The sequence below is a fragment of the Panthera uncia genome, chromosome B4 (genome assembly GCF_023721935.1).
Source record: "Panthera uncia isolate 11264 chromosome B4, Puncia_PCG_1.0, whole genome shotgun sequence".
Lineage (NCBI taxonomy): Eukaryota > Metazoa > Chordata > Mammalia > Carnivora > Felidae > Panthera > Panthera uncia.
The window spans coordinates 127,074,680-127,145,715 of NC_064809.1; the positions used below are offsets into that span (position 1 = coordinate 127,074,680).

General features: G+C 51.9%; 1 protein-coding gene and 1 long non-coding RNA gene across 2 annotated transcripts in view; one reads left to right on the forward strand and one right to left on the reverse strand.

Annotated features, from left to right (window-relative positions):
• The first annotated feature begins 36,000 nt into the window (after positions 1-36,000).
• Positions 36,001-54,413, forward strand: LOC125919547 (uncharacterized). The gene is made up of 3 exons (XR_007456827.1): positions 36,001-37,127; positions 50,184-50,463; positions 52,856-54,413. It is a non-coding gene; the product is annotated as an uncharacterized LOC125919547 (long non-coding RNA).
• Positions 54,414-65,219: 10,806 nt separating this feature from the next.
• TXN2 (thioredoxin 2) overlaps positions 65,220-71,036 on the reverse strand; it is an 11,913-nt gene continuing 6,096 nt past the window's right edge. Inside the window, exon 4 of the mRNA XM_049626263.1 lies at positions 65,220-66,049. Within this exon, the coding sequence (XP_049482220.1) occupies positions 65,936-66,049 (114 nt within the window). The 3' untranslated portion in view covers positions 65,220-65,935. The remainder of the gene's footprint in view (positions 66,050-71,036) is intronic.

Genomic DNA, 71,036 nt, shown 5'->3' on the forward strand with positions numbered 1-71,036 from the left:
ACTATCATGATTAAATTGTAACTTCAGAAAAAATTTATGATGTAAAGGCAAAAGAACACTAGGGAAAAAAATGATGCAACCCTAAGAATTACTACCAACAATATACAAAGAGCTCTTCTCAGTCATTAAGAAAAACCCCCAAGTACTCTAGGGGCGCCTGGGTGGCTCTGTCGCTTAAGTGGCTGAAGTCAGCTTTGGTCATGATCTCCAATCTGTGAGTTTGAGCCCCCAGTCAGGCTCTGTGCTGACAGCTCAGAGCCTGGAGCCTGCTTCAGATTCTATCTCCCTCTCTCTCTGCCCCTCCCCTGCTCATGCTCGCTCTCTCTCTCACTCTCTCTCTGTCTCTCAAAAATAAACATTAAAAAACAAACAAACCCCAAGTACTCCAAAATAAAAATGGTTCAAAAAAAGGAATGGGCAACTAAGAAAGAAGAAACATAAATGGCCACTAATTATGAAAAAAAATGAGTCATTAGAAATGCAGACAGAACAACATGGGATGCCATTTTTCGCCTAACAAACTTTAAAAAAAACAATAAAAGGATACAAACACCCACTCTTAGACAGGTTTAGAGATATAGGCGGGAAAGTAAACTGATCAGTTGTCTCCGAAAATTCACCGTAAAAAAATAATTGGAAAAGTGCACAGGGGCATCTGGCTGGCACAGTCAGTAGAGCGTGAGACTCTTGATCTTGAGGTTATAAATTCAAGCCCCATGGTAGGTGTAGAGATTACTTAAAAATAAAATTTTAATAAAGGGGCGGAGGGGGGACGCTGGGTGGCTCCGTGGGTTAAGTGTCCATCTCTGGATTTTGGCTCAGGTCATGATCTCACCATTGGTGGGGTCAGCCCCAATCAGGCTCTGTCCAGACAGCATGGAGCCTCTTTGCCCCTCCTGCAAGCAGGGGCTCTCTCTCTCTCTCTCAAAATAAATGAATAAATAAATTAATTAATTAAAAGGTCATGATCAGGTCATGATCTTGCGGTTCCTGAGTCCGAGTCCAGCATCGGGCTCTGTGCTGACAGCTCAAAGCCTGGAGTCTGCTTCAGATTCTGTGTCTCCCTCTCTCTGTGCCCCTCCCTCTCTCTCTCTCTCTCTCTCTCTCTCTCTGTCTCTCAAAAATAAATAAACATGAAAAAAATTTAGAGGAAGAAAGAAAAATGCAGCCAGTGGTTTAAAAAGTATTCTTTCCAATAAATAAATAATAAAAGGTATTCTTTCCAACATTGTTTATAGTTACTAAGTATTAAAAATAAATGTATAAGAGATTGAATAAATGTTGATGCATCCATATCTTGCAAAATACTCAGACACTAAAATTTTATTTAGATTTGTAATTACTGATTTAAGCTATGTTAAATAAAGAAAAGCAAGTTAGAGAATGTTGTTATAGCAGGATCTCATTTATTTTTGCACAGTGTTTGTGTGTCTGTCCAATGTGTGTGTGTGCATGTGTGTGTTCTCAGAAAGAGAGAATGAGGCTTAAAAGGAATAATAACGTGTAAATAAGGGCTATGTCTTTTTTCTAATGTTTTATTTATTTATTTATTTTAAAAATGTTCATTTTTAAGGGATAGAGTATGAGCAGGGGAGGGGTACAGAGCAAGAGGGACAGAGGATCTTGAAGCAGGCTCTGAACCAACAGCAGTGAGCCCAACGCAGGGCTCAAACTCACAAGTCATGGGATCATGACATGAGCTGAAATCAGACACTCAACCGACTGGGCCAGCCAGGCACCAAAGCTGACAGCTGTCAGCTGTCAGCACAGAGCCTGATGCGGGGCTCGAACCCACGAACCGCGAGATCATGACCCGAGTGGAAGTCAGACACTTTTTTTTCTTAATTTCTTTTTAATCTTTGTTTATTTTTGAGAGAGAGAGAGAGAGAGAGAGACAGAGCGTGAGGAGGGGAGGAACAGAGAGAGAAGGAGACACAGAATCCGAAGCAGCTCCAGGCTCTGAGCTGTCAGCACAGAGCCCGAGGCGGGGCTCAAACCCACGAACCGCGAGATCATGACCTGAGTCAAGTTGGAGGCTTCACTGACTGAACCACCCAGGTGCCCCAAGGGTTACCTCTTAATAGAAGGATTGTGGCTGATTTTTTCTTTTGCTTCTCTGTATTTCTAACACACATATCACTTGCATAATTTTATCTGAAGTAGAAGAAAGTGACTCACTTCGATGTCACCTCTTCTAAAATGTCTTCCCCGACCCTGCAGGCCAGTTTGGACGCGTGTCCTTTGTACAATCACATCACATCATCTTTCCCTTATCTCTCTCATTGCACACTGGATTTTAACCCTCCGTCTACTGGCTGTTTCCTCCGCCCCCGCTGGAAGCTGCCTGAGGACACATAGGGGCTGTGCCTCGTTTGTCTCTGTGGACCTGGAACTAACACAAAGCCTGGCATAAAATGGTCCTTAGTGAATGCTTGAGCAGGACTCGGCATCTGTTTCCTTATCTGTAAAATGGGTATAATCACTGAGTCTTGCTTGGTCCCAAGGATGGCTGGCAAGAAGACAGGAGACCCACGCCTCAAGGTGTTTTCTAAACTGCTAAATAGTATGCACTTACAATAGAGCATTAATGATAATGTTCATTTCCATTTACCTCATAGCCCCAGCCTCCTGGCACCACCCTCTCCAGGGAACTGAGGTCGCTCAAATGGAAGGGCCTGTTGGCCAGGCCCTGAATTCTCTCATCCCCATCCACTGGCCCAGATGCTTCCCTAACTATAGAAGCCCTCCTTGGCTCAGTCTGTTAAGTGTCTGACTTCGGCTCAGGTCATGATCTCGCAGTCAGTGAGTTCAAGTCCCTCACTGTCTGTGAGCACTGTCTGTGCTGACAGCTCGGAGCCCGGAGCCTGCTTCAGATTCTCTGTCCCCCTCTCTCTGCTCCTCCCCCACTCACGCTCTGTCTCTCAAAGATGAATAAATGTTAATAATAATAATAAAATGTAAAAAATAAATAATACACATTAAAAAAAAATTTTTAATAAAAGAATAAAGAAGCCCTCCCACCCGCTATCTGGCCTAACCCCTCCTCTGTCTCCCAAGAAACTGCATCCTTGATATAGAATCTACACTTGAAAATTTTTTAGGAAAATATTTCATCTATATGGTCTGAGAATTAAAATAGTATTATGGTTGGTATAGAAAATATTAAAAAGCAAGAAAATTAAAAGCACCCATAAACTTACCACCACAATATAGCAACTATTAACAAACCTTGTTTCCTTCAAATGTTTAGACACACACATACATATTTGAATAAAATGGAGAGGGCCACATATATACATGGTTGTCTGAGATATCACAAAATTGCCACTGAAAATAAATGAAGAAAAGATGGTCTTTTTAGCAAACGGTGCAGGTCAATTGCATATCCACCCGTGGAACCGTGAATCTTGATCCCTACCCTCACACCATTTAGGGAAATAGTTCAGGAGGAATCAGAGGCCTAAATATGAAAAGTAGACAATAAAACTTCCAGAAGAAAGCATAGGAGAATATCCCCATGACCTTGAAATAGGCAAAAATTTACTTATTTATTTATTTATTTAATCTTTATTTTTGAGAGAGAGACAGAGTGCAAGTGAGGGAGGAATAGAGACAGAAGGAGACACAGGATCCAAAGCAGGCTCCAGGCTCCGAGCGGTCAGCGCAGAGCCCGACGCGGGGCTCAAACTCATGAGCTGTGAGATCATGACCTGAGCCAAAGTAGGATGCCCAACCAACTGAGCCACCCAGGCACCCTGACAAAAATGTCTTAAGACAAAAAAGTATAAACCATAAGAAAAGATCGTTCGATTGAATTTAATTAAAATTAAGAACATCTGTTCACCGAAAGACACATTAAAGAGAGCAAAAAATAAAATTTAAAAAAGAGTGAAAAATCAAATCACAGACTGGGAGAAAATAATAACAATATATATGTCAAAGGAGCTGTATTCCAAATTTATCAAGAACATCTAGGGGTGCCTGGGTGGCTCAGTTGGTTAAGCTTCCAACTCTTGATTTCAGTTCAGGTCATGATCTCAAGGTCATGAGATTGAGCTCTGCATTGGGCTCTGCACTGGGTGTGGAGTAGAGCTTGCTTAAGATTCTCTCTCTCTCTCTCTCTCTCTCTCAAAAGAAAAAAAATCTGTGCTAAGAAAAAGACAGATGGGGCATCTGGCTGGCTCAGCTGGTAGAGCACATGACTCTTGATCTTGGGGTTATGAGTTTGAGCCTCACGTTGGGGGGCAGAGTTCACATAAAAAAATAAGAAAGAAAAGACACACAACCCAATTTGTTCCTAAATGGGCAAAGATCTGAATGGCCACTAATATGAAAGAGGATATCTAATTATCCAGGAAACAAATAAAAAGGTGCTAAGCATCATTAGTTATAACAGAATGCAAATTAAAACCACAATGAGAGAGCACTAACCCCCAACCCGCACGACTCAAATGAAGATACGAAATGTTGGCAAGAACGGGAGGTCCTGGACTCTCAAGAATTACTTGTGGGAGTGAGTGCAAGTTTCTACAACCACTTTGGGAAAATGTTCGGCCGTGTCTACTAAAGTTGAATATACATGTATACCCTATGATCCAGTAAGTCCACTCTTTTTAATGTTTATTCGTTTTTGAGAGAGACAGAGACACAGCATGAGCGGAGGAGGGGCAGAGACAGAGAGAGAGAGAGAGAGACACAGACTCAAAAGCAGGCTGCAGGCTCTGGACTGTCAGCACAGAGCCTGAGGCGGGGCTCGAACCCACGAATCCTGAGATCACGCCTGAGCTGAAGTCGGACGCTTAACGGACTGAACCGCCCAGGCGCCCCCAGCAAGTCCACTCTTCAGTATATACTATGCCCGAGAGAAATGAGTGCTTGGGCCCAACAAACATGTGTAAAAATGTTCTTAGCAATGTAAAGTAGCCAAAAACCAAGAGGAGAAAAGTATATGGATGGTAAAATGAATACATGGAGGGTATCCATACAGTGGACTGATACAAAGACAGGAAAAAGGACAAACTAGAGCTAACATAAAAAAACACAAAGACTTGGGGCGCCTGGGTGGCTCAGTCCGTTAAGCGTCCCACTTTGGCTCAGGTCATCATCTCACGGCTTGTAGGTTCAAGCCCCGCATCAGGCTCTGTGCTGACAGCTCAGAGCCTGGAGCCTGCTTTGGGTTTTCTGTCTCCCTTTCTCTCTGCCCCTCCCCTGCTCATGTTCTGTCTCTCTCTCTCTCTCTCTCTCTCAAAAATAAATAAACATTTAAAAAATTAAAAAAAAACACAAAGACTTAAAAAAAAAACCCACACACAAAGACTTAAATGTGAACTGATGAATGAATAAACAAAATGTGGCATCTTCGTACAATAGAATATGAGTCAGGTGTAAAAAGGAATGAAATATTGACACGAGCTACAACACGGGTGATCCTTAAAAACATGCCAGGTCGAAGTGGCCGGTCACAAAAAAGCACACATACTGTGTGATTTCGCGTCTATGAAATTTCCGGGATAGGCGAATCGATAAAGACAGAAAACAGATTAGTGGTTGCCAGAAGCTGGGAAGAAAGGAAGAAATGAGAAGTTAGTGCTAATGGCTAGGAGGGTTGGGCTTTCTTTTGTTTTTGTTTTTGTTTTTGTTTTTGTTTTTTTTGTTTTGAGGCAACGAAAATGTTCTAAAATTGGATTGTGGTGATGGTTGTGCAACTCTGTGAGTACGCTAAAAGCCTATGGAACTGTCTACTTTATGTATTTATGTGTTTACTTAGTTATTTTTAAGTAAGCTCTGTGCCTAACGTGGGGCTCGAACTCACAACCCAGAGATCAGGAGTCATATGTTCTACCAACTGAGCCAGGCAGACTCCCTCCCACCGCCAACTTCTTTTTTGTATTGTATTTTGTATTCTTTTTTGTATAAAGAATTGCATACTTTAAAAAGGAGAAACTATATGGTATGTGACATAGCTCACTTAAGCTGTTGTTTTGTTCTGTGTGAAGTGAATGAACCTCTCAGACATACTGTTTGAAAGAGTTTAGATACCCAAAAAAAAAAAAAAAAAGTAGAAGCCGTATAATACAGGCAAAATCAGTCTCTAGTGGCAGAAGCTGGGATGGAGGTTCCCTATGAAGAGTTTGTGAATGTGAGGGGGGAGTCTTCCAGAGTACTGGAATGTTCTATATCTCGACCTGGTTGGTGGTTACTCTGGGTCCACGCAGGTAAAATTTATTGATTTGTGATCTACTGAGTTGTTAGCCCATTTTTTTTAATTTTATTGTTTATTTTTTTAAATTTACATCCAAATTAGTTAGCATATAGTGAAACAATGATTTCAGGAGGAGATTCCTTAATGCCTCATTAGCCCATTTTTGACTTGGGTGGTTTGTTTTTTGGTGTTGAGTTTTAAGAGTTCTCTGTATGTTCGGCATATCAATCCCACATCAGATCATTTTCTCCCATTCTGTGGGTTGCCTTTTTACTTTACTGATCATAGATGCGAAGGCACAGAAGTTCTTTTATTTTCATCACATTTAACTTGCCTATTTTTTTGTTGCATGTGTTTTCCAGTCTTTTTCTCTTAATCAGCACTTTCTTAAGATTTTATTTGTAAGTAATCTCTACACACAACACAGGACTCTAACTCCCAGCCCTGAGATCAAGAGTCACATATTCTACTGACCTTGCCACCCATGCACCCCAGTCAACATTATTTTTGTTTAAAGTTTATTCATTTATTTTGAGAGAGAGAGAGAGAGAGAGAGAGAGAGCGCATGAGCAGGGGAGGGGCAGAGAGAGAGGGAGACACAGAATCCAAAGCAGGCTCCAGGCTCAGAGCCCGACGTGGGGCTCAAACTCATGAATTGCAAAGTCATGACCTGAGCCGACAGGTTGGACACCCCATCGACTGAACCACCCAGGTGCCCCAATACCAACTCAAAAAATTTTTTAAGTTCCAAAATATTAGAAAAAAAAAATGGAAAACATGTAAATTACCTATAGTTCTCTTGCCCAGGATTCTTGATGTGTTTCCCTGTTTTCAGCGTCTAATGATGAACTCCCACCATCATGGGTCTTGCCAAACCTGTCTGTGTGCCTGACTTCCAGCTCTGGTCACATTTCCAGCCTCTCCATGCCAACCGACTCAACCCAGAAGCCTCCCCTCTCCTCCGCCTTCTCTGGGAGACTTCACTCTTGCTGAGACCATCTTACCCAGGCTTTCTTTCCTTTTCCCTGGATTCTCACTGCATTCTGTCCCTTACCCTCTCCTCCTCCCCTCCAGACAAGGATCTTAGCGTCTCCACTGTCTCCTCCCTCTTCCCCCCTTCCCGGTATTTTCCACCTCCAGAGTTGATTGTCCTGAAGTATGGCTATGAGCATCAGCTCAGTACAGATTTTTTTTTTAATGTTTATTTATTTTTGAGAGCGACAGAGAGACAGAGCATGAGCAGGGGAGGGGGAGGGGGTGAGAGAGAGGGAGACACAGAATCCAAAGCAGGCTCCAGGCTCTGAGCTGGCAGCACAGAGCCCGACGCGGGGCTTGAACCCACGAACCACGAGATCGTGACCTGAGCCACATTCGGACATGCAGCCATCTGAGCCACCCAGGTGTCCCTCAGCACAGATTTACTGAGCACTCACAGGCAGGCTCGGGGCTAAGGACTTGGCACATAGATTGCCTTATTGCATCTCCGTCTCCGTGCTTTGATGTGGGTACTATTATTCTCCCCCATTTCACAGATGAGGAAACTGAGGCACGAAGGAGTCAAATAATTTGCCTAAGATCATAGTAGAGCTCTCAGTTTCTAAAAACATTATCATCATTACTTGTCAATTACTGTCAACAACCCAATTGTTATTATGACTTTTTTTCTCTCCTCATTTTACAGAGGCCAAAACCAAAGCCCAGAATGTTAAGCAACTTAATCAAAGTCCTTGGGCCCATAGGTAGGCAGGCTGGGATTTGAACCCCGATCTCCTAGCGGCACCAAATTCATAACTTCTCACTTTGCTGCGCTGTGTTGGTGGACTCTGCCCTGACCCTCAAAGACCCGAGCACATCCTGCTTCTCTCCAGCCCAGGAACGTTTCTAGCGCTTTCTGTGTGCCGCACAAACTCCTAACCTGGTAGCCTAGGCCCCCTGCAATTGTCTCCAGCATCCTGGTAAGCCCTGTCTCTCCCTGGCCTTCTGCAGGGTCCTATACCCCAAGCGGCGGCCGTTCCCTGCACTTTGAACCTGCCCATTCTACAAATCGGCCACTGTCACGCCACTGCTCTCATACCTTTTCTGCCAGTTCTGCCCCCTGGGCCCCTACCCACCTTCAGGACCCCCACCCTCCACTGGAAAGTGACTTCTCCCTCCATCTCTGCGGGGTTACTGCTTCCTTTCTGTCGTGCGTCTGTCTTGAGCCACCCAGATCAGAGTCCAGACTCTGCCACTTACGGAACCTGTCTGTGCCTCAGTGTCCTCAGGTGTAAAATGAAGACGATAAAAGGGGCGCCTGGGTGGCTCAGTCGGTTGAGCGTCCGACTTCAGCTCAGGTCATGATCTCGCGGTCTGTGAGTTCGAGCCCCACGACGGGCTCTGTGATGACAGCTCAGAGCCTGGAGCCTGCTTCGGATTCTGGGTCTCTCTCTCTCTCTCTCTCTGCCCCTCCCCTGCTCGTGCTTTCTCTCTCTCTCTCTCTCTCTCTCAAAAATAAATAAGCATTAAAAAAAAATGAAGGTGATGACAGTCATTGCAAAGTTGGGTTGTTGCAAGAATGAAGACGCCGGAATGGTTTGTACGATGATGATGATTGCGTGTCCTTGTACCTCCTCTCCTCCAGGAGGTTCATTTTGTCATTCCCCAAAGATTCCCTGAGGGCTTATTATTTGCCAGACCCTGCTCCAGGGTCGGCGGCTGACACCCGGCCCAGATCTGCTCGGGTGCTGCTCACACAAGTTCTAACGGGCTGCTTGGGTGCTGCAGACACAGCGCTGTAGGGGGCTGGGGAGGCGAAGGGCGGCATCTGGGGGGAAGGGGGAGGAGTTCGTCCCAGGCAGAAACACTGGGCACAAGGCCCAGCGGGGAGAAGACACAGACTGTGAAGGACCCTGAGCAGCCCAGAGATGCGAAGAGTCAAGGAGGCGGAAGGGGTCAGAAGGGGCTTGCTGCAGAAAGTAGGGTTCTGGGACCAGAAAAATGGCAGCATCGGCCTTATCTGGGAGCTTGATTTTTTTTTTTAATGTTTATTTATTTTGAGAGAGAGAGACAGACAGACAGAGCACCAGCGGGGGAGGGGCAGAGGGAGAGGGAGACGCAGAATCCGAAGCAGCTTCCAGGCTCTGAGCTGTCAGCACAGAGTCTGATGCGGGGCTCGAACCCACGGACTGTGAGATCGTGACCCGAGCGGAAGTCAGACGCTCAACCGACTGAGCCACCCAGGCGCCCCTGGGAGCTTGTTAAATGCAGGGTCGCAGCACCCAGGCTAGACCCACCGAACCCAAATCGGCATGTTAACAAGCTCCCCAGGTGTTTCACGTCATCTTAAAGTGCGACAGGGGCGCCTGGGTGGTCCAGTCGGTTAAACGTCCGACTCTTGATCTCAGCTCAGGTCGTGACCTCATGGTTCATGAGTTCGAGCCTCGCGACGGGCTCTGCGTTGTCAGAGCAGAGCCTGCTTGGGATTCTCTCTCTTCCTGCCCCTCCTTCCGCGCATGCACACGCTCTAATAAATAAACATTAAAACAAAATGAAGTGTGGCAAACACTGGGCTCAATCAGGAGGTGTCCTGTGGTCCTCCTGAGGGGTTTCCACTGCATCAGACGTTAGAATCCCTGGTGAGATTTTAATTAAATCAGTGTCTCAGGAGAAGCGTCCTGAGCACCTCTATTTTGTGCATTCATTATTCATTCCGAGAATGATTACTGAGCACTAGCCATGTGTGCTCTCTCCCTAGGACCATGCCTTCTGCTTCCCTGGAGTGGCACTCAGGGCCTTCTCTCTAATATGCACCCAGCGGACATTATTCCATGAATCTAGTGCAATGTCACCCAGGCCCGATTTACCCCTTCTACCTCGGGACCGCTGGGTCTCCCGGCCATCACTCAAACATTCCCACTGCCCCCTTTCTCTTGAGCCTTTGAGTGTGTTGAGTCCTTCAGGAGGCCTCCCAGACCACTTGGTGCAGCTGGGAACCGCGGTGCTCCCATCACACTCCGGCCTACCCTCGGTCACGGTGACTTCACCCCGTGAAGCTTGCCTGTCTCCGGACGAGGAGGCCAGGAGCTTCCGAAGGACAGCTCGGTGCTCTGTTCATGCTTATTTCCCCAGGACCTGGCGTGGTTAAATGTTTGTAGACTGGATGAACACACACATAAGCTAATAAAAATGAAAATGAGGACACGTGCCAAAGAAGTACACCAAAGCTAGGAAATGCAATTATTCATGTGTGTGTGTGCGTGCCCCATGGTTTCTCAGCACACATGGGTGCTGGAGAATAAAGAACCACGCTTCCAGTTTTTTCCGACAGCTTTCCTGCGATATAATTCACATCCCATACATTTTACTCATTGAAAGTATACGGTTCGTTCGGTGGTTTTTCGTATATTCACAGAGTTGTGCAACCATCACCACTATTTAATTCCAGAACATTTTCCTCACTGCCAAGGAACCCCATATCCATCAGAGGTCAGTCACCATGTCCCCCTTACCTTCTCCCCCAGCCCTAGGCAACCATGCATCCTCTGTCTGTCTTTATATCTTTGCCTGTTCTGCACATTTCATACAAATGGAGTCATACAGCCTGTGGTTTTTTTTGTGTCTGGCCTCTTTCACTCAGCATGGGTTTTCAAGGCTCATGCATGCTGCAGGATGAGTCAGTACCCCGTTCCTTCCTATTGGTGAGTGACACGCCACACTTTGTTTCTTCATTCGTCAGACCGCAGTCACCAACCGTCGTGCAGGTATGTAGCATTTCGCTCCCGCTGCAACGTTTTCGTGCTGTCTCCCTGCCTCTTGACATGTACCATTTCACCGTTTCAGAAGGGCGGTGTTTGTTCCCATTTTGCAGAGGAGTGAAACGAGGCAAGAGTGAGCAGTTGTGACTTGCCAGAGGCCACAGGCCATCAAATGGCAGTCATAACTTGAAGCCCTTTTTCTCTGCGCCGTTCTGTCTCCCTCCACAATCCAGTTTCTTATTTTTTTTTTTAATGTTTATTTATTTTTGAGACAGAGAGAGACAGAGCTTGAACGGGGGAGGGTCAGAGAGAGGGAGACACAGAATCTGAAACAGGCTCCAGGCTCTGAGCTGTCAGCACAGAGCCCCACGCGGGGCTCAAACTCACGGACCGCGAGATCATGACCTGAGCTGAAGTCGGACACTCAACCGACTGAGCCACCCAGGTCCCCCCACAATCCAGTTTCTATCGCGTGTCTCTTTTCCCCTCATAAACCCCCTCTTCGTGGCGTCCACAGTGCCCTATGGCCACCAGGCCCTGGGCACACGGAAGTTTTGGTTGTGAGCCCAGGGAGGGTTTTAAGCCTTTATCTCATGTGGGTTTGTAAGGCAAGAGTCTGCACTCTTTCCAGCCTCAGAGCAGACAGGCCATTTCTAGGTTGTGGGTGTGGGTGGTGAGGACATAGTCAGGGGAGACTGTGCTCCACGAGGCCTCGACCTCGCTGTCCACCCTGCACAACGGGGGCCTCTCACACCTGCCCCGGGGTTGCCCAGACCTCCCAGTGGCCACTTCCTTCTGCTTGCCACGCCCCTCCCTCCCCAACAGAGAACCTTAACAGCACTTATCACCCGGGGACGCAATGTGTTTCACGTCTGCTCCCCCAAACCTGTGAGCTCCAGACATAAAGGGTATTAATCATCTATCACAGAAACTGACCCTTAGTAGGAACTCAGCTAGTATTGGTGGAATGGATGGATCTTTCCATGTTTCAATAATAGCCCTACAAGGGGGCCCCGGGCTGGCTCAGTTGGTAGAGCATGGGACTCTTGATCTCGGGGTCGTGAGTTTGAGCCCCATGTTTGGTGTAGAGATTACTAAGGACAGTAATAATAATAGTGCCTATGATCTATTGCATGCTTACCACAAGACATTTTATCCTGACAACAACACTTTGATGTGGTATCTAATCTCCTTTTCACCGAAAAGGTAAAGTTGACTGGCCCAAGGTCATAGATAGCAAGAAACAGACCTGGGATTTAAATCCAGGACTACTTGTCTCCCAATATGCTGTTCTTCACCACCAGCGGGTCCCCTCATAGAACAAGTGGGAATTTAGAATCAGGACTTCAGGAGTGGATGATTTTAAAAAATTAAAAAAGAAAACAAAAGGAGGGCCTTGTTGCCCAAAGCTTCTCAAATTCTACTCACCTGTGATCTCTATTACGCGCTCCTACTTCAGGTCTCAAGAGAGAAACCAGCTCAGAGAGGTTAAGTGGCTACCAAAAACACACAGCACTCAAGGCTAGGCCTGCTTGTTTCCAAGGGCAGGCTTGCATCAGTATACCACAGTCACTGAATATTTATTCCACTTGTCATTGCTTAGGCGGAAGTCTCGGTTTCCACTGAGCAGCTTTAAAAGTAAATGACTACACCCAAATCCTGGAGAAATCAGAACCCTCCCACATTGCTGGTGGGATCGTAAGAAGGTGCAACCGCTTTGCAAAACGGTGTGGCAGTTCCTCAAACTCTGTTTGGTAACAGAGTTGCCATCTGATCTAGAAGCTCCACTCCTAGGTATCTGCCCAGGAGAAATGAAAACATATGCCCACACAAACACTTGTACACGAATGGACCTGAATGTCCACAGCAGCGTCGTTCATGACGGCCACACACACACACACACACAGGAAACAACTCAAATGTCCACGAACTGATGAGTGGATAAGCAAAATGTGGCACATCCATACAATGGGATGTTACATGACAATAGTGTGTGTTACCAACTCTTCGCAGACAACATGATACTCTGTACAGAAAACCCAAAAGATTCCACAAAAAAAAAAAAAAGCCTGCTAGAATCGATCCACGAATTCAGCAAAGTCACAGGGAAATAAAATCAATGCACAGAAATCGGTTGCATTTCTATACACCAGTACCGAAGCAGCAGAAAGAGAAATCAAGGAATCGATCCCACTTACAATTGCAGCAAAAGCCATAAAATACCTACGAATAAACTTAACCAAAGAGTTGAAAAATCTATACACTGAACACTATAGAAAGCTTGTGAAAGAAACTGAAGAAGACACAAAAGGATGGAAAAATATTCCATGTTCCTGGATAGGAAGAACGAATATTGTTAAAATGTCGATACTACCCAAACAATCTACATATTCAATGCAATCCCTATCAAAATAACACCAGCACTCTTCACAGAGCTAGAACAAACGATCCTGAAATTTGCATGGAAGCAGAAAAGGCCCCGAATAGCCAAAGCAATTCTGAAAAGGAAAACCAAAGCTGGAGGCATCACAATCCTGGACTTCAAGATGTATTGCAAAGCCGTAACCATCAAGACAGTATGGTACTGGCACAAAAACACTCAGATCAATGGAACAGAATAGAGAATCCAGAAATGGACCCACAAACATATGACCAACTAATCTTTGACAAAGCAGGAAAGAATATCCAATGGAATAAAGACAGTCTCTTCAGCAAATTGTGTTGGGAAAATTGGACAGGGAAATGCAGAAAAATGAACCTGGACCACTTTCTTACACCGTACACAAAAATAAACTCAAAATGGATGAAAGACCTCAATGTAAGACAGGAAGCCATCAAAACTCTGTAGGAGAAAGCAGGCGAAAACCTCTTTGATCTCTGTCACAGCAACTTCTTCTTCAACGTGTCTCCGGGGACAAGGGAAACAAAAGCAAAAATGAACTATTGGGACCTTATCAAAATAAAAACCTTCTGCATAGTGAAGGAAACAGTCAGCAAAACTAAAAGCAACCGACAGAATGGGAGAAGATATATGCAAACCACATATCAGATAAAGGGTTAGTATCCAAAATCTATAAAGAACTTATCAAACTCAATACCAAAAAACAAATAATCCAGTGAAGAAATGGGCAAAAGACATGAACAGACACTTCTCCAAAGAAGATATCCAGATGGCCACCCGACACATGAAAAAATGCTCAACATCACTCATCATCAGGGAAATACAAATCAAAACCACAATGAGATACCACCTCACACCTGTCAGAATGGCTAAAAGTTAACAACTCAGGCAACAACAAATGTTGGTGAGGATTCAGAGAAAGAGGAACTCTTTTTTACTACTGGTGGGAATGCAAGCTGGTGCAGCCACTCTGGAAAACAGGATGGAGGTTCCTCAAAAAACTAAAAATAGAAATACCCTATGACCCAGCAATTGCATTACTAGGCATTTATCCACGGGATACAGGTGTGCTGTTTTGAAGGGGCACATGCACCCCAATGTTTATAGCAGCACTGTTGACAATAGGCAAAGTACAGAAAGAGCCCAAATGTCCATCAACAGTTGAATGGATAAAGAAGATGTGGCATATATATATATATATATATATATATATATATATATAATGGAGTATTACTCAGCAATCAAAAAAAATGAAATCCTGACATTTGCAACAATGTGGATGGAACTAAAGGGTATTATGCTAAGCGAAATTAGTCAGAGAAAGACAAATATCATATGAATTCACTCATATGTGGAATTTAAGATACAAAACAGATGAGCTTAAGGGAAGGGAAACAAAAATAATATAAAAACAGGGAGGAGGACAAAACAGAAGAGACTCTTAAATCACCACTTAAATATAGAGAATCTCTTAAATATAGAGAACAAACAGGGTTGCTGGAGGGTTTGTGGGTGGGGGGAAGGGCTAAATGGGCAAGGGACATTAAGGAGGACACTTGCTGGGAGGAGCACTGGGTGTTATACGTAGGGGATGAATCACTGGAATCTACTCCTGAAGTCGTTATTGCACCATATGCTAACTTGGCTGTAAATTTAAAAAATAATAAATTAAAAAAATAGTACATGTTACAACATAGCGTAATGAAAACACTACACTAAGTGAAAGAAACCCATCACAAAAGGCCACTTATTGTATGATCCCATTTATACGAAATGTCCAGAATAGGCAAATCTATGGAGTCAGAAGGTAGACCAGTGGTCAGAGGGGAGGAGGGAGTGGGGAGTGACCATTAATGGGGATGGGGTTTCTTTTCAGAATGATGAAAAGGTTCTGGAATTTGATAGTGGTGATAGGTGCATAACTCTGTGACTACGCTAAAAACCACTGAAAGGTACACTTTAAAAGGGTGAATCTTATGGTATGTGAATTATAGATCAATAAAGCTGTTATTAAAAAAAGAAAAATATGGGGCGCCTGGGTGGCTCAGTCAGTTAAGCGTCCGACTTCAGCTCGGGTCATGATCTCGCGGTCCGTGAGTTCAAGCCCCGCGTCGGGCTCTGGGCTGACGGCTCAGAGCCTGGAGTCTGCTTCGGATTCTGTGTCTCCCTCTCTCTCTGCCCCTCCCCCGTTCATGCTCTGTCTCTCTCTGTCTCAAAATTAAATAAACGTTAAAACAATTTTTTTAAAAATTAAAAAAAAAAAAAAAGAAAAATAAATAAAAATGAAGTGACCTTTGTCTTTTCCAGCTCCGTGGAAACGGGTATTGGAAGGAGAGACCACCGGCCAGTACACTCCATGCCCCTTTGGTGACAGAGCATGGCCTCCTCTGAGCAGGAACCAAGGCCCCAGCAGCCAACCTTGGCATATTTGACTGGTAGGAGTGTCTCTCAGCCTGTCTTCCCTTCCAGGGTGTGTTTTTAACATTTGGCCTCATAGCACTTCTGTGTGGCAAAGGACTTTATGGTTAATGTACCCTGTCTGAGTGACATCCATTCTGCCGCCTCAGTAGCCCAGCCCAGATGGGTGGTGGTGGAGTCAGGGTGACATCACAGGATTTCAGCCATTTTGGAGCAAATGCAGCTTGGAGCCCCAGTGCTAAAGCCGCTGAAACAGAAAGGCAATCACCCAGGATCTGACCCCCCCAACACCTGAGTTTGAATCTCTGTTCTACCACCTTACTAGCTTAGAGGTCTTGAGCAGTCTTTGAACTGCCTGGAGCCTCTATTTGCTCACCTGAAAAACGACGGTGATGATTTCAACCTCACAGGACACGGAAAGGTTCCTGGCTATCCAAACCGGAGTCCGTGGAGCCCAGCAGCCTCAGCATCCCCCGGGGAGCTTGTTAAAAATGCAGACTCTCAAACAAACAAACAAACAAAAAGATGCAGACTCTCAGGCCCCAACCTCGGCCCGTGAAATCAGAGTCGACCTCTTTTTTATTTTTATTTTTTTAATTTAGTTTTGAGAACATGCGTGGGGGGAAGGGCAGAAAGAGAAGCCCAAGCAGGTTCCATGCTCAGCGGGGAGCCTGATGGAGGGGGGGGGGCTCAATCTCACCACCAGGAGATCACGACCTGAGCCGAAATCAAGAGATGAATGCTCAACCAACGGAGCCACCCAGGCACCCCCAGAATCTATGTCTTAACATCAGGCCCAGGGGATTCACAGAAGGTAAAGTTTGAGAAGCACTGGAAAGAGCTAGAATGAGGTAGGCAGGTGAAAACCTGGCACAACAGGATTTCACACACGGATGTTACGGTGTTTCTTTTGTTATTTACAAAGAGGGCTGGACTGAGGTCCCTGCTGTGGGATCATAAGCTGGGCGCCTGACCACTCTCGGCCTTCGTATCTCCATGTCCCTGCTAACAAGATCGGTTTGATGAGGTTCATCTGATAGAGCGTGTGGGAAAATGCTCTAAAAAGGCGAAGGCTGTATGTGTTCAGGGTTGTCTTGGCCAATGTGGACAGAGAATGACTGGCGAGATTCTGGAGAGAAGAGAAGGTCTGAAGCACCCGCCCAAGCATCAGACAGAGGGGGCAAAGACCCTGGCAAGCCGAGACGAGTGACTGAGGAAGCGCTGCTCTAGCCTACCAGAACCCTCTCCACCTTGAAGTCGTTTAAAGGCAAAAGGGCCAAAAACCATAAAGTGCCCTCAGGCAAGATAGGGAGGTCTGGGCAAAGGTGAAGGGACAGGCTCACAGCGGTGGCGGTGGGAGGGGGGGGTGCTCCTGGTAAACAGGGCAAAGGTATCAAGCTGCAGAAGCCTTGAGTGCAGAGGACCCAGGCAACCCTCCCATAAATGCCTGCGTCCGGTTTAGCTAGTCTTCAAAGGGCTGGAAATTCCTCCTCTACTCACGCCTCCTCTATTGGTGGCCAGCACATAGGACCTGCCACGCATTTTCCGAGAACAGTTCCACATACTCACTCCCCAAATCCTCACATCGGCCCAAGAGGTAGGTCTCTTTCAATCCCCCATGGTACAAATGAGGCTACTGGAGCACAGAAAGGTCGAGTGACTTCCCCAACACCGCAGAACTATTAAGCGGTGGGGCCAGGCTTCAAGCCCAGGACATCTGGCTCCAGGGCCCCTTTCTAGAGCAACGCTTCTTCAGCATTTTTAAAAAGCCTTTATTTTTTAGAGCCGTTTTAGGTTCACAGAAAACTTAGAGAGATTTCTCCTATATCCCTTGCCCCCATAGACGCACAGTCTCCCCGTCGCTAACATCTCCCAACAGAGTGGGTGTGATATTGTTATTTATACACACATACATTGTAATATACACATGGGCAACTAGACTACAAAATGTGTTTCTCATGTTTGATCTCGGTCAAGGTTCCCAGCTCAGAGCTCCTAAAACCCTTGGTATTTGCAAAGTGTGTCTTTTGTTACGTTAATGAGGCGACTTTTGGAAAGTACCTAAGGATGGGGGCTTGTAGCCAGTGGAACCCACTGAGAACAGAGAAGTTTGGAACTTTCCATCTTACCCCACCCCCCACCTCCAGGGAGGTGAAGAGCTCTTGAGGTTGAATGGATGGCTAATGACTCATGATGTAATCAATTGTGCCTTTGTAATGAAGCCTCCATAAAACCCCAAGAGGATGGGATTCAAAGAACTTCTGGTTGGGGGGCGCCTGGGTGGCTCGGTCGGTTAAGCATCCGACTTCGGCTCAGGTCATGATCTCATGGTCCGTGAGTTCGAGCCCCGCGTTGGGCTCTGTGCTGACCGCTCAGAGCCTGGAACCTGTTTCAGGTTCTGTGTCTCCCTCTCTTTCTGTCCCTCCCCTGGTCATGCTCTGTCTCTCTCTGTCTCAAAAATAAATAAACATTAAAAAAATTTTTTTTAAAAAAAAGAACTTCTGGTTGGTAAACACCTGAAAGTGATATGAAAGCTCCAGGCCCTCTCCCCACACCTTGCCCCATGCGTCTCTCCTGTCTGGCTGTTGCTGAGTTATAGCCTTTTATAATAAACCAGTGATCTAGTGAATAAACAGGTTTCCTGAGTTCTATGGACAGCTTTAGGAAATTAATGGACCCAAGGGGGTGGGTCTTTGGAACCTCTGGTCTATAGCGTGGGTCAGAAGGACAGGTGACAACCTGCCCTTGTGAACCAGCATCTGAAGTGGGGCGGGGGGTGGGGGGACAGCCTTGTAGGACTGAGCCCTTCACCTGTGGGACCTGACCCTATCTCCAGGTAGAAGGGTCTGAATTGAGTTGAACTGGAGGGCACTCAGCTAGTGTCCAGAGCATTGCTTGTTGGCGTGGGGACACCCCCCCTAGTCCCCACCACCACATACAGGAACTAACAACCCTAACCCTTATTAGTGGCACATTTGTTACAAGGGATGAACCTACATTGACACATCATAATCATCCAAAGTCCATAGTTTATATTACGGGGTCACTCTTGGCGTTGTACATTCTATGGGTTTGGACAAGTGGATAACAACGTGAATCCATCACTATAGTATCATACAGAGTATTTTCACTGCCTTAAAAATCCTGTGTGCTCTGCCTATTTAGCCCCTCCTCCTCCCCCCCCACCCCTACCCCTGCCACCACTGATCGTTTTTACTGTCTCCATAGTTGTGCCTTTTCAAGATGTCATAGAGCCAGATCATACGGAATTCATGTCGCCTCTTCAGATTGGCCTCTTTGATTTAGTAATATGCATTTCAAGTTCTTCCATGGCTTTTCATGGCTTGATAGCACATTTCTTTTTTTTTTTTTCTTTTAAATGTTTATTTATTTGAGGAGGGAATGGGGAGGGCAGGGAGGGACAGAGAGAGGGAGAGAGAGAATCCCAAGCAGGCTCCACGCTGCCAACGCAGAATCTGAGGCAGGGTTCAAACTCACGAACCATGAGATCGTGACCTGAGCTGAAACGAAGAGTCAGACGTTCAACTGACTGAGCCACCCAGGTGCGTGCCCCCACAGCACATTTCTTTTTTAGTGCTAAATAATATTCTGTTCTCTGGATGCACCACAGTGTGCATCATCTACTAAAAGACATCTTTGTTGCTTCCAGGGCGCCTGGGTGGCTCAGTCGGTTAAGCGTCCGACTTCGGCTCAGGTCATGATCTCGCAGTTCGTGGGTTCAAGCCCCGCGTCGGGGTCTGTGCTGACCGCTCGGAGCCCGGAGCCTGCTTCGGATTCTGGGTCTCCCCCTCTCTCTGCCCCTCCCCCGCTTGTGCTCTATCTCTGTCTCTCAAAAATGAATACATGTAAAAAAATGGTTTTTTTTCTTAAAAAGGACATCTTGGTTGCTTCCAACTTTTGGCAATTATGAAGAAAGCTGCTATGAACATCCGTGGGCAGAATTTGGTTTGGACAAAAGTTTTTACTTTTACTGTTTTTTTTTTGTTTTGTTTTGTTTTTAAGCCTGGAGATGGAGGTGGTTGTTTGGAGGCTGGCCTGAGAGCCATGTAGCAGAGAGGTCAGGGCTAGATGGGGTCCTCTAGGACTAGAAGGAGGAGGAGGACGACGACGATGACTAATCCAGCACTTCTGTTCCTAGCATCAGTCTGGCACAGAGGTCTGGTGAACCAGGGTCACTAGCAATTTCACGTGTGCTGCCTGATTAGTTAGGCTCCAATAACGGCCCTCATTGCAAACCAGTAGACGCCGGGTGCTGTGACAGGTGCTTTATCCATGGCGGTGTCCAAAACAGTGTTCTTAGAGTTTTTGGTCTTTTTACCTTCACACGACTGCAAGGAATGTATTTTATCATACAAATGCACTCACGTAAATGAAACAGGTGACCCCAAATACTCTAATGTCTTCTAATCTAGATCTTTTTTTTTGAAAAAATTTTAATGTTTATTTATTTTTGAGAGTGAGAGAGAGAGAGAGAGAGAGTGCGAGCGGGGCAGGGGGCAGAAAGAGATGGAGACAGAGAATCCAAAGCAGGCTCCAGGCTCTGAGCTGTCAGCACAGAGCCCGATGCAGGACTCGAACTCACAAACTGCCAGATGGTGACCTGAGCTGAAATCAGACGCTTAACTGACTGAGCCACCCAGGTGCCCCGATTTCATTTGTTTTTAATGCCGGTCATGACATTGACTTCCTGGCACGACATGGAATTCTATTGACAGTGCAGCTTTGGGCAAGCCCCTGAACCTCTGTGAGCCACCAGGCGGGCCTTAAAATGTTGTTCTGAGTGGTAAGTGAGATAAGGTCTGTGAAAAGTTTAACACCAGATCTTTAACATTGATAAGGGCCCAAACCAGGGTTGAACCTGGAGCCAGGTTCTCCTTCCCACAATTCCGAGCTGCTTCTCTGAGAAGCCAAACTTGCCGGGTGTGGCTTCCCAAGGCTGTGCTACTGGTTACAGCTCAGTCATTTGGGTAGAGGCCAGGTTCGCCACTCCTGGAAAATGTAAGAAGCTGTCCTCATGCTCTCCTGCACCAGTGACAATCTTCTCTCTCCCTCTCCATTGCTCAATTTATTTTATTTTGTGCCATTTGTAAGTGATCTCTACACTCATCATGAGGCTCGAACCCACAGCCCCGAGACCAAGGGCCACCTGCTTCACCGACTGAGCCAGCCAGCGTTCCTCCATTGTCCACTTTAACTCAACGTCCACTTGCCGGGCACGAACTGGACACGTGGCTGTTCCCTCTTTCTCTTCCCCAGCCTGGAACTCTCCAGAACTGCCCGGTGCCCTCCTTACCTCATTCAGATTGCTCCTAAAATGTCACCTCCACAGAACCATCCCTAAATCCCTGATCCAAACGAGAATCACTCTCCCTGTCTAGGGTAACCCCTTTTCCCTGCTTTAGTTTTCTTCACGGTTTGTTACTACCTGACAAATTATACACCATGTTGGCTTATCCATTAACTCTTCATCTTCACTAAAACATAAACTCCAGGAGAGCAGGAACTTGGAGGCTTGGTTCCCTGCTCTATGCCCAATACCTAGAACAGCGGGGCACAGAGTAGGTGCTCAATGGATGTTTGCCGAATCAACAAAGGACACTAGGCCAAAGCTGGGGAGGTGGGCTGATGAAACAACGGGGGCCATGGGGAGCTGTGTGGGTGGACCTTGTGACAAATACACTCAGCCAAGTACAAACCAAGTGCCTGGAAGCACAGAGGAGGCAGAAATCAACTCTTAACTCTGGATCAGGGAGGGGGCTGAGGGACCGCAGAGGTTGGGTGGAACCTCAAAGATGTAGCTGTACGGAGAGAGAGTGTCTGTGTAGAGGCAAAGGCAAGGACAAAGTCAGGGTAGAAAGGCGGGTTGGGCAGAGACCAATCTGCGGGGGCAGTAGCTGTGGGTTCAGGGATGATGGGCAGGTGGGAAGAGGCTAGAGCAGGATGTAGAGGGCTTTGAATGCCAGGCTGAAAAGTTTGGCATTTATAACTCTCTGACAGTGTCCTAAGAAGATCCATCCATCTATCTATATCTATATATCTATATCTACACACATATGTGGAGCACATTTATATATGCACACACCATGAGAACCTATTAGAACATAAAATTCAGGGGCACTGGGTGGCTCAGTCGGTTGAGCAACTGACTTTGGTCTTGGCTCAGGTCATGATCCCAGGGTCACAGGATCGAACCCTCAGTTGGGCTCAGCGCTGAGCACGAAGCCTGCTAAAGATTCTGTCTCCCTCTCTCTGCCCCCTTCCCCTGCTCACATGCTCTCTCTCTCTTTCAAAAAAAAAAAAAAAATCAATAATATTTATAGATATGTAAAATTTTAAATTAAATTTAAAAATTAAATAAATTAAATATTCAATATTAAATTAACTATAAATTAAAATTAAATACACAACGCAAAATAATATATACTTTTTTATTTTTTTATATATAATTTTGGGATTTTTAAATTGTTTTTTATGTAATCTCTACCCTCTAATGTGGGGCTAGGACTAGGATCCCAAGATCAAGAGTCAAGGGCCGCATGCTCTACTGACTGAGACACTATATATATATATATAATATATATACACACTTGTGTATAGTGTATATATATTTATATACATATAGTTACATATGTACTTTATATATATACTTTATATATATACTTTATATATATACTTTATATATATACTTTATATATATACTTTATATATATACTTTATATATATACTTTATATATATACTTTATATATATACTTTATATATATATATAAATATATAACTATATATATATTTAAAAATTATGTTTTAATAAATTCCCACGGTTCACAGTTCAGGCATAAAAGACTTTAGGATGAAGATCTCCCTCCAGTTCCTGCCCTTCCCCGCCTCATCCCCTCCCCAAGGAAGTCCCGCAGAAGTAATCAGTGTCACTGTACTTTGTGTTGTCCCAGCAAATGCGCGTTTGCGCCAGGCCGCGCTTGCGAAGCGGCTGTGTGGGGTGTGGACGGGTTCCTGCCTCGGGTCCATCAGTAGGACGCCCGGCCTCCTTCACCGCTGCCAGGTGGCCCTTCCCCCTTCTGCAGCCCGGAAGCTCTGCGTGCTCCACCCTCTGACAGGTAGATTTGCTTGAGCCCGCCCACTCCGGTCGCTTGAGCCAATCGAACACGACATGCAAATCGAGTCTCATAGCGCTACAACCAATGGTGGCGGAGGTGCAACAACGGGTTCCCCCGGGCTCCCCTTCTGACTCTGCGCAAAGTCTGTAAACATTCCTTTCAGGGGCAAAAAGAAGTTTGCAAATGCGGGAGCTGGAGAAATGAGGACGGGGACGTGAAGGGAATGCTGAGGTGGGAGGACACTGAAGCTTGAAGGACTGCTGGAGGTCATCCCGCCTGGCCCCCGGGCTGACTCTCTCCCTCCCTCCGCGCCCGCCCTGCCAGGTGCTCACACCGTCTCTGGTGAAGTCACTACCGGCAGGCGCCCGCCAGGCTGAAGTGAAAACCGGATGTGGCTTCTGCAGAAACCGACCCGAGGTCTGGGCGTGGGGCGAAAACCCCAGAGAGAATCCGAAGCAGCCTCAAATCCTGCCTCTACCACTTGTTAGCTGTGTGACTTTGGGCAATCGGCGCCCCCTTACTAAGGCCTCGGTTTTGCCACCTGGAAAATGGGAATAATAACACTACCCTCCTAGCTCCGATGCTGGGATCGATGGGCTAGTCAGATGAAAACGCCACAGACTTCGATCTCTGCAAGCTACAGTACTTGATAATTAAAAGACGATCACTTTGAAGTTAGATACACCAGGTGACCCGTTCCCGGTGTTCCCAACTATTTGTGGTGTGATCTTAGGCAGATCACTTTACCTCTCTGACTCTTGCTTTCTTCAACTCTTAAGTAAAACATTTCAGTGGCTGTTGTTGGGATTCAATGTGTCAAGGTTTATAGGGCACTTGGCACAGGGCCAAGCCACATGTGCCTAGAACCGTAGGTCCTCCTGGAACCTCAGTCTCATCGTCTGTATTCTGGATACAACAATAATGTCTTCCCTGCCTGCCCCACAGGATAGTCATGAGCCTTAAATGTCTTGCGACACAGTTTATAAATAGGAAAACATTATACCAATGTTAATTAGTGATATGCAAGGCAGTCAGCACACTGGAAAGAGCGTGATGTTGGCCCTGACTCTGCCTTTTATTCTCTGTGTGACCTTGGACATGTTATTTTTTTTCTGTCCAAGGGTCAATTTCCTCTCTTGTAATATACCAAGTATATAGGGCCATTGTGGACATTGATAAAATGGTGTGTGGAAAATGCCTCCTTTATGCCCAGCACATGACAAATTTTAATAAACAGTACCTATTATTACCAGCAAGTTTTTCTTTAAATATCCCTAGATTCTATTTCCAGAACAGAAGGATTGAGAGAGAAGGGCAAGAGCAAGACTTGCTTCTCACTGTACATCCTCCCGTATCTTTTGACTTGTATTATGGGAACGTGTTATTTTTCTAAGACGTAAAATTTAAATTAAAAATGGAAATACAATTAATTATGCAACTATAATAAGTAATAAAAATCAAAACAATAAAATTTAAAACTAATTTTATATTTATTACTTTCAATTTTTATAGTTTATTTATTTATTTTAAAAAATTTCAATCTTTATTTGTTTTTGAGAGAGAGACATAGTATGAGCAGGGGAGGAGCAGAGAGAGGGGGAGACACAGAATCTGAAGGAGGTTCCAGGCTCTGAGCTGGCAGCACAGAGCCCGAAGCAGGGCTTGAACGGATGAACTGTGAGATCATGACCTGAGCTGAAGTCGGACGCTCCAAGGGCCAGATGCTTAACCGACTGAGCCACCCAGGCACCCCTAAAACTAATGTTTAATCTCATGGGTAGAGAGGCCTCGTCCGGGGTAAGAAGCAGCCCAAATTCAAAGAATAGCCTTGTGTCCACAAATGCCAGAGTTTACCACGGAGAGGCAGAGTCCTGCTTTTTTTCTAAGATCAATGGGAAAATTTCCAAACCCCAACAGGGGGTCACCTCTGCAAGGACTGACCACCCATCGGTGTAAACATTCTCGAAGCCACTGTGAAGTCATTTTCTATGGAAGGAGATGACGGGGACTAGGAAGACTGGGCTGGATTTCTCTCAACATCAGAGGTATTCAGGACTCAGGGTGAGTCACTCCTGCCCAGAGGGCTTGCCCTCCAACCCCAATAAGGATGAACACCTCATTCCGCAGTATTAGTGTTCCCCCGGCCCCAAGGCCTTACATGGGTATCAGCGAGCCATGGGCCGTCCAGCCAATCCACCCCCAGGTTCCTCCAACTGTCCTGAGATGCCTCTGGTCTTGGACAGCCTTTCTGTTCTTCCTCGTCTGGAGGCCAAGTCCTCAACTGACCGACACCACTCTAGTCTGGAAGCTCCCATTCAGCTGGAGGAAGGCAGGAAGGAAGAACACCAAGGCCCAAGGCCACCTTCCCTCCAGTGTCCGCTGTTACATCTTTACTGTGTATGGCAGTGACCTTGCAGTTCAGATTCTGTTTCTCAGACTGTTCGTCAAGGCAGCAGAGAGGGCACAGACTTTTACCTGCTTCCCCGTGGTAGGGACGCGTGCCACTTTCGCTCACATCTCATTGGCCAGAAGCAGTCGTGGGCCCCGACCCAGTGAAAGGGTGTGGGCTGGTGCTGGGGAGTGACTGGAATATTCGGTGAATGTTGCTCTGTCTGCCACAATCTTTCTGCTCAGCCTTTAGGCCAATAGTAATTAACTTAAGAAAAAAAATTTAAAAAAAAATTTTTTTTAATGTTTATTTATTTTTGAGACAGAGAGAGACAGAGCATGAACGGGGGAGGGTCAGACAGAGGGAGACACAGACTGAAACAGGCTCCAGGCTCTGAGCTGTCAGCACAGAGCCCGACGCGGGGCTCGAACTCATGGACCACGAGATCATGCCTGAGCCGAGGTCGGCCGCTTAACCAACTGAGCCTCCCAGGCACCCCTTTTTTCTATTTTTTTTTTAATTTTTTTTTTAGAAAAAATTTTTAACGTTTATTTATTTTTGAGGCAGAGAGAAACACAGAGCATGAGCGGGGGAGGGGCAGAGAGAGCGAGAGGGAGACACAGAATCCGAAGCGGGCTCCAGGCTCCGAGCTGTCCACGCAGAGCCCGACGCGGGGCTCGAACCCGTGAACCGTGAGATCATGGCCTGAGCCGAAGTCGGACACTTAAGACTGAGCCACCAAGGCGTCCCCAACATTAATTAACTTTAGAGCCAGGGGACATTAGGGTGGGAGGGACCCCGGGAGTCATCTCATCCAGCGACTTCTGAAAGTAGAAACATATCAGAACCTTTGGGTCGATGTCAAAAATGCAGAGTCCTTGGTTCTACCCCAGAACTACTGCCTCAGAACAGTCGAAGGTGGTGCCAGGGAATCTACATTTTTAACAAGCTTACCGGGGAATTCTACAGTCTCCGTGTGGGGTGACGCACGGTGGACAGGAGCACCCTCTCTGATCACACGGGCTTCCAAGAAATGGCCCCCCTGCCTGAGTCGCTGCAAGGAGGCCTCACAGAACAGTCCGCAAAGCTGGGGTTTCTGCAAAGAGGTAGGAAATGTGGTTGGGAGTGCTCTCTGGACTCCTGCACACCCCACGGAACTGAAAGCAGGGTCTCGAAGAGATGTGGGCACATCCCTTTTTATAGCCTCGAGATTCACATTAGCCAAAAAGGTGGAAGCCGTCCAGTGCCTTAAAGACGAAGGACATTCTGACCCGGGTGATAGCACGGATGAACCTGGAAGACAGACGTTCCACTTAGTGAACTACGCCACTCACAAGGGGACAAATACTCTATGATTCCACTTACGTGAGGTACTTCGACGAGTCGACTTCGGAGAGACAGGAAATGAGATGCCGCCTGCCAGGGGCTACAGGGCAGGGCAAATGGGGCATCAGTGTTCAAAGGGGACAGAGTTTGTTTTGCAGGTGGAAGAAAGTTCTGGAGATGGACGGTGGTGACGGCTGTACACAGCATGAACGTGCTTAAGGCCACAGAACTATTCATTGAAGATGGCTAAAATGGTAAATTTTAGGTTATGTGTATTTCACCACCATTAAAAATTAACTAATTAGGGGCGCCCGGGTGGCTCTGTCTGTTAAGCATCTAAATTGGGCTCAGGTGGGGGGCGCCTGGATGGCTCAGTCGGTTGAGCGTCCGACTTCGGCTCAGGTCACGATCTCGTGATCTGTGAGTTCAAGCCCCACGTTGGGCTCTGTGCTGACAGCTCAGAGCCTGGAGACTGCTTCGGATTCTGTGTCTCCCTCTCTCTCCGCCCCTCTGTTGGCACTCTGTCTCTCTTTCTCTCTCAAAAATAAATAAACATTAAAATGTTTTAAATTAATTAATTACAAGAGTGGTCCTTTAAAAAATTTTTTTTCAATTGCTTATTTATTTTTGAGAGAGAGGGAGAGAGGGTGAGCAGGCGAGGGGCAGAGAGAGACAACAGAATCTGAAGCAGGCTCCAGGCTCCGAACTGTCAGCACAGAGCCCGATGCGGGGCTCGAACCCTCAAACTGTGAGATCATAACCTGAGCCAAAGTCAGATGCTTAACCGACTGAGCCACCCAGGTGCCCCAAAGTGACAGCTTCATTTCAAACCCTAGCTCTGCCACTCCTGAGCTGTGTCAACTTGGGCAAGTTTCTTTGCCTTTCTGTGTGTCAGTTTCCTCACTTATAAAAATGAAAATAGTAGGGGGCACATGGGTGGCTCAGTCGGTCAAGCGTCCGACTTCAGCTCAGATCATGATCTCACAGTTGGTGAGTTTGAGCCCCACGTCGGGCTCTGTGCTGACGGTGCAGAGCCTGCTTGGGATTCTCTCTCTCCCTCTCTCTCTCTCTCTGCCCCTCCCCTGCTCTCTCTCTCTCTGTCACAAAATAAACTTAAAAAATAAAATGAAATGAAAACAGTAACGGCACCCAGGCCAGTAGAAGTCTGGCGAGGTTTCGATGCCTCCAGTAACGCACTCAGAACAGTGGCTAGAGCCAAATATGCTCTCACCAGTGTTGCCTCGTATTATTTTCATACTAGTCACTTGGAGCCAGAAAAAGACACTAACGAGCCCTTCTCCTCTAGCTTCTCAGTCTCTTTCCCTAAGTTCCAGCAACCTAAAGAGACGGAACTGTCCCTGCGCGAAGGCACAGAGTGGGCTCATGGAAAAGATGGGTGTCACAGCCACGCAGGGCGAGGCTTCCACTCAGCCCCTCCAAAAGTGCCGCTGTGCAACTTCAGGCCGATTCACTTACCTCCCTGTGCCAGCATTTCCTCATCCAAGAAACGGGTGAACTACTCCACCTCCCAGGTAGACGTGAGGATTCAGAGAAAGAACGGAAGCACGTAGGGGCGCCTGGGTGGCGCAGTCGGTTGAGCGTCCGACTTCAGCCAGGTCACGATCTCACGGTCCGTGAGTTCGAGCCCCGCGTCAGGCTCTGGGCTGATGGCTCGGAGCCTGGAGCCTGTTTCCGATTCTGTGTCTCCCTCTCTCTCTGCCCCTCCCCCGTTCATGCTCTGTCTCTCTCTGTCCCAAAAATAAATAAAAAAATGTTGAAAAAAAAAAATTTAAAAAAAAAGAACGGAAGCACGTGGGTCCGGCCCCCCACAGGCAGCCCACACACATCCGTCCCTTCCTTGTGCCACTGAGCCACAGCCAGGGGCCAGCACAGTGTGCGCCCTCAGTCCCCAGGCTGTGGCTGCTTTGCAAAGGACCTGAGGAGCGTAGTCGCCGAGGACCGCTGCTTCGGTCCATGTGACCAGGATGAGGGTCATTAACGAAAGGCCACCAGCCCTCCGAGGCTTTGGGAAGAGCTTCTGCCTTCCTTTCAGGGCCTCAGATGGGGGTCAAGACATGCTCAGGGCGATAAATAAAGAGGAAGCAAACACAAAACCAAAGTGTTGCCTCTGAGATGAAAATACATTGCTAAACACTAACCTCAAGGACTGATGTACAGAAACCACATGTCGGGGATGCTCTGGAATGTCACAAGCTCCGATGGTTTGAGAGAGGCAGGCTGGGCTGGGGTCCAGGAGGCAGGACCAGGACTACCACCCCCCCCACCCCCCCACCACCCCACCCCCGAGGCAGCCCTGCTGGGTACCCTGGCACCTTCACGTCCAGGGTTCCATGATCTCTCACACCCCACCTCCCACGGCCTGAGCCATCCATACGCCCGCCCCCTGTGGCCACCCACTGGCCGTTCCTGTCTCTGCTGCCTCCTCTGTGGGGCCCTTCCATCCACCTGGAGGGCCCTTGCCGCCCCCCCCCCCCCCTTAGCCTCACGAACCTCGACTCATCCTTCAAAGCTGTGTTTAGACACGACCTCAGCTGGGAACCCTTGGCTGAGCCCACCCCACCCCCCAGACCCTCGTAACCCCTACGGTCTTGCCTATCACTACAATTCTACGAGGAATATCGGGTATCGGTGTCCTTGCTTCTCATCCCTAAGCTGCAAACCCTTGTATACCGTTAAGGATGTGGATTTGGAGCCAGACTGCCCTGGTTTGAATCCAGCTTCCCAGCTGTGTGACCTTGGGGGAATGAATGAATCTCCTATACTTCAGTATCCCCCCCCCCCCCCCCCCGCCAAGATAGGGACGGTAACAGCGTCTGCCTTATGGGGATTCTGTCAGTTGCTGAGTATGTCTATCTCAATTATACATTCTGGAACGGGGGAAATAACCACGGGATGGGTTTGGGGGACCCGTTTGGCCAAGTGTCAGACAGACCTGAGCTGACGCTCCTTTGATCGCCCGATCTCTCCAAAAGCCCTTGCTCTGACCCGGCGGGGCCATCGTGATATTCTGGGTCTCTCATAGTTCATGTCAGTTCAGAGTCAGAAAAGTCTGATTATGTCCTTTCCCTAATGCACAGTCGCCCAGATAAAAGGCTGGAGTGCCCTTGGGGAAGAGTGGGAGAAAGAGTTAGAAAGTAACTTGTTTTTTTTTTTTTTAATCGGTCCCTCTTTTCTCCCTCTTTTTTCACTGAGCCCCCTTTGAAATTCTCGGGCTTGTTACTTTATTTCTTTTTTACTTTCCATTCGATACATGTGTGGCATGCCCATTTTTCTTTTGAGTCCTAAATTGGCTAAATTTCTTTTCCTGCCAGAGAAATGGCAAGCCCAATTTTAACCGTCTCGTGTGGCTTTTTTTTTTTTTACATTGATCTTTTCTGTTAATTTTTTAAATTTAAATTCCAGTGTAGTTAACATCCAGTGTTATATGAGTTTCAGTCGTGTAATATAGTGATTCAACACTTCCAAACAATACTCGGTGCTCAGCAGGATAAGTGTACTCTTAACCCCCTTCACCTCTTTCACCCACCTCCCACCCACCTCCCTTCTGGTACCCATCAGTTTGTTTCTATAGCTCAGAGTCTGTATTTCAGTCTGTCTCTCTTTCTCTTTGTTTCGGTCCTTAAATTCCACACGAGTGAAATCATTTGTCTTTCTCTGACTTCTTTCACTTAGCATTATGTTTTCTACCTCCATCCATGTCTTTGCAAATGACAAGATTTCATTCTTTTTCATGGCTAAGTAATATTCCGTTGCATAGATATACCGCATCTTCTTTGTTCATCTATCAACGGACACTTGGGCTGCTTCCATAGTTTGGCTCTTGTAAATAATGCTGCTATAAGCACGGGGGTGAAGACTTTATGCTTTCCTTCTTCCTTGGTTCCCATTCGCCTTCCCTAAACACGCGTGAATCTTGTAAAGTTTCTTTTAAGGATTTCTTGCATGGGTTTTGATTTTCAAAACTGAAATCTCGCTCTGCTTACTGCTTTGAGATCTGCCTCTCTGCACTGCTGCTATGGACGTCTTCTTATTCTTTGTCAATGCTCCAGCGTCCCTAGCATGGATCTGTGACATTTTGTCACCAGCTCTTGGTAGTACTGACCTTTCTAATAATCTGTGATGGGTGTCAGGTGGTATCTCACTGTTTTCATCACTGTTAACGGCCATCTTCCCCGCTGGATTGTGAGCCTATGAGGGTGCCAGTTCCACGCAGAAGGCACATCTGTGTCCTTAACATCCTGCTCAGTGCCTGCCACACCAGGTATTTCAATCTGTACCTTCAAAGGGATGAACGAATTATTCTCGAAAGCCCCCCCTCCTGAGGTCGAGTTTGACTCCTGGGGAGGAGAGGCACAGCCACGAGTGAGCAAAAAACGGAAGAGCTGATTCGCTAAAGCCTCAGAAAGACACCGGCCGGGGCGCCTGGGTGGCTCAGTCGGTTAAGCGTCCCACTCTTGGTGTCGGCTCGGGTCATCATCTCGCGGTCCGTGAGTTCCAGCCCCCCATCGGGCTGTGCTCTGACAGTGCAGAGCCTGCTTGGGATTCTCTGTCTCTCCCCTCTGCCCCCCCCCCCCCACTGTCTCTGCCCCTCCCCCGCTCGTACTCTCTGTCTCTCTCAAAATAAATAAATAGACTTAAAAAGAAGAAAAAGAAGAAGAAGGCCAAGGGGAGTTCCCTAGGGACTTCCAGACACAGCTGGAGGGAATGTAAAGGAGGGGATGTTCCCACAGAGCCAGGGAGAGCCACTGGGTTGCAGACGGGTGTCTGTGTTCATCTAGAAAAAAAGGGCTGCGCTGAGATACGGGAAGACCCTGGCAGGGGCTGCCAGGCAGAATCCCCGGAGGCAGAGACTTGAATATCAAAGGGGAACAAAATTCCTGCTGCCAGGTGGTTGGACCAAACGGACCTTGCTCACATGTTATTTTAGTGACGGTTATTAGAATTTGGGATAAAATGAGAGCCACGTGCCTCTGAACTATCCCGACCAAAGTCTCCCAGTGGGGTTTGCACAGAACCACTGGCTGGCAAGGGTCTGAGGGATGCTTTTCTGCCGGCAGCCTCAGTTTCCTCATCTGTACGGTGGGGACAATGACGGTGCCCATCTCACTGCCCAGCATGTAGAAAGCACTCGGCAAACACCGGCGTTGACTGACTTTCTCACGGGCTTGGGACTAATGAGGGCCAGGGCATGGTCAGGGAGAGGCAGCCGGGCCTTCCTATGACCTCCGTTTTCTGGTTCCCGGAAGACTCTCTTGTGACTTGGGTCTCTACATACCCTCATTCAGTCAGTCAACAAACTCCTAAAGCAGCACCGAGGACACAGCCCCTACCCTCAAGGGGTCTGCAGGCACTGAGGTGAGGCTGTGATGAGGGAAAGACAGACCTCCCCCCCCCCCCCCCCCCCCCCCCCCCGCACACACATCCTCTCCTTGCTATCCCTTCCAGCTCTGTTTGAGCCTTGCTTTTTTCCCTACAAAATGAGACTCACAGGGTTGTTTTCATGTTCAAGGGAGAAAAGGGATTGATGGGAAAGAACTTTCTAGACTGCCAAGTGCATCTAAACAGATGGCCAGGACTATATTAGGAAAGCGGAGACCCACTCATGGAGTGATGCTAATGGTCAGTGGGTTCCAGGGCAACGTAAAAACCTCCGGTTTTAAGAAGTTTTCAAATAAAGGAATGATGCCTTTAGCCCATCCTTTGAGTAGGAAGAGACATGGGGGCAGTTGGTAGGGGAGGGATGGGCTGAAATTTGGTTGCTTACCTTGCTTTCTAGACGGCCAGGACCTGAGCTACGGGAGGGTGGGGCACAGAAGCAGATGAAATCCAATGGCTGTCTTCCCCTCACCTAGCCGCCCAGAGGTCAAGGTGCTGAAGGGGTGGGGACACCAAGCTCAAAGTCTCACTTCCTGGGGTGGCTCAGTCTGTTAAGCGCCCGACTTCGGCTCAGGTCATGATCTCGTGGTTTGTGGGTTTGAGCCCCGCGTTGGGTTCTGTGCCTGAATCCTGCTTTGGATACTGTGTCTCCCTCTCTCTCTGTCCCTCCCCTGCTTGGGCTCTGTCTCTCTGTCTCTCTCTCTCTCTCAAAAATAAATAAACATAAAAAAATTTTTTTTTTAAATCTTGCTGCTTCAGCAAGGGGACAGTATTGGTTAGGGGGCAAGCAATGTTGCTGTAACAGTGTGGAAAATATCGTTGCTTCAATGACACAGAGACAAGCTTCTCCCTCACGTGACAGTCCAGGGAGGTTGTCCAGAGCTGGCGTGGCAACTCCCCAGGGCTGGGCGCCCAGGCTCCTTTCATTTTGTAGCTGTCTTCCCTCTTATCCACGTGCCTTCTGCCGCAAAACTGCAATTCACTTGTCATTCCAGGCAGAGGGAGAAGAGAAAGAGAGAAAGGGCTGACACATTCCTCTCCTATTAAGGACATGGGGTGGCCAGCCTCCAAGATTGTCCCCGATGATCCCTGCCCTGCCCCTACCCCCCATATTCGTGCCCCCGTGTTGTCCCTTCCCACACTGAACAGGGATGACTGCATGACCGATAGGGTATTTGGGAAAAGACCGAGTGTGACTTCTGAGGCTAGGTCATAAAAGACATTGGAGCTTCCACCTTGCTCTCTCTTGGGTCACGCGCTCTGGGGGAAGCCAGCCGCCATGTCATGAGAACACTCATGCCCTGTGGAGAGGTCCATACAGTGAGCAGAGGCCTCCCACCAGCGGCCAGCGTGAACCTGCCCGCCACCTGAAGCAGCCACCTTGGAAGCGGACCTCCCGGCCACAGCCCAGCCTTCAGATAATCGCAGACCCAGCGGACATCTTGACAGCAACTTCGTAAGAGATGCTGAGCCAGAACCACCCAGCTAAGCCCTTCCTCAACCCCTGACCCACTGGAACTGGGTGAGACCCTAAATGCCTATGTTTGTTTTACGCTGCTAAGTTGTGGGAAATCTGTTACTCGACACTGGGTAACTCACACAGGTCACCCTCAGAAGGCACGCTCATCAGAGTCGTTCACATCTATTGGCCTCAACCCAGCCACATGACCACATGTAGCTGCAAGGGAGTCTGGGAAATGCGGTCTTCGGTTGGGCGGCTAGGTGCCGGGCTAAAACTTCAATGACTCGGGTCCTCAACTCAATCACATCTGCAAAGTCCCTTTTGCCAGATAAGGTAATATAACCACAGGTTCCAGGGATTAGGATGTGGACACCTTCGGGGGCCATTATCCTGTCCGCCACAACTCAGTAGCTTGTACGTGCATGTTCACAGCAGCTTTATCCATAGTAGCCAAAACAAAAAAAAATGGCCAAATATCCTTCTAATGGATGAATGGTTCCGAAAACTGTAGTACATCCACACCATGGACTACTACTTGGCAATAAAAAGAAATGAGCCATAAATACACGCAACTCGGTTAAACCTCAGGAAAATTAGTCTGAGTGGAAAAAAAAAATTTCAAGAGGTTACGCGTCGTGTGACTCCATTTACACGACGCCTGTGAGCCAACATCGTTACAGAGGCGGGGCCCAGAAGCTACAAGGGGCCAGTGAGGGTCGCTATATATAACGACGCATCTCATGTTGGTTAAGTGTCTTGATTACGGTGGTGGTTACATGAAGCTCCCCACGTGATAAAAGTGTGTAAAGCTCCCCACGCACCAGCACACGAGTGCACGTATCACTGGTAAAATCCAGATAAGCTCTGTGGATCCCACTCATGTTGATTTCCTGGTTTTGATGTTGTACGATAGTTAGGCAAGATGTTACCATGGGGGAAGTTAGTTCAAAAATTAAAAGTTGGGGCGCCTGGGTGGCTCAGTCGGCTGAGCGTCCGACTTCGGCTCAGGTCGTGATCTCGCAGTCCTTGAGTTCAAGCCCCGCGTCGGGCTCTGTGCGGACCGCTCAGAGCCTGGAGCCTGCTTTGGATTCTGTGTCTCCCTCTCTCTCTGTTCCTCCCCTGCTCGCGCTTTGTCTCTCCCTGTCTCTCAACGATAAATAAACGTTGAAAAAAATTTTTTTTAATTACAAGTTAAGGGGCACCTGGGTGGCTCAGTCGGTTAGGCGTCCGACTCCTGATCTGGACTCAGGTCACGATCTTATGATTCATGAATTTGAGCCCTGTGTTGGGCCCTGCACTGACAGCGTGAGACCTGGCTTAGGATTCTGTCTCTTCCTCTCTCTCCATCCCTTCCCCAGCCATGGTCCCTCTCTCTCTCTCTCTCTCAAAATAAATAAATAAACTTAAAAAAAAAAGTAAAAAAAAAAAAAAAAAGCAGGGTGGGGGGCACCTGGCTGGCTTAGTCGGTGGAACATGAAACTCTCGATCACCAGGTTGTGAGTTCGAGCCCCACGTTCGGTATAGAGATTACTTAAAAAAAAAAAAAAATGCTGGACTCCCAGCCTGGAGACCTGGATCCTGGGTTGTAGTTCTGGTTCTTTCCTTAACTCGCCTTAAGTCGACGGCAAATCCCTGGCCACCACTAGGACTCTATCAGCCCCCCTGTGAAACGGGGGTTTTGGCTTGTGTCACAGGTTTTCACAGTTTGATGTTTCACGGCGATACGTTTTGTTCCAAACATCCTGATGGAGACATGATGGGCACTGGTGCTGTGATCCCCCATGGGACTTCTCCTGCCAGCACCTGCACCATCTCATTGGAGGGCTCTCCCTGAGCTCAGGGGAGGCCGGAAGTGCCGAGAAAGGGAAGTCCTCTGATGGGAGCTGGTCATCAAGTGTCCGGGCGCCTTCGCCCCTTGGGCAGAATGGCAGGGCTGTGTGTCTTCTGCCCTGGCTCCCAGAGATCCCCAGTGGAAACCCACATGCTTTGTCCTTGTCTTGCCTTCCTTGTCTCACCGTCCCCTCTCCCTGACCTGATTTGCCGGGGAACTTTATCCAAACAAATGACTCGTATTCAAATCATCATCTCAGAACCTCTGCGAGCCCCGTGTCGGGCTCTGTGCTGACAGCTCAGAGCCCGGAGCCTGCTTCGGATTCTGTGTCTCCCTCTCTCTCTCTGACCCTTCCCCGTTCATGCTTTGTCTCTCTCTGTCTCAAAAACAAATTAACATTTAAAATAAAAAAGAAAAGAAAAGAAAAGAAAAGAAAAGAAAAGAAAAGAAAAGGAAGGGAGTCAATAGGGCAGCACAACTAGAGAGGAAACCTCGTGAACCAAGGCCCTAGGAAGGACCCTGAGATGATAACTCGCTGTCCCCATCCTCCGCGCTGACCAAGTCACTTGGTGGCAGTTCTCTCCATATCTTGCCTTTTCACTCAAGACCACGTTCCTGTTTTGACCAAGAAAGTGACCCAAAAAGGACTGCGGTCACTCTCTTATCGGGCCTGTGGTGGGGGTGGAGGACACACGTCAGACCCTTCCCCAGCTGCTGTGGCCCCAAGCCACTTCTCCGGGGAAGACACCCCAGCCCCACTGGAGGCCACCACTGGGCACCTCTCAAACTCTGAGCCAGACTAAGGGATGTGTCCTGAGCAGTGGGCCCAACGGCACCCAGGTGGCCTGGTCCTCCTAGGAGAGAGCACTGGAGAGGGAGTCCAGCGGCCATCTTTGTAAAGTCTGTATCTTTCTGAACTTCAGTCTCTTCCACATCCACACACCAGGATCACAGGCAGGGACGTGCCCGGTCTTCGCAGGCCACAAACCGTAACCAGTCGTATCCTTCCAGTGGGGGCAAAGCTCTGTCCTTTTTCCACCGCGTCCCAGCCCTCGGCACAGGGCCTGGTGCATGTGAGGGGCCCAGTAAACGCCGGCTGGATTAACGAGTTGGCGAATGAATGAATGAGAGTCTGGGTATGTCGTCTAGTTCAACCATTCAATCCAACGTGGTATCGCGAAGGGCCTACTATGTGCCAGGAGCTGGGCAGGCGACCGAGGAAACTCACAAATAGCAAGACGGGATTTCTTACCCTTCCGAGCTCATGGTGTAAGAGCAGAGCAACCTGTCGTCAGGGCCCGTGTGTGTATTCCTGAGTATCCTCTGTCTACTGAACTTGACTCTCAACCCTGGGCCGCTGCTCAGTGTCTGCGGCGGCTGAACTCTGAACTCTAGGGCAGCCCCACGATCCTTCCTCCTGGCGTTCACACCCTTGTGTGATCCCCTCCCCTGGAGTGCGGACAGGGCTACGATTTGCTTCTAACCAACCGACTGTGGCAAACGGGACGGGGTGTACATAGTCACGCGTATGTGACTCTGTTATATACCTCCTTCTCGTGAAGAGGCTCCGTCTCCCTTGCTGGCTTTGACGAGGCAGAGAGCCATGCTGGGGAAGGAACGGAGGGAGGCTCGCCCCTGACACCCAGCAGGGAAATGAGGCGCTTGGTCTGATCACAGCGAGGAACTGAATTCTGCCAGCAATTGTGGGAGCTTAGAAGTAGACTCTTCCCCGGTCAAGCCTCAGCTGAGACTACAGCTCCTGCCAACACTTTGTCACCTTGTGAGACCCGGGCTGGTATTTAAGCCGAGCCCATATTCCCGAGCCACAGAAACTGTAAGTTCATAAATATGTGGGGTTTTTTTTTAAGAATTGTTTTTTATTCTTTTTTTTTTTTTAATGTTTATTTTAGAGAAAGAGACAGTGCGAGTGGGGGAGAGGCAGAGAGAGACAGACAGACAGACAGACAGAATCCAAAGCAGGTTCCAGGCTCCGAGCTGTCAGCACAGAGCCCGACATGGGGCTCGATCTCAGGAAGCGCGAGATCGTGACCTGAGCCGAGGTCGGCACTTAACCGACTGAGCCACCCAGGTGCCCCATAAATGTGCGTTGTCACTGTGCAGAAAAAAAAAAAAAAAACACTTTGGAATAGAGCCAGTGGGAGGAAAGCAGAGGTAGATGTGGACGGAGACAAAGCCTTCGTGATACTGCTCACTTAAGCACCTGGATCCAGCCATGCCTGAAACTGGTCATCTACCCCTGGACGTTCCACTCATGTGAGTCAATAAATTTTATCTTATTATTTCTCTAAGCCAATTGAGTCCCTTGCAAAAGAGAAAGTCTCAATTAATACACTCATCTTTACAGGTAAAATTCAGTAACTTCTCTCCTCAAGGAAGCCTTCCCTACCCACACCGGATGGCTTCTGCCTGCTACACCACTCTCCCAACTTACCCTTTGGTTTTATCCTCTTCCGGCGTTCTTTAACGTCTTGAGTGTGAGTTGTGATACTCGAGCACGATTTGACGCACTTTATTTATTTATAAAACGTTTAAGTTTATTTATTGAGAGAGAGAGAGAGAGAGAGGCAGAGACAGAAGGAGGGAGGGAGAATCCCAAGCCTGCTCTGCACTGTCAGTGACACGGGGCTCAAACTCACGAACCATGAGATCATGACCTGGGCCTGCGTGGGGCGCCCCAAGAGAAAGGTTTTTAAAAAGTGCTTCAGGGGTGCCTGGGTGGCTCAGTCGGTCAAGCACGAGTCTCTTGATTTCAGCTCAGGTCATGATAGTGTGTGTGTGTTTGAGCCCCACATCGGGCTCTATGCTGCCAGTGCAGAGCCTGCTTGGAACTCTCTCTTCCTCTCTCTGCTCCTCGTGCATTCTCTCTCTCTCTCTCTCTCTCTCTCTCTCTCTCTCTCTCTGTGTGTGTCTCAAAATAAGTAAATAAACTAAAAAATAAAAATAAAACAAAACACCTCTCTCTTGTTGGCACATAGTATACACTAAACAAAACTGATCCAAAAAAACGCTTTTGGATCAAAATGCAAGGTTGTCAAGGCGCGGATGAAAGGAATGAGGTTCACGACCCTGTACTGGCCCCCACGGTACTCCAGGAACTTTCAAACAGGCTGTCCCAGTAATTCTCCAGAGCTTTACGGCTTCCGGGCACAGACACACAGAAAACCCAGAGAAAGTCTGCGAGGTCCAGGTATCCCAGGTGGCCTGTCTGGGCCTGGCCTGCCCGGTCTGTTTCCGTTTGTCTGGGCCTCTTTCTCGAACTCTCATACTTACTGTTCCGTCTCTGGGTGTCTAACTTGCTCCCCCTCTCCTGTTTCTCTGTCTCTTTTTCTCTTGCTTCTTTCTCTCTGCATCTGACCCTCTCGCTTCTGTTACTTTCTGTCTCTGGCTCTCTCTCTCCTCTCCCTCTGCCTCTCTCCCCTCTGCCCTGTCCTTCCTCCTCTCCCTGCCTCCCTCCTCCTTTCCCTGCCCTCTCTCCTCCGGGAGTTCAGGCAAGGACCCAGCTGGCCTCTAGGAGACACAGGACTCCCCGGGGGCCCAGCAGGAAGGTGCAGTTTCCCCTCCGACCTGTCAGCTGGCCGCGGGGGACCCGGCTTCCCTCCCACTCTGTCCACTCACACAGCCTGTGCGGGGATAGAGTATCTCCCTTTTGAGGAGCTCTGAGGACAGCCTTTCCCGGGAGGGTAGAGGGTAGGGGGTTGGGCTGCGGCCTGGTGAGCAGGAAAGGAGAACCCCGTGTTCACTGTTCCTGGGTGTTAGCACTGCAAAGGTTGGGGGGCGATGGAGACAAGTGTCAAAGGCCACAGTCCAGTTCCCTTCCGGAAAGACAGAAGGACACAGGGCAAGGAGCTGGGGGATGGGGGTTGGCAAGAACTGAAGTTCGGGGGGGGGGGAAAGAGAGAGGTCTCTGCAGAGGCAGGGGCTTCTGGCCAGCCAGGGAGGATAAGAACCACCCCCGTGGATTTGCACAGCCATTAACATACTTTTACATCCCCTGGGCGACCCTTAGGAGAGGCCCTGTGGTGCGTCAGCATCCAGGGGCCAGAGTCAGAGACCTGGTTTCTGATTCCATTTCCACCCTGCCGCACGCGTGACCTCGGACATGTCACGTGACCCCTCCCAGCCCATCTCATCATGTATGAAATAGGGGTAAAAGGCCTGCTTATTGCAGGGGTGCAGAAAGGATGGGGGACTAAAGGCCCTGGAGACAGGAAAGGAGCCAGCACAGGACCAGGAGCCCGGCTTCAAACCGCACACGTGGATTATCTCACAGCCGCGGGGGCCAGAAGTCCAGCACTGACCTCACTGCACAACATCAAGGTGTCAGCAGGGCTCTGTTCCTTCCGGAGGCTCTGAGGGGGGGACGGCACTTTCCAGCTTCTGGAGGCTGCTCACACTCCTTGGTTCACGGCCCCTCCCTCCATTTCTCAGACCATCCTCTGTTGCAGCCTCTTCTCCCTCTCCCCCTCCGTTAAGGGATTACACCGGGTAATCCAGGATAATCTCCCTGTTTTAAGGTCAACTAATGCGAAACCTTAACTACCTCTGCAACTTGAATGCCCCTTTGCAGGAAGCCTAACTATTTACAGGTTCCAGGGATTAGATCATCTGGATGACCATCTTCGGGGGGCCATTTTTCTGTTTACCATGGGCTTTAACATGCCCCATCTCATTTTAATCTCCCCAACAACCCAGGGCGGGGGGGAGTAGTGTTGTGAACCCATTTTACAGATAAAGAGATTGAGGTCAAGATCACACCAACATGAAGTTAGTGCTCTGGAGGGACATGCAGAGGGTTTAGATGTGAGCTCTACCTTCTTGGGGATTTTTAATCTAGGGGAGTGGAGGGGGAAGGGCGCACCGCACCCAAAAGCAGAGAAGGGAGTGCGGGAGAGACAGGGGAAGGGGTGGGAGGAATGGCTTCTTGGTGGCCGATTAGGATCTCGCCCCCCCTTGACCTGTCCTGCTCTCCCTCCCTCAACAATAAATTCATATGGAGAGCCTCCTCAGTGCCAGGCTGGGCTGGGCATCGGGCGGAGACTCACAGGAATTAGGCAGGGCCCTCCTCTGGGCAGCTCTGAAGACAGGAGCCCAGCCTCCAGGGCGGGAAGCCCCAGGAATTTGTTCTCCCACATTCCTGCCCCAGGGCCTAAGGACTGGGTCTCAGCTCACCAGCCCCCAGATGGCTCTGTGCGGACTTGAGTGGCTGTGGGACAGCACCTCAGCGGGCGCTGGTAGAAGGAGCTGGGAGTCCGGGAGGGGTGTCTGGGTTCAGACTTCACTTTGCTCCTCTGGGTCTGCCCCTGTGCTAAGGGAGAAGAATGGCCCCCGGCCTCTTGACTCAGGAATGCGGAGCATTTCTTAGCACCACTAAGAAGGAAGGGGTCAAGGCCTCCTATCCCAGGCTCTAGAAGGATCCAAATTGTTTGCTAAAACCACGGCCCAGGAGAGGTCTGAGGGGAAATGGAAGTCTGAACTGGGGGCAGATATCCTGGCTCTGATTACCCTATGGGGAGGAGGGGCCTGCTCTTAAAAAGGAAAGTTACCCAAGGGGTGGATGGAGGGAGGGAGGCAGGAACAGAACTCTCCCTCCCACGCACCCCCTCCCCCAGCGGCTCCCAAGGGGTGTGAACCAGGCGTGTGGGTGGGCTTCCCCCCTCCCCCCAGGCACCCACCTCCCGGCCCTGCCCCCCTTCCCTCCCGTTCTGTGTTCTCAGATGTTGTCAAATGCCTGTTGGCCAGGCCTGGTCTCCTCTGATTTGTTCAGTGACTATTAGGTGCCAGACAGCTCGCCAGCATCCCCAGGGAGGGACAGTGTGCCCCAGGAGGGGTGGGCCTCCTGCTGTGTCCCCAGGCCCGGGGTGTGATCTCACAGCCTGGCTTTTCTCTTCCAGCCCCTGTAGGCCTGCTTTCTCCCCATCCCCCCGGAAACCTCACCCTCCTCCCAGGCCTGTTCCAGGCCTTGTTCTTCCCCGCGGCCCCTCCCTAGCTCTGCCGCCCGCCCCCCAACTCCTGTGGGGACTGCACCCTATCTCCACCCATCCCTGGGGACCTGGGCCTGACAGACCCCAGCTGAGGGGCACCCGACCTTCTAGACGCTTCCTGAGCTGGCTCTCCTCTGCCCACCATGACCCCATTCTGAGTGGTCTCCCACATACAGACCCCAGAGGCCAATTTCCCTTGGGTCCTGTTAGCCTCGGGGCTCAACCAGAGGAAGGGAACCAGTAGGGCACATATATCCTGAATGATTGGTTGACTGTAAGGAACTTACGATTGATTAACTGACTGCAAGGCAAGGCAAGTCTGAAATCTGCAAGGCAGGCCTTCAGGAAGGGCGGGCGGAACTTCCCCCAGCTCCCCAGCCTGAACTCACCTACACCTGGAAAGTTCCTTTTGCCCATTTAAGGTAATGTATTCACAGGTGTCGGGGATTAGGATGTGGCCTTCACTGGGAGGCCAGTATTCTGCCCACAGCCCCTCCACACACACACACACACACACACACACACACACACACGGCCACCACCCTGCCCATTCCTTCATGAGCTGTTTTCTAGGTGGTCAACAGACTGGCCCGAGCCTGGGCTGGGGCCTGGGGGCCGCTGTCTAAGCTGAGGCAGTCACAGAAACAGATGGATGGGCTATAGTGACTTGATAGGGGTCAGATCTGAGAAGGGAGGAAGGGAAGGCGGTACTCAGGGATAAGAGTGTCCTGTGGGGGGCCATCCCCACAGGGATCGGTGGGGACACTGCTGGGCCATGGTTAGGAATGGCATGCTCTCTGCAGTCAGATTTACTGTGACCTTCATGGCAGGAAGAGAGGGAATCATGATTTTATATACATATATAAAATCCTCCCGGGGCGGGGAGGGGGGGAGTGGAATCACGTTATATTAAAACAAACACAGATCTGCTAGGGAGTGGAATGCAAAATTCACAAGGTTTCTTAAGAAAACAATGGAGGCTTGAAGGAACCGTTGGGCGAGCCTCCGGTTCAGTGCTCGGAGCCGCCTTCCAGCTTCCCGCTTCGGCTCCCGGAGGGTGGCGGCTGTGCCGGGCGCTGTAGCGAGTTTGAGAAGCTGGCAGGGCGGAGCTCGAGTCGGACCAGCTACCGGGATGTGTACCCGGACCCGGGAGGAGAGAGGCCCAGCCAGCTTCTCCCCGACCAGGCTGGCGCACACCTGAGCATGGGCGGAGCCAAGTGGAGGCCTAGGCCCCGCCTCCCCCCCTTCTCCCCCGCCCCCCCCCCTCCAGCCTTCTCCAAGTGTCCCAGTCTCGGTCTCTCTCCGACCGCTAGGTGCTAGGGACACAAGGGAGAGCCAGGTGGCCTGGAAAAGCAGACCCTGGGGGCGAAGCCAGGCTCTGACCATTGAAGCTGAGTGGACCCGGGGAAGTCAGATTAGGGTAACTCCGTGCCCTGGTTCCTGGTCAAAGGGCATAGGCTTGGGGAAAATCCTGCCCTAAGTGACAAAGCCCCAGTTACTTAACCTCTTGCTGCAATTAACCACATCCACAGCCCTTCGAGAAAGATCTCCAGGAAAGCAGCTACTGGGCCGGCCCATTCACCAGGGTCCCCAGTGTCGCCTACAGGGTCTAGCATACGGTGGGAACACCAGAAGTACCCCCTTTCTTCCTTCCTTCCAACGATGCATATTAATTAGTCTCCAGTGAGGTGGGCAGGCACCAGGCTGAGACTTAGACATGACTTCACTTTACAGCTGAAGAAAGGGAGACTCAGAGAGGTTAAGTGACTTGCCCAAGGTCACACAGCAGGTACCTACTTGTCCCTGGAGTCCCTAGTTCTTCCACCTGACTTTTTCCCCTTGACCGCAGCATCGAAGCGTGGAAGTTGGAGGCAAGGAAGGGGAGGTGCCCAGAGGCAGGGGACAAGCCTGGAGAAACAGGCAGGGCAGACTCATGGCCATCATCAAAGGTCAAGGAAGGGACCAGTGAGAGTTTGGCCTTCATCCTGTGGACCACAGGGAACAGAAGTCTGTTCCCGCTTTGGGCCCTTGCAAAACCAAAGTGGGCTCAGGGAGAGGGCTTGTCACAAGTACTCTGCTTTCTCACCTGAAAAAACTGGCACAAGTATATCGATAAGTGTTCATAATCCCGGTGCAAAGGATTTGAGCCTTAGTGTCAGACACATCTGGGTTGGGGCGCCTGTGTGGCTCAGTCATTTAAGCATCAGACTTCGACTCAGGTCATGATCTCACGGTTTGTGGGTTCAAGCCCCGCGTCGGGCTCTGTGCTGACAGCCCAGAGCCTGGAGCCTGTTTCAGATTCTGTGTCTCCCTCTCTCTCTGCCCCTCCCCCGCTCACACTCTGTCACTTTCTCAAAAATAAATAAAACATAAAAAAAATAAAAAACAAAAAACACAACAACAACAACAAAACATATCTGGGTTAAAACCCCAGCATTGTCACTTCACGGTTGGGGGATCTTGGCGAATGATGAGATTAGTTACCTTTTCCGGGCCTTAGTGTCCAGCTGTGGGGACAGGACTGCTCTGACTCATCATGCAGGACCACTATAGGACTCAAAAGGGACAAGTTGGTTGAACACCCAACACAGTGTATGTACCCGACAGTGACAGCTATTATTATTATTATTGTTGTTGCCATTAGCCAGGTGTTGTGGGGATTGGACCCATACTGGAAACCTCCCTGCCAGGGAGCAGGGCTCCCCAGGGTTTTGTGGGCCCGCCTCTCCCCACAGAACTTGGAGCCCTTGGTTTCTGGCTTCCCAAGTGTCTGTGCACGTTCCAAAAGCTTAGGCTTACAACTCATGACCCCTGTGAGTATGTCACGCTAAGCAGCCTGAGAAAAAAACCGTCTGGAGACGGGAGACAGAAATGGCCTAGCCCCATTCTGCCCCGACTGGCTGTGTGATCTTGTGTGAGTCATTTCCCTCTCTGGGCCTCAGACAAGGGGAGGTGGATCAGATGACTCGGAGAGGCTTTCATTTCTCATCTTGGCAATGGGGGCCTGGAGATGGAAATCTAGTGCTGGACCTTCAAAGTCCAGGGGGTGGATGCCCACCAGGTCCCAGGTGTCCGATTCCTGAAGCTTCCAAAGACTTTAAAAAAAAATTTTTTTTTTAACGTTTATTTGTTATTGAGAGACAGAGAGACACAGAGCGTGAGCAGTGGAGGGGCAGAGAGAAAGAGACACACAGAATTCAAAGCAGGCTCCAGGCTCTGAGCTGTCCGCACACAGCCCGACGCGGGGTTCGAACTCACGAACTGCGAGATCATGACCTGGGCCGGAGTCGGTCGCTTAACCAACTGAGCCACCCAGGTGCCCCCCAAAGACTTAGTTATAAGGAATCCCCATGAAATACTGCAAGATTGGGCAAACGAAACCACGGGATGCCTGGTTAAATGTGAATTTCAGATTAGAAAACAAGTAGGGTTTTTGTTTTTGTTTTTTAGTGTAAGTATGTCCCAAATGTTGCATGAGACAAACTTCTACTAAAAAGTTAATTTTTCTTGATCGGAAGTTCAAATAATTCAAATTCAACCGAGAATCCTGTACTTTATCTGGCAACCCTAAACACAGACAAATAAAAAAAAAAAAAAAAAAAAGAGGAAGCTCTTTAGGTGCCGATATGACATGCTCTCAAGGACACGTGAAGGGAAAAAGGAAAGTGAGGAAAAGTGTGGCTACTATGCGTCCCTGTATGAGAAAGAGAAGAAAAGAAAAGAATGCAGAAGCCCCTGGAAACACAGGCCTTCTGGGGAGAGGAACTGGATGGCAGGAAGGGGAAGAGGAAAGACTTTTCACTGTGTCCCCTTTGCACTTTTTGAATTTTGTGCCATGTGAATTTTTTATCCAGGAAAAAAAAAAACCCACATAATAATAATAAATAAATAAGTAACATAAGCCGGCAGTTTTGCTCCGACCCTGCTCCCCGCACCCTTGACCTCCTGCATTCTAGAAATACTCCAGGGCTTGTGTTACCCTTATCAAAATTCCTTTAGGCCTTTGGACTCGTCTCAGCCTGTCGTCAGCATCCCCCAGCCTGCAGGGGTGGGGTGAGTCACAGCCACCCCCAGCCAGCTGTTTGCCATCTGCCTTCCTGAGGCAGAGCCCCTTCCAGATGTGTCTCCTCCCCCCCATCCCTGCAAAGACTGGCCTCTCTCTTCATCTCTCTCTCTCTTTCTTCTGTCTCTCCCCTTAGACCATAATCCCAGTGGATTCAACCCCTCCCCCCCCCATTGGGTGTGCCAGTCACTGTTCTAAGAACGAATCTGAAAGGGAGGGATGGCTGGAGCCAGGGGAGAAGGGTGGGAGGATCAGTTGTAGGTGTGTTGCAGGGAGGTGTCATCTGGGAAGGCTTCCTGGAGGAGATGGCACCTTGAAAGAAAAATACTCTCCTGGGGGCACCCGGGTGGCTCGGGTCGGTTAGGTGTCCGACTCTTGATTTCGGCTCAGGTCATCATCTCACGGCTCGTGGGTTCGAGCCCCACGTGGGGTTCTGTGATGACAGTGCGGAGCCTGCTTGGGATTCTCTCTCTCCCTCTCTCCCTGCCCCTCCCCTGCTTGCTGTCTGTCTCTCTCTCTCTCAAAATAACCTGGGCAAAGCCAAGGTCGCTGGAAATGTATCAGCAGGTCTTTCTTGAGCACAATAGTACGTAGAGCTCAGTGCTTGGTGCAAGGCTGAAGGCAGGACGAGGAGGCACAAACACAGGGCCCTTCCCTCATGCGGGGGAGAACATGGCACATCTCATAGGCTGTGGGAACAAGTCAGCGGGATGCCTTCGCTGCCATATCCAGGAGGACAGGCAGGGCTGCCAAGGGATCCAGGGGAGGGTGACCAAGTTGGGGTGCGAAGGGCCTTTGCACATCTCACTCATCCTCCAGGCAAGGCCACAGGCCCAGAGAGGGACAGGGAATCGGGCAGGTCACACAGTAAGTCAGCTGCAAAGCCAGGACCAGACCCCGGGCCCCTGACTGCCAGTCCAGGGCTCTCTACACAACCAGAGCTCAGGGCTCAGGCTCGCATCAGAGAAGCCTTCCAGAAGCAGGGATGCTAGGCACTCTGACCCTGGCCATCCCCTCTGGCAGGTGGTCCCAGGAAGGGACCTGCCTACTTTGTAAGGTGGGGCGACTCTGCCCGGTTGGGCTCAGCTCACGGCAACCTGCCAAAACAATCTAGAGAGGAAAGGGCCACCTGCTCAAGGTTATCCCAGTGGAACCCTGTGCAGGCATCATCTCCGTTTCCAGGAAAGAAAATGATGGCTTAGGGAAATGAAATGATTTACCCGAGGTCGCTAGGCAGTGATGATCATGACCTAGCCATAGCAGCGCCCCGTACTGTTTCCACACCATTCTGCCTGCATTTGGGAAGTCCGTAGCCCTCCCACCCAAACACGCACATGATGCCTCCAGACATGCCTGACCAGGTGAAATCCCACCGTGAACTCTCTTCCTTCCTGTTTACCACAGGCAGCCCCCGAAAAGGAGCACGTAACCCCCGACGGCGCTATCAGCCATTTCTACTCGAGTATAAGTTAGTTATCAGAGCCTCAGACTGGGGCTGAACGCAGGGCCCTGCCCAGAATGACACACGACAGGTGAAGAGAGAGAGGTCCCTGGGCTTGGGCTGTGCCCTGGGAGTGGCTGGGTAGAGCTTCCCCTGGAGCGCTTGGGCGCCGGGCCCCCGTGTCCAGGTGGCATTGTGGGGGCGGTGCCCAAGGGTGGAGGTGCACGGTGATGTAGAAAGAACACCAGCCCCGCTCAGGTTCCGACCTGCGCTCTACCTTCTCCTACCTGCACGGGCTGAGCCTCCCACTCACCTCCCTGAGCCTCACAACCACGCCCGTGCCTCAGGGCCACCTTGTGTCCACCGGGCAGGTGCGGGTGCTTGAGATGCTCCATCCCAGGGTTCTCAAGCTTAAGGGGGCATTGGCATCCTTTGCAGGGCCCCCGAAAACTCAGACTGCACGGCCCCACCCCAGACCTTCTGCTTTTGTTTGGGGGAAACTAACTACTAACTAACCAACTAACTAACTACTAACTAACTAACTAACTACTAACTAACTAACTACTAACTAACTAACTAACTAACCACTAACTAACTACTTACTAACTAACTACTAACTACTAACTAACTAGTAACTACTAACTAACTGCCCTGGCAAGTTCCATGGTTCTGCTGCTGCTTGTGCTGGTACCGCTTCTCTATAAAAAGCAGGTGATCGTGGGGCGCCTGGGGGGCTCAGTCGGTTAAGCGGCCGACTTCGGCTCGGGTCACGATCTCGCGGTCCGTGAGTTCGAGCCCCGCGTCGGGCTCTGTGCTGACCGCTCGGAGCCTGGAGTCTGTTTCAGATTCTGTGTCTCCCTCTCTCTCTCTCTGACCCTCCCCTGTCCAGGCTCTGTCTCTCTCTGTCTCAAAAATAAATAAACGTTAAAAAAAAATTAAAAAAAAAAGCAGGTGATCGCTATGAAAGCCTAGAGGTGGGGGCTGGGGGCGGGGGGGCGGCGGTGATACAGAGCAGAGCCTCGGAAAGACAAGTACAAACTTGACATTTTGCAGGGATTTCACGCCCCCGTCGTCAGGGTTGGACAGAGGGTGCCCGGAAGCATGAGAAAAGGGGGGATATAGGGCCAAGGTCAGGGAGCGGGATGCTGGGCTCTCTCCAACGACTGCTTCTGGGAATGTCAAAGTCTTCCTCTAAGCGCCCGGGGGCAACTGCTGGGCACTGTGCCCAGCCTCTCACGAATTGTCTCACATAGTAGGTCTCCCCACGGGTCTCTGAGGTGGGTTATCGATACCCCATGTTACGGGTACAGGAACCTGTGGCAGACAGAATAACGGCCCCCAGGGGTGTCCACATTCCAAGCCCCAGAAGCTATGACCATTCCCCAACATGGCAGGAGGGACTTTGTAGATGTGGTTTTGATATGGATCTCCAGGTGGGGACACTATCCTGGGTTATCCAAGTTAGCCTGGAGTAATCACAAAGGCCCCAATAACAGAGAAGTAGAAGGTCAAGGTCGCCATCTAGTCAGGCTGTTAAAACCAAACCCCACACACTGCCTGGCTTGTAAACGACAGGAATTTTTTTTTTTTTTTTTTTTTTCCCTCACAGTTCTGAAGGCAGGAAGTCTAAGATCAAGGTGCTGGCACTTTCACTTTCTGCTACGGTTCCTTTTCCGGATTCACAGCTGACACTTTCTCCAGGTGTCCTCACCTGGTGGGAGGGACGGAGCCAGGGAGCTCTCCGGAGCCTCTTTTACAAGGGCTCTGATCCGGTTAGTGAGGGCTCTGCCTTCCTGACCTAAGCGCCTTGCAAAGGCCCCGCCTCCAGAAGCCGTCATCTTTGGGGGTTGGCATTGCAACGTATGATTTTGAGGGGGACAGAAACTGCAGACCACAGCAGTCAGAGAGTCAGAAAGGAGGTGGGACAGAAGCAGAGATTTGGGGTGATGAGGGTGGGACTGCCAGCCAGGTGTGGGGATGGCCTCCAGGAGCCTGAAAAAGGCAAGGAAATTGATTCTCTCACTCGGAGCCTCCAGAGAGACTACAACTCCGCTGATGCTTTGATTTTCGCTTTTTTTTTTTCTTTAATGTTTATTTTTGAGAGCCAGAGAGAGAGAGGGAACGAGCAGGGGAGGGGCCGAGAGACAGGGGACAGAGGATCCGAAGCGGGCTCTAGCTAACAGCCCACTGTTTGATGCGGGACTCGAACTCACGCACCATGAGATCATGACCTGAGCCGAAGTCAGACACAACGGGCCGAGCCACCCAGGCGCCCCCAACGCTTAGATGTTAGCTCCATCAGATTCATTGTGAATTTCTGACCTCCGTGAGTGCGAGATAACAAATTTGGCCTATTTTAGGCCACGAAATTTGTGGTCACTGGTTGTGGGAGTCATAGAAAATTCATCCCGAACCAGAGGCTCAGAAGGGTACAGTGATAAGATCCAAACGTAGTCTTTCTGTCTACAGGAACTGCGCTCAGACTCCTAACCACAAAGTTGACTCAACAGCCAACTGGGGTCGGGAACTGAACACACCAATACCATTCTCTCCCCCTCCCACCCCACCCCCACCATGGCGAAGAAATGACCCTGGGAGTGAGCAGAGGGGAATTCTGCTGGTTTTAAATGTTGGAATTGTTATGGGAAAGGGGTGGGGTTGGGGCCGGGCACAGCAAAAGGTTTCCCTATCATGGGACTCCAGTTGATGAGAATTGGCTGCCCCGAGCTCTGTGCAGAGCATCCTGAGGCTGAGCCCAGGCTCCCGGGGAAAGTGTGCTGTGGTCGATTGGTAATGCCTGACTTGGCCTTGCCGTGGCTAATCAGCAGTGTATGCTGATCAGGATTAGATGGGTTCCCTAGGACTGGCCCTGGGTCTGACTTATCTTTTAATTCCCAGGGCCTAGCAATGTGCCCGAAACAAAGCAAACACTCAATCAGTGTTTGAAGGAGGGAGGGAAAGCGGGAAGAAGCAGGGAGGGGAAGCAGGGGAAGAGGAATTTATTCTCAGGAGGCCAGGATGAGGGCCGGTGGGTAGAATCCAGGGTGGAGAGCTTCTGATTCCCCTCCTTGTTCTGTTCATAGCAATCCCTTCCTTTGGGGGGATCCACCCCTGCCTCGTTCCACCTGGTGATGGCAGAACGGCCAGTCACAAGGTCCTGCCCCTCCTCTCCAGGGGCAGGCCTGTGACTCAAACCAGGCAAGACAATCTGAACCCCAATGAGAAACACGGGGGCAGGGGTGCGGGGGAGAGAGCGTCTGATGGCCACATCCTGGAAAGGTGGTCCACGAACTCAACCCGTGGAGAGGAAGTGGGCCAGAACCCTGGTCTGAGACTCCCGGGGCTGAGCTCAGACGCTCCTAACCTTAAAGTCATCTCTTTCAGGACGGCCAGCCAGAAGGCCCAGAAGCCACCAGGCAAGAAGCACCCTCAGGAGATGCGGGCACCCAGCCTTTCCGGCTTTGCAGAGGCGTGGCCAATGTGTCCCAATAACCACCTCCACCTCCATTTTTATTCTGCTGAGTTATGCAGAGTCAGTTTCTGTGGCTTGAAACTGAAGAATCCCAGCCTCCTCGTATGGTCTTTCTAGAAGGAGGAGCCGGCCAAGAACAATTGCTGTCCCGCTAGGGAAAGTCTCTTTAGTTGGAGACTTGAGAAAAGAGAGGTTGGTGTTCCCCCAGATTCCTGTGTTGAAGCCCGCATGGGATGGGATGGGATGGGACGGGATGGGAGGTGGGGCCTTCAGGAGGCGAGCCCCCATGATGGGATTAGTGTCCCCTGAACAAGAGGGGAAACGCTAATGATGATACGAGAAGACAGCCATGTGTAAACCAGGAAGAAGGCCTCAGCAAGGCCCCAACATTGCTGGCACCTTGATCTTGGACTTCCAGCCCTCCAGTCTGTGGAATTCTGTACAGCAGCCTGCCCTAAGGCACAGGGGCTGGGAGGCTGTCCGGTGGGGATGTTGTGGAGGCAGTTGGGGAATGAATGGGAGGGAGGGTCCAGAGACCTGTCGCCTCAGTGAGCGTGAGTTAGATTCCTTCCCTTCTGGCGTGGCGCCTGACTGAGTCCCCTTGCTCCCTGAGCCTCAGGGAGGTCATGAATATTATTTATCTGATAGGGTCCCCATGGGGCACATAGAGATAATGCAGATGAAGCCCAAGGTTACCCAAGCAGGGCACTGGGGCTGGAACCCAGGCACTTTCCTTTGAGAACCCCAGATCTTACCCAGTACTCATGCTGCCTCCCCTAGGGAGAGAAGTCCAAATCCCTCCCACTGTAAACTCTCTTGATCGCAGATACAGGGTCTGAAATCCTGCCCTAAGAATCACGTGGGTCCAGTTAGGAGATGCCCACATGGAAAAGGAGAGTGAACTGAGAAGGCAAATCATGCGTATGCACGAGCCCAAGGAGCCAGCAAGCCCAGGGGGAGGAGGGCCCCTCTGCCTGGATTTCAGACCATATCCAATGTCTCCAGAAAGAAAGGACTAGAAGCCACTATCCTAATCCGGAGGCCCCCAGAGGGGAAACAGCAAGTTCCCGGAAGAAGACAGGTTCCCACAGGCTTTGTCCTCCCCTGTCACTGCTCCAGGCAGCTCAGGCTTGGGGACAGGAGGGAGAGAGGGTGTTCTCTTATCTCATGCTGGGGGAGGGAGGGCCCTCCTCCAGCATACGAGAGGGGAAGGCAGGCAGCTCAGGCTCAGAGCAGGAAGGGCTCTGAGACCTCCTGGGGTCCTGTCCCCTCCTTATAGGGCAGTGCCTCGGCCGGGGTCCACAGAAAGAGAGTGGATTTGGAGCCGGGAGACCCGAATCTCAGTACTCACTCCGAGACTGACTCCTGTGGAGGAAACTCAGCTGAGTCTCCTCCCCGCTCTGGGCCTCAGTTTCCAGAAAAATAAAACCAGAGGGTTGGACTCCATCTCGAAGGTCTCCTCTGGCTCCAGTGTCCTGAGGGCCAAGGATCTTGAGTTGGGACCACGCCCCTGCCCCAGGGGAACTAGATGCCAAGTGGAGACTTCTGTCTTTTTTTTTTAAAGTTTATTTTATTTATTTGGGGGGGGGGGCATGAGTGGGGGAGGGGCAGCGAGAAGGGAGAGAGAGAATCCCAAGCAGGCTCCATGCTGTCAGCGTAGAGCCCCGATGCGGGGCTCAAACTCACATGCCGTGAGATCATGACCTGGGCTGAAACCACGAGTCGGACGCTTAAGTGACTGAGTCACCGGGGTGCCCTGCCAAGTGGAGACTTCTGAGGGTACGGGTCGGGGTTTGGGGGACCCACCCCACCCTCTTGGGCTGCTTTACAAGTGAAAAGAGCCATGTTGGGGCGCCTGGGTGGCTCCGTCGGTTAAGTGACTGACTTCAGCTCAGGTCATGATCTCGCGGTTCGTGAGTTCGAGCCCCGCGTCAGGCTCTGTGCTGACGGCTCGGAGCCTGGAGCCTGCTTCGGATTCTGTGTCTCCCTCTCTCTCTGCCCCTCCTCTGCTCTCACTCGCTCTCAAAAATAAATAAACATTTTTTAAAAAAAAGGGAAGTAATGGGGCGCCTGGGTGGCGCAGTCGGTTAGGCGTCCGACTTCAGCCAGGTCACGATCTCACGGTCCGTGAGTTCGAGCCCCGCGTCGGGCTCTGGGCTGATGGCTCGGAGCCTGGAGCCTGTTTCTGATTCTGTGTCTCCCTCTCTCTCTGTCCCTCCCCTATTCATGCTCTGTCTCTCTCTGTCCCAAAAATAAAATAAATGTTGGAAAAAAAAAAAAAAAAAAAAGGGAAGTAAGAACAAAGAAAGTGGCTGTGGAATGGACTCAGGATGCTGAGCGTTTAAATTCTTTGTGCATTAAAAAGGGCCTCCCAGCCACTACCAGACCCTTTGGAAGGACGCTTGGATCAATGGTTTTCAACGTGCAGGTCAAAGTGCAGGTAGCTCTTGAAATTAATTTGGTGAGTCAGACTCAGAATTTCATAATGGGGACGAGGATAAGAATGATGGGAAAAGAGCAGAGTGAGTCTCGGGTAGTAAACGGTCTCGTGAAATGCTTGCTTGGATTTTGTGTTTTGTGCCAGGTCGTGATGTAATGTGTGCCTTCGTGCTGGTCGCAGTCAGAAAACCTTGAAAAGCCGCTGCCTCCGACGATGTGCCCTTTGTTCACCAGCAGGGGCAAGACAGCTGGCACGGAAGGAGCTTCCTGTCTGCCTGGGCTCCCTGCTCACACACCCGGACCAAAGGCTCGGGCCACACCCAGCTGGGGGCCCCCACCCCGGCAACCGCACAGCGCCCGGCACACCTCTCCGTCCTCCAGGTTCCCTCTTCTCTCAGCCTCACGCCCAACCCCGCCTTCACTCCGGGAGGCCCTGTCGAAATGACACTTCCTCTGGCCATCAACCCACAGGGGGCCAGGCAGGCTGTCCCCTTCCGCTGCTGGCCGTCCCACAGTCTGCTGGAGCGCAGCACTCTCACCCTGCAAGTCAACTGCTCCACCACCAGCGGCTTGGCACACTCTGATTTAGTGGGCGGGTGGAACTGTTCGCTTAAAATGAATGAACGAATGATCGATTGAAGGTTGACTTGCTCTGGGGCGGGGGTCCTGGTGTGGAGGCTCGCTGCTTGAATCGTCATCCAAGGATTGCTGTGTACCTACTAGGCACCACGCACGCAAGCGACCGGGGGACACTAGACCGACCAGAATAGGATGGCTTCCCTCGAGCAGCTCACAGTCCGGTGAAAGAGACAGGCATGTGAATTACCACCCAGATAAGAGCCCCAGATGAAGACATTGGCCAGAGGACCCCACCTTGCTGGGAACACTGTATCACAACTCCCCCACTAGCCAGTGAACTCCAGGAGAGATGGCTGGACCCTGCCTGTATTGCACATCACCACTGTGGAGCTCTCTTTCTGGTGTCACATACTAACGCATTCAATATTTACTTAATGAATATTCGGGAAGCTGCAAATGGTGCATGTTGACCTGAGAGGAAAGTGGGAGGAAAGTGCTAGGAAGAGGCGCTGAGCAGTCTGTGGGCCCCGGACCGTGGAAGGCACGTCAGCCCTGCTAAGGTCTGGGTCTTTCTCCTGCAGGCACTGGGGAAGCCATGGAGGAGTTTCAGCGGTCTAGAAAATTCCTTTGGCTCTGGTGTGCCGGGTGGGTGCCTGTGGCCCAGGAGGGCAGCTGAGAAAGCAAATGCAGAAGTAACCCAGGCGAGGAGACTTGAGTCTAGAGGCAGCCGGCTGGGGTGCGCTGGCGTGGAGGCATTTGCGTGCTGTAGATGTGTGCTACGACGCGAGGACGCTGGCCAGTCAGGCTCTGAGATCCCACCTCCTCCGGCCACACCGTCCCCTGCTGGGGCAGGGTCCAGTCTCCAGGAGGTTCCTGCCAAACGTCAGCCACTGCTAGCAAACTCAAGAGCTTTGCCTTGGCACTCTTTGTACCCTTATCTTATTCTTCTCATTAAAAATCAGCTCCTGTTTTGGGTGCCTGGGTGGCTCGGTTGGTTAGGCGACCGACTTCGGCTCAGGTCACGATCTCGCGGTTTGTGAGTTCGAGCCCCGCGTTGGGCTCTGTGCTGACAGCTCGGAGCCTGGAGCCTGTTTCAGATTCTGTGTCCCCCCCCCCCCCCCCGCCCCCCGTCCTGCTGCTCACACTCTTGTCTCTCAACGATAAATAAACGTTAAAAAAATTTATAAAAATTTTTTTTGAAAATCAGCTCCTGTTTTAACGCATTTATTTACGAACATTACATGAATCTATGAAGGATCTATGCCCTTGTGTGTATTTCTGCACATTTTCATACTAAAAAACATTAAAGTGAATATTATGTCACCACCATGTATGGAAAGCCAAGTGCCATAAACAGTAATTCTACACTCTCAATGGAAACTCTGAAGTCCCCAAAACAAAGCCATGTTATGAAACTTACCCAGCTCCTATCTCCTGCTCCTGTCTTCCAGTCTCAGGCCTGTCTCTCCTTTGCTAAGGGGTGTGAGAGACATTCTAACCAAAGCCATTCTCCTTGCCCCTAACCAGGATTCAGGAAATGTGAGAAATAAGAATCTCAGGGTTTGAGGCTTATCTATTCATTTTGGGACAGAGACAGCGTGTGTGAACAGGGGAGGGGAGAGAGAGAGACAGAGAGAGAGAGAAAGAGAGAGAGAAAGAGAAAGAGCCACGCAGGCTCAGTGCTGTCAGTGAAGAGCCCTACACAGGCCTGGATCCCACAAACCATGAGATCACGACCGGAGCTGAAATCAAGTCATAGGCGCACCCAAATGACCCACCCAGACGCCCAATACCTGCGTGTTTTTAAAAACTGCTCCTAAACCCCCTAACACTGGCAAAAGAAGACCAGGACCGAGGCTGAACTTCTGGCCGTTTGGGTCTCAACATCTGAGAAGCAGCCCTTTGGGGTGTTATCAACTCCACCAAAACCTGCTGAAAACTGCTCACTTATATGAACACATTTGATGCTCAACCCCAACCCCGAGCAAGCAGCCATTATATATCTTCACTTTACAGATGAGAAAACCGAGGCACAGGAGAACCGCTGAACTTGCCCACAGCCCACCAAGGCCAGAATGCAACCTAGTAAATGGAATCTGAGTCGTGTGGTTGCTGAGTCCTGGCTCTTACTAAGCCACACCGCGCAGGCTGACTGGGCGGTTAACTTTGTCAGAGTTGAGTTCAATGCCGGGTTTAGCAGGCACCCGGCGGGCTGGGGAGTCCCGAAGAGGGGCCGATTTTCCTCCCACCCCCACCCCGGCTTGCGCCCAGCCCAGCGCTGCCTCCCCCCACGCCAACTTTCCGGGCCCCCCAACCCGCGGCGCCTCGCCGCGCGGGGACCCGGTTCCGGCACGGCTGGCTGGGAACCGCGCAGGTGCGCGGGCAGGGCGACGCTTCTGGGTACGAAGGCGCAGGCTGGCGCGGCCTTGGACTAGTGCCCCTGGCGGGCGGGCCTAGGCGCGGAGCGGGCGGACGCAGGTGACGACAAGCGGCCCAGACGGGAGCGCGGCGCGGCTCTCACCTTATAAGGCCAGGCTCCGCGCGGCGGGGCGGGGCCGGGCGCGGCAGGGGCGGGGCGTCCCATCCTGCCGGCCCCGCCCAGAGGCCCGACTACCTCGGGGTAGACTTTTCTTGCTCGGGCGAGGTCCCTCCAGGGATGCCCCTAGGTCCCCCGAGGCCCTTTGGGGTTCCCCGCCGCGCACCTCTCGGCTGAGACCCGCCCTACAGGGGCTGAACTTGACCGCCTCGCCCTGTGGCTGTGGGCGGGTTTCCATCTTCCCTCCACTGGCGGCAGGTGTGCAGGAGGTAGGCAGCTGGGGGAGGAGGACCTTTAGCGACTGCGATTTGGAGCGCTCAGACCTTGCGCTCAGATGGTGAGCCCTCCTGGGCCCGGCCTGCGCTAATTGGACTCCTTTTCCGACTGGCCCTAAACAGTCTCTGTAACCCCCGGCTCAGCCCAGGACCTGGCTAAACATTAGCCATTGATCATCGGCCGTGTATGGTTGACTGAACCCTTCCTGGAGGGACAAGACCTTAAAACTAATAGGAAGTGTCCAGGGGCGTCCGGGTGGCTCAGTGGGTCGAGCGTCCGACTCTTGATTTCGGCTCTGGTCATGATCTCACGGTTGGTTAGTGAGTTCGAGCGCCTGGTGGGGCTTTGTGCTGGCCGTGCAGAGTCTGCTTGAGAGTCTCTCTCCTTCTTTCTGCCCCTCCCAGCTCTCTCTCTCTCAAAATAAATAAATAAACTTTGAAAATTAAAAAAAAAAAAAAAGAAGTGTCCAGCATAAGTCAGCCCACTGGTCACCTGGCCTCCACTCTTGTCTCCCTACAGACGTCCTCTCTACTCCACAGCCCCTGCAGGGTAAGTATGAACCCTTCACTCAATAAGCAGGCCTCGGTGAACTTGCAGGTACCTGGAGGCATCATGCTGGTCCCTGCTTCCCAACGTTTGCACCTGCTGCTCCCTCCCTCCTGGAAAGCTGTTCCCCTCGGCACACACAGAGACATGAACCCTTCCTTCAAGAAGATTCCTCTTAATGTCCTCTCCCTGGCTTCTCTACTGATTATTTCACCTTCCCGAGCCTCAATTTCTTCACGTACAAAACGGGGATAGAATAATCTTCACCTCACCGGGTTATTGCGGGGGTCCAATGAGCTAATAATGTCCGCACAACGTTCAAGGCGATGCTTGGCACATAGTAGCTGCTCATGAAAAGTTGTTGCCGAACAAATTCCTCTTTCTGCGTTTCAATTAACGCCTGCATGCGCTCTGAGTTCCGTGAGGGCTGGGCTCTTCTTTTCCACCCTTGCACATCCAGGGCCTGGCACGTAGTAGGTGCTGATTAGCGTGGGGCAGGGAACGGGTGAATAATAGGCAGCGGGAGGTGGGGGGAGGGAGGAGGAGATCCCTCACCAGGGGGGGCCACCGCTAACAGTGAGAAAATAACTCCACATCTGCTGGGAGGTAACACATTCCACCTTTGCCTCCACAATCTTCTGGGAGCTTCATGAGAGGGATGTTGGTTGGCTATTGACCTCACTTTCCAGCTAAACTTCCGAGGCATGCAGAGGGGAAGTGACTTAGCCACGGTGACCCAATGAGTGGCAGAGTCGAGATGTGGCCCACTTTTAGCCCTCACAGCCCATGACTGCAGGCAACTCCCTTATGTGGCAGGCAAACCAGGATGGTTGGTCACTTCGGATCAAATTCCAAACCCAGGTCTCTGAGGACCACACCCCCCCCCTTCTTGTGGGACATCCCATTGTCCCCAAGCTTTTTAGTGAATCTCCTGAGGAGACAACGCTCTCCAGCCAGAAGTTCTGGGCAGCTAAAAAAGAAAAAAAAAAAAAAAGAAATCACTCTCTTTCTTACTTCCCAAAAGCCAGACTCCCAGCACAAGGCGGGTGGGGGACGAGAGCATCAGAAGGACACAGATCCGGGGCTAGGAGTTCAGTTCGCTTTGACACAGGCTCATGGCCACGCCTGTGCCCGGAGATGGAGAAGGCCGACCCCGCCCTCTAGGGCTCCTGCTCCTGGGGGATGACAGGATGCTCACACACAGCGACAGGCTGGTTGACGGACAGCTGGAGAAGGGAGGGATGACTCAGTGGGGGTTCTGAAGGACCTCCTCCTGATTCAGCCACTCCTCGCCGGCCCCTACCTCCTCCCCTTGCCGGGCCTGGCTTCCTCTCTAAACCCGGGGGTGGAAACTGGTCTCTGGGGGCTTCTAGCCCTGAGGTTCATGACATGGGGAGAGCAGGGTTCTGGGAAACGCGGCCTCCAGAGAGGAGGCAGCAGAGGCCAATCCCGCCCAAGTGATGAGGGCGGGAGCCTGGGCCTCATGAAGCACAAATAGCTTCACCTTCCCAGGCTGCCCGGCCCTGCCGGCCTCATCCTCCTGGGCCGCTGTCCAGAGAAGCCAGTTCTCTTCCTGGTCCCCCGAGTCTGTGGGTGCTAAACCAGGAGAGGGGGTGCCCGGGCCTGCCCCCCACCCCCGGCATCCCCCAGGCCTTTGCTGGGGAAGAGACTTGCTCTTGTGGCCTGAGCCCTGCAGCCCTGAATTTGGCCTGGCTATGCCTCAGCGGTCAGGGCCAGCACTGAGCAAACACCAGGCCCTCTGGGCAGCCAGGCCCACCGCGGCCACTTGTTCTGTGTAGTTATTCCTGAGCTGGCCTTGGAAGGAAGGAGGGTCTTTCCTGGGTCCAGGGACTGAGCAGGGGGAAGGGGACCCCTGGAGGACTATTTCCTGCCTTCATCACCTCTTTTAGAAATAGTTGACCCCCAGGCAAGGCCTCTGCCCTCTCTGGGCTTTCATTTTCCTCTCCTCATCCAGATGCCGATGGCCCTTCCTCCCTTCTCTCAACACCACCGGGCCCCCATTAGATGGAAAAGCGAATATGGGAAAGAACACGGGAGTCATGAATATGCTTGCTTCATGGGGAGGGAGGGCACTGGTGGCTCAGAGACTCAGTGATGCCTCAGGTGACAGAGGTGCTGGGGCGCCGCCAGGCCTCCTTGGTGTGGAGAGGGGGACACTGGCAATGGGGTCTGGGCCGTGGAATAAGGATGGGGACCAGACCAGGAACAGGGCCTGGCATAGAACAACTCCTTGGTAAGGTTATATACTTCATTCATTCATTCATTCATTCACGTTGCAGATTCCTGTGCTCCTCCTCTGTGCCTGGCCCCATGGGAAGGGGGACATGGAAGGGACATAGAAGGGACATGGAAGGGACATAGAAGGGACATGGAAGGGACATGGAAGGGACATGGAAGGCTGCTAAAGGAAGAGGTGCAGTAGAATGGGCTTGGAGAGGGCTCTGGTCACAGGAAGGACCTTCTTTTTCTTTCTTTCTTCCTTTCTTTTTATTTTATTTTTTTTAATGCTTCTTTTAGAGAGAGAGAGAGACAGAGTGTGAGCCAGGGAGGTGCAGAGAAAGAGAGACACACACACAGAATCCAGAAGCAGGCTCTAGGCTCTGAGCTGTCCACACGGAGCCCCACAAGGAGCTCGAACTCAGGGACCGTGACATCACGACCTGAGCCGCCGAAGTCAGACACTTAACCGACTGAGCCAGCCAGGCGCCCAGCAAGGGCATTTTCTTAAAGTCCAGGATCGGCTGCATCCAAATCACTAGGGCTTTAAAAATGCACATCCCCAGGTCCCACCCCAGACCCAGGACCCATCCTAGATGCATAACCACAACCTGATCCTCATATGAAGGGCTCAAGTTCTCAGGAACGCCAGAATTGGGGGCCTAGAAATTTCTGTATAATAATAATAATAATAATTATTATTATTATTATTTTACTTGGAGTATAACTGGTGGCAGAAACTTTCTAAGGCAGATGTGACTGGACAAAAAGGGGGCTGGAGGTGGGGCAGGTCTGCTGACATTCCTGTGGCTCAGCCTCCCCTCCCCCAAAGTAAACCAGCAGTTAGGAGGTGCGGGTGCTTGGAGGGAACCCGGCTCACGTTTCAGCCCTGGGGACACGCCTCCCAGGCCCTCAGCTACAGCAGGCAGCTCCCTCTGCCCTGGGGATCCCGCACCTATAAAATTGAAAACAAGAAAGAAGCTCTACGCTCAAACTCGTTCATTCCAGCCTCGTTAATAATGGACGGAAATTCTAGCCGGAAAATAGCTAAGTGTGGGACAGTGGGGGAAAGGCTAATGATGTGACCTTAGCTGAGGGACTTCCGGGGGTCTGGGTGGCAGGAATGCAGTGAGTTGCCGCTCTGAGGTCCTGGTAAGGATCTAGGGGACAGTGAAGAGTGGGGCACCCAGTCAGACTGTGGGGTCTACATCCTGGCTCTGCACCCTCCTAGCTGTGTGACCTGGGATCGTAACTAAAGCCCTCTGTGCCTCAATTTCCCCACTCACAAACTGGAACCTGCCCCCTAGGGTTATGTGAGCATTGAAGGAGTTAATAACTGTGTTTAGGACAGGGCCTGGAACCTCCATGCTGTCCATTATTATCAAACTATGTAATGGGCTTTTATGGGCTGAGTGTGTCCCCTCCAAACTTCACCTGTTGAAGCTCTAACCCCCAGGACCTTAGAATGTGACTATATTTGGAGATGGGTCTTTACAGAGGTGATAAACTTAAAATGAGGCCGTTAGGGCGGGCCGCAGCCCATTTGGACTGGTGTCCTTACAAGAAAGGGAAATTTGGACAAAGAGACCCGAGGAATCCATGGGCACAAAGACGATGTGAGGGCACAGCGGGAAGGTGGCCATCTGCAAGGCCCCACCGGGCCCCCTGCATCCCAGCCTCCCTCCTTGGACAGATCAGGTACCTTCCCACCTCCGTACCTTTGCACATGCTACCCCCTCTGCTCCTCCCACTGCTCTCTCTTCAGGCTAACTTCTCTTCCATTCTTCCAGACAAAACCTGTCTGAATGTCCCCTCCTCCCCACGAGGATGTGCAGTCACTCCACACCTTGTCTTCCTGACATGCATGTTCTGGGGCATCCACACCAGGCCGAGTGAGGCGCTCACAGACACCAGCGGGCTGAGGTCGGAGCGGGGGAGGCTGCCCTGCTGGGACTGGAGAGACTATTCCGGCCTTAGGAGTGGATCCTGAGGAAAGGGAATCTTCTGCCTCTGGCCAGGGGTTGGTGGGGGGCGAGGGGGGAGGCAGATAAAAGAGAGAGGCTCAAAATCCCCACTCTTGGCATAAGACGAGGGATCCTTTGGTCCTCCTGGGGACAGCGGTGTGGCAGAGGGGGAGGATGGGGATTAGGCCAGGCCACCCCGGGGCCCATTTCCTAGGGTATGTCTCTGGGTCTCAGTTTCCTTCTATGTGAAATGGGAACAACAGTGGCGGCCCCGGGTGGGCGTTGGGCGGGTTAGATTTGGGTGGCGCAAGGATCAATGCTGGACTGCCTCCTTGCTGGGAGGTTGAGGAAGGCTGCAGAGGAGAGAGAGCCAGCTCCTTGCCTGGGGCTACCCAGAAGGCAGTTGGCGGGGGGGGGGGGGGGGGGGGGGGGGGGGGCCGGCCCCTCACCCCCAATTAGTAGTTGGCAGCCGCGTGCGGTGGGGGGTGGGGGTGGGGGGCCGGCTGGCTTAGAGGCAGGAGCCAGAGGGGAGGCCCGGAGCGCAGGGGACCAGACTCAGGGCGAATTCCAGTGGGCATTCTCCGAGGGTGAGGTCACCACCTCCAGCTCCTCGGGGCTGCCCGAGCCACAGGCACCGCTGAGCCAGCGCTGGAGCAGGAGGGGGGTGGCGGCAGGGTGGGGGCCAGGACAGGGAGCCAAATGCCCACAGCCTAATGCGAGGACGGGCCCCACCCACGGTGAGGTGCTGGGTCCTTATCTCAGGAAACCTGGTGCTTCCTGTTTAAGATGGAACTGGGGGTGGGGGTTGGGGGGTGTGCGGCAGGGGTGGGGCAGGGGTGGGGCGGGGGGAGTGGGAAGGCAAGGCCACGGACACTTTCTGGGCTCCAGCTAGGGACCGGAATGCTTCTACATGCCCCACCGTGACCTCATTCTGGAGTGGTGGTTACCGGCCCAGCTTGCAGATGGCGCCACTGAGGCTCAAAACGGTGCCGCACCTTGTCCCCAAGGGAAAGCAGTAGAGCCAATGGCTAAGGACCCAGAGACTTGGGGATCAGACACGCCCGAGTTCAGAGCCGAGCCCCGACACCTGTTGAGGCTCAAGTGCTCTGGGCCTCGCCTTCCTCGTCGGTAAAGTGGTGACAGAAGACCGGGCGTCCCGGGGTCGTGGAGAAGGCTCAGTGACGTGACGCACGCTAATGTGCCCTCAGAGAGAGCCAGCCACCGTCACCTCACTGTACTGATGTCACAGCTGGGCATCAGAACGGGGCGGCGATGCGCCCCAGGCCACACGACTAGTAGGTGGGCAGGGTCAGGACTTGAACCCAGATCTGATTCTTCCTGCCCTCCTTACACCACTGCGGGGTGGCCGCTGCCAGCCCTCGGCTCCCAAGGTGGCTGGAGAGGTGAAGCTCCTTGGAACCACCCATGGTCCCGGCTTCCGGCGGAGCCACGGAAGCCAGCGCCGGCACCCGGGGTTCAGGGTCAGGCCTGCGGCCGGTGTTCCAGGCCGCGGAGAGGAACCGGGGCAGCGTGCCTGGAGGCCCCGCTGGCCGCACAGCATCCTGCCGGCCACCAAGGCCCCAACATTGTTCTCTGGGCCCTCCCAGGTCAGGGCCCACACATCAGGGATTTCCGGCGGCCTGGCCAGAACTGCCTTCACCTTCCGGAGAAACTTTCCCCCGGGGGGTCTGGGGCAGGGGCTGAGCCCCTCGCCCTGGGCAGGGACTGCCGGGAAGGGCAGCGGCAGCACGGTCAACATCCCCTTGACCTGACTGGTCCCGGCCCCAGAGACTGGCCTCCTCAGAGCCACGGCGTGCTCCCCACCTCTCCCGAAGCCCAGGGAAGGAAAGGCTGTGACTCATTTTCATGTTAGGGCTGGCCGAGGTCAGGGCCCTTGGCCTCACGTTCCTATCGCAAATGGGCTGTGACCTGGGTAAGTCACCCTCCCGGTGCCCCTCCGAGGGAGACTTCCGGGGTGGCCCGCAGCCCCTTGCTCTGCGAGCTTCTGGAGGGCACGGTCGGTTTCCTTCCCCATCCAAATGCGCGCTCTGATGGTGCGCCCTCCTGCTGGCTCAGCCATTTCACGGCCATCACTCCGGCCTCAGTCTCCTCCTCTGAGAAATGGGGAGAACTCGGCCTGGCAGGGAGCGCAGGGGATTGTAGCGGAGAACACACTGACAGCACGACAAACGAGCTTCCGTCCCTGACCTCAGGCATCGGGAGGATGCACGTATAGATGCCGCCCCTGGGACGTCTGGGGGGCCCCAAGTGCACGTGGCCGTGCCCGCCTTCCCGGAGGGCGTGTGTGCTTCTGAGGGCGGGCGCCGGTCGCCCCCTGCCCCGCAGCGGGACCACCGGGCCCTGTAGCTGCACCGCCAATCCCCGGAGCCCGGGAGCCCGAGGAGGCACCCAGAAGGGCAAGAGCGGGGCCATGATGCAGAGCCAGCAGCGTCCCGGTGAGGTCAGCGCTGTGGAATGAGTCAAATGGGATCACCCTGAGGGTTCTGTGCTCGCAGCCAGTGACTCATGGCCTGAACAGCCGCACCGGCACAGCCTGCCAGCCTGGGATGGCCGAGGCCACCGGCTCACCTCCCGCCGTGGCACACCTTTTAAGGAGAGGGAGCTCGGGGCAGTGCAGAGGCCTCGCCCCCCAGGCCCCGAGGCCTTCACCAGCCTTTCACACCTGCCGGGGGTGGAGAGGCCGGACCCCCACCCGGGTTCACAAGTGGCATCATCACTTTTTTTTTTTTTTTAACATTTTATTTATTTTTGGGACAGAGGGAGACAGAGCATGAACGGGGGAGGGGCAGAGAGAGAGGGAGACACAGAATCGGAAGCAGGCTCCAGGCTCTGAGCCGTCAGCCCAGAGCCCGACGCGGGGCTCGAACTCACGGACCGCGAGATCGTGACCTGAGCCGAAGTCGGACGCCCAACCGACTGAGCCACCCAGGCACCCCAGCATCATCACTTTTTAGACATGACCTTGGGTAAGTCAATTTCTCCGAACTGGCTTTTGCACTTGTAATTTGGGAATAGTGCTTGCCTCACGAGAGAGGAATGGAGTGAGGTAATGAGTGTGGAAAGTGCTTGGCAGAGGGCGCCTTTTAAGGAGTGGCAGCGGGGCACGTGGGGAGGGGCCCGGGCGCGGGAGTCAAGGCGCCCCGACCCTGAACTCCGAGCCCTGCCCGCCCCCACCTTACTCACCGGGCGTCTGTGCAAGTTATTCAATGTCTGCATCAGCGCCTCTTCTGTAAAGTGAGCCGCCACCCGGCCCGTCTGCCCCGTGGGCTGTGGGACTCAGATCATACGCTACATTCTGGAGGATGACAGGAGAGGTACAGGTGCAGCCTGCCCCGCCTCGATCCCTGGCCCAGGGGCCCGTGGGCTTCGTGATCTTGGACAAGGGCCTCAACCTCTGAGTCGGTCCCACGTGTAAAAGGGAATGTTGACGAGGACGCTAACCCTGTGCGGCCACCGAGGGGTCAGGAGCCCAGAACGAGGCCCGGCGCCCCGTGAGCGCCCTCCGGGCACTGGCTGCTACTGCCCATTGCCCCGCGGCCCTTGGCCTCCTTCCGCTACTGCCAGGTGCTGGTTTATCTGGCCTCCGCACGCCTGTGACAGGTCCCGGTCTGTGGTTCTGGCCGCTCCCGGGGCGGCCCGGCTCTCCTGCCTCCGCCACAGCGGCCTTCCCCAGGTGGTGCTCACACGGTTTCAATAGGCACACGAGAGCCATCGAGGACAAAGCACACAGGAGTGGTCACAGCACCCCACAGCCGAGGGCAAGGGTACCCCCGGTGTTGAGCGCCCACGGCTCCCAGGATGCCGGCGCCTTGGCTGGGCAACTGAGCCTAAGGGCTGTTTGGCCCCAGGAGGGAGATAGAGGGCGGGCGTTCTGGGCTGGCACCTTGCTCCGCGGGCCGAGGGGAGCCGGGAACAGGAAGGGGCGGAGAGGCTGGCCGAGGCGGAGGAGGTCCTGTGGCACACACAGGGAACAGCCAGCCCAGCTCCCTCAGGGGGCCAGGCTTGCCGCGGGAGTGGCCCTGTGCCCACTGGCAGAGACGGAAGCGCTAGAAGCATCCAGGGGATCGGCTGTAAGAGCCCAGACTCCAGGGGCAACCACGCCTGGGTACAAACCCGGGCTCTGCGCCCTATGAGCCCGTGTCCTTATCTGCATAACGGGACAGGAAGCGCCCTCTTGCCTTGTGTGTGAAGGTGGCACCAGGACAGCGGCCACGACTGACAGCACTGTTAGTAACAGGAGAGGCTGGCCAAGGGCAAGAGGGTGGCGGAGAGTCAGAGGAAGCAGGGACAGCAGGCCAGCCTGGGAAGGGGACACAAGTGCTCCTGGAGCCCAGACAGAACAGAAGCTCGACAGAGCAAACCCTGGCTTTATTGGTCCGGTTTGTTCACAGTGAGGCTTCCAGAGGCAGGGGCCTGACTCCCCCCTCCCTCTGCCCAGTGCATGTTCTCCGCCCTCGTGCCTGGGAAGGAAGGAAGGTGGCTCTTTGGTGGGGGGCGGTGGCTACAGGGTAATTTAGTGTGGGGCCCAGGGTCTGTTCTTCACAGCAGGAGGTAGAAGGGATCACATAAAGTTCTTTATTACAGACCTACAAAAAATGAGAGAATTATATATTACTCTCACTTGTTTGGGTTTCTTTTTTCCTTCTTCTTTTTTACAAAACAGCAGCAGGGAAGAAAAACTGCAGGAGGCAGATGGGCCAGGCACCGGGGTGCAGATCGGAAGGGGCCAGGGACACGCGGCCGCCATTGGCCCGGCGCACCGCGGGCTGGCTGGCCTGGGGCTCTCTCCAGCATCCTGGGGGAACCGAGGCGAGCCCTGGTGGGAGCAGACAAGAGAGAGTGGGCGGGAAGACGGCTGTCCCCAGGTCAGTGGCAGTCAGCCGGCCCGGAAGCCCCGGAGGCTCCCAGGGTTTGGGGGCCTGGTCTCCAAAGCACGGGTCCACAGGGGCTGGACAGAAGGGAGGAGGCAGGAAGGGCCAGCACAGAAGGTCTGAGCTGTAGCGGGGATCCTCCTGGAACCCCGGGGCCCAGGTGGGCAAGGGCCACCAGGATTCTTCCCTGCGTGTCAGCCAATCAGCTTCTTCAGGAAGGCCTCCAGCTGGTCCTCGTCCTTGATGCCCACGAACTTGTCCACCACATCCCCGTTCTTGATGGCCAGCACGGTCGGCACGGCGGACACCTGGGTGCAGGAGACAAAGGGAGGTGAACTCCTCTCGACCGCCACTCCCAAGCCTTTGTGGAGAAGGCCGGTGGCTCCCGCGGGGCACTGACGGCCCAGGCGGCGGGCGCGGCCCCTCCTCTTGGTGCAGGGGTCCTGCGGGGCCTGGAGGTTCACCCGCCGGGGAGACTTTTCCACTGCAGGCTCCCCGCGGTCCCCTTCCTCCCCCAACCGCACGACTGACTCACTGGCCCAGTGGTTTGGCTGCAATGACAGGAGAGATGAAAATAACCCGTCCGTGCAGCTGCAGGCCGGGGCTGGGGGCGGGGCGTAGCTGAGGAGCCCGGAGAAGCTTCCCGAGGAGGGAAGACCCAGAGACTGGGGTCCGTGGCCTGGCTTGGCCCCTCGCGGGTAGGCTGCGCCACCTCCACGGCCCCGGTGCCCTCTTCTGTCAAACGGGGACCAAAGGATCTCCCTTGAAGGTTTAGGACAAACGATCCAGATGCAAAGCTGAGTGGTCAGGAGCTCAGGCTCTGGAAGCGGCCACTCTGGGGGAGCCACTTCATCACTGTCTCCGTGTCCTCATCGGCAGAACGGAGCCACCGGCGGCACTCGTGCTGGGCTTGGGGGCTGCGTGGGATAATGCACATGGTGCCCTGCGCCTGGCAGGCACATCGAGTGTTAGGACCTGGCAGAGGGCCTGGTATGCAGTGGCGCTCAACAAACGGTGGCTGCAGAGAGCATGGTAGAAAAGTCTACTGCAGGAGCCACGTCGGCTCGCTGCCGTGGCCGGTTAGCAGGGTCCAGAAACTCACGGACTCCGACCAGACAGCGTGGGAGGAGGGGCTCGGCTACACACGATCCGATGTTTACTTATTAGGGGGGTCGGGGGCAACATTCTTGGCCTGTGAAGCATTTTCTCAAGTTCCCTCGGGGGACCTGTGCAGATTACACGGCATGTCAATGAGGCCCGCTGCACTCTGGCATCTAGCATTTTCTGCCGCCTGGGCTCCCTGCCTGACGTTTGTAGACATTTTTTAAAAAAATGGATACACAGAACAAGATAAACAGACTTTTCTTACACATGTTAACTACAAAGTAACAACAGCAATTTACACAAACACACCCCGTCTTCGGGATTCTGAGCGCATCCTGCCCGTGAGTCATCTCGGGAAACCAGACTTCGGGGTTAGAACGTTCACACCGTGCGCGGGTCACTTACAAGAGAACCGCAGGCCACAGCGGCCCGAGCTCATACCTCGGGCGGTGCTACCACTCGCTCCCGACTGTGTGGCAGACCCTGACCTCCGCTAACTGGCTCTGGGTGGACAAACGCGGCAGGTAATACGACAAAGTCCCTATTCCGGTTAGTCCCTCCCGGCCCTTTTGAGGGCTGTCCTGGGGCTGACGCGGTGGCAGCTGATATGCTCCTCAGACCCATCCGGCAGGGGGCTGACCACGCGTGCCACTGCCCGTGGCCCGACCACTGGCTCCCGTCCTTGTCGTTCACGACTGTGGCAGGGGAGGTGGCACGAAGTACAAAGGTCCGGAATGTGGCTCTTATGGTCTCCAGGCACAGGCAGGGCCCAGAGAAACTTGCTCCGGCCGGGCCGCACACCCAGTCGTTTGGGGTGCGCGTGTGCACGCGTGGAACACGTAGGCTCCATCCCCAGGCTGGAGCCCAACGCAGGGCCTCAAGTCACGACCCTGAGATCAACACCTGAGCGGAGATCAGGAGTCAGATGCTTAACCGACTGAGCCGCCCAGGTGCCCCAAACGATTTAATTTTAACTTAATTTAATTTAAAATATGTATTTCTAAACGTTTGCTTATTTTTGAGAGAGGGTGAGCAGGAGAGGGACAGACAGAGGGGGACAGAGGAGGATCTGAAGTGGGCTCCGTGCGGACAGCAGAGAGCCTGACGCGGGGCTCAAACTCACGAACTGCTGGATCGTGACCTGAGCTGAGGTCGGAGCCACCCAGGCGCCCCAAGGTTTTATCTTAAGTAATCTCTACACCCAACGCGGGGGCTTGAACTCACAACCCCAGAGATCAAAAGTTCCACACTTCGCTGACTGAGCCAGCCACGCACCCCCAGAGCTATGGTCTTATGCGCCCTCTAGTGGCGTGTGAGGGCAGCTAGGGCACCTCAAATCCAGCCATTCAACGGAGGCACCAGGCTCAAGCCCTCACTAACTGCATCCCCTCCCCTCCCGTTTCTTCAACCAATATAAAAGCTGTGTCAGGGGCTAAGTGTGGCTCAGTGGGCTAAGCATCTGACTCCCAGTTTCGGCTTAGGTCATGATCTCTCTCGGTTTGAGCGTTCAAGCCCCGCATCGGGCTCTGTGCTGGCAGCTCAGAGCCTGCTTAGGATTCTGTCTCCTGCTCACTGCCTCTCCCCTGCCCGCGTGTACTCTCTCACTCTCTAAATAAATAAGCTGTGTGTCATCGTACGAGAAGTAGTCTGATTGCTTTCGCGTGTCCTCTCGGGACGACGCTCACCGTGGGGCCTGGAGGGGACTCAGTTTTCAAGAACTTCACGAGTCCCACCACGATCACACCTGTGTGTTCACATGCGTGCACGCACGCGCACAGCCACACTGCGGTCAGCTGTACCGCAGACACTCCGAGGCCTGGTCATTACTGACCAAGGGCATTCTTCCAAGCGTGAGTCCAAATCGCACAGGCGCACAGAGCAACGGGCTTGCGGGAAGTCGGTTTTTCCGGGACACTGCTGTGGTACCTGGGGTGTGATGGGACTTCCCTCCCCTGAGGTGGCTTTGCGGATCCGGAGTTTGGCTCACAAATCAGGAGGGGCTGGTGCTTGTAAACCCGGCCTTAAATGGAAGTGCACAGGTCCTTGGCACACGCCTGCAGAATGTGATCCAAGTGCAAGAGGGGCCGTGGCGGACCAAGAATGCTGCTTCCCTCCCAACTCTGGCAGCTCTGAAGGGACCGAGGGGCCAGGAGAGAGATGAACAGACGTGCGAAGACGCACTGCTTCTCCTCCTGCTCTGTGACACCACCGGGAGCCTTCCAGGCTGGACCCGATGCCCTGAGAATTCAGGGTAGGGTGGGGTGTGTGTGTGTGTGTGTGTGGTCCATCCCCACCAACCTGCAGCCCAGTGGCTCGCCCTGTGCGACTGAGCTCGGTGTCCCTGCTCAGTCTCCCCCTTCTCCCCCCCAACCTCCTCCACCTGTGAGGACCTACTGAGGGACAGACACAGCGCTAGATGTCACAGGAGGCTGGCCACCTCCTCCTCAGCTAACTGCAGAACTGATGCAAAGGAAAAGACCACTGTCACCGAGGCTGCTACCTACTGGGGGCTCCTTTAAGGGTCAGGAATGACACCAACCGCTTGCGTAGGCTACCTCATAAATTCTTGCCTCGAGGTGGGGTCGCTCTGAAGAGAAGACAGAGGCACAAGCGCTGAATGAGGAAGGGCGGGAGCTGGGATCTGTCGCGGGATCTGTCTGATTTTGCTGTCTGTGACCAAGCTGAGCCATCCCTTGGCCTAAGAGCTACCGGGTCCCAGCAGGGCGAGGATGAACGGGCAGCCGGGCAGCCTCCAGCCTGGGAAGCTCCCGGTGGTGTCACACTCCACGTTTCAAATGAGAAGCCTTTGGACACGGGAGGGTTCTGGGACAAAGCTATTATTGAAAAACTCAAATCCAACTCTATGACGTTCTGGAAAAGGCAAAACTATGGGGACAGTAAAAAAGATCAGTGGTTGTCAGGGGCACCAGGGGAGGAGGCAAAAAAAGGAAAAGGTGGAACCCGAGGGGATTTGTAAGACGGTGACGCTATTCTGCACACAACTGTAATGGCGGATGCGTGTACATTGTCAAGACCCACGAGATGGACACCATCTGGTGGGACCCCTGCACGCCCCCAGAAGGTCAGCATAGGACTTTCCAACTTTTGCTTCTCGATGTTTGTTTCCACGCTGCTGGCAGTGCTCACCTAGAAGCTGGTCGGAAGAGCAGAATCTTGGGCTCTTCCTACACCTACTGAATCAGAATCTGCTTTTAAGCAACATCCCAGATCGTATTCATGTTTGCGAAGCACTGATTTAGAATACTTGCAAAGCGGGGAGATACAGTAACGATCGCTTCTAGCTACGTATTCATAATAATATGAAATAGTAATACTCAGTAAACTATGGGGTTATACGAAACATTAAAAGGAAAAATAATTCAAATGAAACCTTAAACGAGTTTAAAACACCACCCAAGATGGTGACAGTGGTTGTATCTGGGGCAGTAAGATGACAGCTGACTTTCCCCCTGATTAACTACTTGGCTGTTTTCCTAATGCTTTTTAAAGGGCCTTCTCCATACGAGGAGAAAATAAAAGAGTAACAGCTCCAAGTGTGAAGCCAGAGGAAAGCATAAAGCTTCGAGGGTCCACATCTGGATCCACTCTCTGCCCCCAGTAGCTGGCAAGGTCTGTACGGAATGCCCAGCCAGGCAGCCGGGACGAGGAGACGGAGAGCAGAGAGCTTTTCGTCTGGCCAAGCCAGGGCAGTGCACGATCGGGTGGTGGTGGTGGGGGGGGGTACCCTAAAACTACCGAAGCCCCGAGTCTTTCCCTTCCCTGTCCTTTGGGAGACCGTGGGGGTCCAGGGTGGTCAGCTGAGCGAAGCAGAAGTGTGGTGCCTGAGGGAGGAGACTTGCCCCGAGGGCATGTGCTGGGCACGAGGGGAGGTTCAGGAAAGCCTGGAGAGAGGGACCAAATTCCCTGAAAACAATTTTTTTTTCCTTTTTTAAAAGTAGGCTCCAAGCCCAACGTGGAAGTTGAACTCAGGACCCTGAGATTAAGAGCCACATGCTCTGTGGACTGAGCAGCCAGGCGCCCCTCCCTGAACACCATTTAAAGCAGTTGCTACCACATGTTCATCCAACACTCGGAAAAGGAGGAAGCTGTCCCGGGAGGTACCCTGGATCTCTCAGCTGAAACGTCTTCGTCCTCTGGCTCTCCTCCAAAAGAACAGGTGTGAAGGAAGGA